Below are 72089 nucleotides of genomic sequence, written 5' to 3'. Positions count from 1 at the left end.
AGAGATGTTCGGAAAGGTTTGGAAGTTCCTCTCAAGGAACAAAAGAAAAATGAAAACGGCCCCGAGGCTTCGTTATATGACCCCGGGGGTCAGGGGTAGTGACAGCTCATCGATCACGCCTGTGGGTGCGACGTCACCCCAGACGGACTTAGAGGTCTTTTTTAAAAACTTGACAACGAAAACGTTCTGCGGCCCGGATCAGAGAGCCTGTGTTTGAGCCTGGAGGAGCTTTTTGAAATGATTTTCTCTGAGATTAAAGAGTTTGCACGCAGCAAAAGACGCGCGTCACACTTTCCACCTGCAAAACGTGCTTCGTCACATCCTAAGAGGAACCCTTTGTGTTTCCTCCTGCAGTGTCTCGACAGGAAGCATTGTTGGAACAAAGCCGTATGTAGACACTACCGTTCAAAAGTTTGGGGTCACTTCGAAATTTCCTTATTTTTCAAAGAAAATCACAGTTTTAATCAATAAAGATAACATTAAATCATAAATCCACTCTATTTTGTTAATGTGGTAAATGACTATTCCCTAAGTCTCTACAGAGGTGTGTAGAGGCCCATCTCCAATGTTCTAATGGCACATTGTGTTATCGCCTTAAAAGACTAGCGGAGGGGTAGAAAACCCTTGAAAACCCTTTTTATGTGAGCGCAGCTGAAAACAGTTATGCTGCTGAGAGAAGCTGTAAAACTGGCCTTCCTTTGAGCCACAAGAAGAACAACATTAATATTTACAATAAAAATCATTATTTATAACCGTGTCAATGTCTTGACTATATTTTACATTCATTCAATGTATAAAAGTGAGTTCTCATGGAAACACCAGATTGAGAGTCACTGTGACCTCACCGATTTGTTTGTGGACTTCCATTTTGAAGCCTACGGGTTTTATTGGCCGACGCCATCTTGGTTTCATGCAACCACAAGTGACACAAGGGGGAGGGGCTACGTACAACTGAACGCTGAACAGAACCAAACCGTTTACGATGTAACTTTGAAGACCTGCAACCTGTTCTGTAACTGTGGCCCCTCGCGGGCGGTTAGCTGCCTGACCGGTTCCTTCTGGTCCGATACGATCTCTTTTATGCTGCTTTCTAGTTCTTAAAAGATAACCAACTATCTGCCCTTTGGTGAACTTTTGGTTTTTATGTCGTTCACGCCTGTTTCCAGATTCTTATCATGATTTCAATCAAACTTTTATTACAGACTCGAGGTCCAGATAGTACAAAACTTTAAAATATAATAAAATACAAAATCACAAGTAAAAAAACAACAAAGAACCACACATGCTTTATAAATAGACATCTTTACCAGTGTCTCCACACTGGTAAAGACTAGTAGCTGAATTTTATATTTGATAAAAACACGATGATCTCATTTTCGGAGTCATGAGATCAATGTACAGATAAACTTCGACATTAGATTTATTAAAACCGCTTTGAATGTCTCGACTCCTGAAGCCACAAACATCTCAGCTGCTCTCGTCCACCTCGGTCTCTTCTATCTTCGATGCCGTTTAAAAATTGTGTGTGTCCCATTATCCCATCACTCCGTTTACTGGGAGACATCTCATCAATAAACCTGAGCTCAACAAACTGCAAAATACTTCTGGTGGCCAAAAAAACAAAACTCATGAACTGGAAATCAAGGAATAACACACATATCACACACTGGAAACATTTAACGTCAGAATATATTTTAACGGAAAAAAATCACCTCATCTATCATTTACAACACAACAGAACTCCCCGACATCTGGTCATCATTCACTATATTTTTTACAAACATGACATACATTTTTTTTTAAAAAGCTCACACACACACACACACACACACACACACACACACACACACACACACACACACACACACACACACACACACACACACACACACACACACACACACACACACACACACACACACACACACACACACACACACACACTTTTCTTTCTTTATTTTTCTTTCTTTCTTTCTTCTTTTTCTCAATACTCTGAGTTTTTGATGTTGTGTCCATGTATTGTCTTTTGTCTTATAATAAAAAATATATATTTAAAAAAATGTGGGTGTGTCAAACATTCAAACCACACACTTGTTCATCCGCCGGGTCAACACAATGCAAAGTGTACCAGTTTACTGCATCACAAATAAATACTCAGTACGTTACAATCTTATGCAACGGGAGGATACACGTCTGTGACGCTTCCAACCAACGTTTCTTTAAAGTGAGTCATTCCGTTTTATTGCTGTTGTCAGCGATCTCGACCTTCTAGAAGCAAACATGCAGTTCTTTAATGTCCTTTTGGAAATATTCGCACGCACAAAAACAGACATCTGTCGCCTGGTGACGAAGTTCAGGCCGCACGCCGTTTGTGTTTTTAACGGTCTACGCAGAGGGGAGGAATACAAGATACAACAAAGATGTACGGTTTTCCTAATGCGCCTCGACTGTTTTTCCTTCTCTTTTCGTTTTTCTCTGCCGGTTTCACTCGTGTGTCCGGTGAGCCGATCAGAGGCGAGGGTCCAAACGGACCGCTCGTGTTCCAACGCACCTGCAGAAGTCAAAGGACTCGATGGCGTCCTCATCATGTTGACGCAACCGAAGTGCAGCTGCATGTGTAAAGGTGCGTTCACACCAAAAGCGATGCGATTTTTCGCGTCGCCCAAAACGCGTGAGTTTACTCGCTCGACCGTTCGCCGTGTTCACGCCATGAACGTCGAGACGCTCTGCGAGGGGCGGGGCTTATCTCCGTGTCTCGTCTCCGTAGAGACCGTTATCATCTCCTTCATCCACCAGAATAACTAACCACTAGTTCTGCTTTATATTTGTCGTGGACGTCCCACACCCTGACGCCCTCGTGTTTGGGTTGATGAGATCACCCGTAGGCTCACTCAGCTCGGTCACTTTCACCGATGAAGTTACTGTTACGTCTGAAAGACTTCCGCTTCCAGCTACGAGAGCGGAACTCAAGAGCCGATTGGCCCGAGTTGCGAGATGACGCCTCAAAGTTGAAAAATGTCAACTCGGGGCGAAAATTGTGCGGCTGAAAACGCGTCGCCCACACCGCATCGCCCCAAACGCCCCAAACGCACCGCCCGGGAAAATATGGCGTCTATCGCAGCCACTCGCGTCTGTACGTTGACTTTTCATGGGATTCGGTCGCGCGAAAAAATCGTTTCGCTTTTGGTGTGAACGCACCTTTAGTGATGTTGTGGTGGCCATTTGTCTTTAGAAATCAATAAAACTATAAATCAAATTGCCACTGACGCACCGCGGGGGGTTTCGGAGTTGACGCAGCCACAAAGAAAGTAATGTCCATTTCCCATTTACCCAGGTGCATGCTGGTCCTGAACCTACCCACACATACATATAACCACCGTGCCCAGTGTTACCCAATCAGTGAACTTAAAACTAAATATATTTAAACAACAATCATAATGTATGGAACTAAACTAAAACCATCGTGAGAAAAAACTCTAACATATAAAAATATAACCTAAATAAGCAATAAATAATCAATATTATTTTACAATGAAACTAAATATAAATGTCAAAATAAATAGCTCCAACAGATATATATAAAAAAGAAATCACTGATAACTTTACAAACATTCAAACAACCTGACATTTAATTAAATCATACAAAAGTACATTGAATATTCACAGGAGCGAGATACAGAATATTTAGTATTCAAGCTGGACAACATTAAAGTAATTTAAGGACGAAAGGGGGCGAGCAGACTGTTTACGCTTCTTATGTCTTTATGATGTCACGTCTGCCGCCTCCAGTCGTTTCTCATATTTTACACAAGCTGAATTCCCATTACGCACTCGTTCACCCACTTGCTGAACATGTGTGTGTGTGTGTGTGTGTGTGTGTGTAGTACCTGGACTCACGGTGCTCGATTGGCCAGACCTCTGGAGAATGAAGACGCATATTACTCTTTTCTGACCCCAAAGATGAAGAAATTAAATATAACTTTTCAATTTCTGCAAAACAAAATTGGCTTTTGCATGAGTAGGGCACCACGTTTATGAATTCATACATAAAAAGGGAGGTTTTGAGTGATGTTTGTATGTTTCTGTTCAGGACACACATCACACATATATCCCTAATGCTACCGCCACGATACGAGCAACAAAAGAACCAACAGACCGCCGGCTGCGTTGGAGCTTGACAGTTGACGTGTTGCGCAACCTCTCCTTAACTTAAGGAAACCTTAGTGATGTCTTTAAATAGAACTGAGCCGCGGCACAGTGTTTGTTTTGGATGGAACTGGGTGGAAGCAACACGTCGGGTTGGTTGAAGTGGATTTGTAGCGCGTCAGCTTGGAGCTTCAGTTCTCCGCCTTCAGTTGAAAACGACCCCGTTCAGAATATTTGAGGACAAGCTAAACTTAACAGACGCTGCATCTGTAACGTGGCTCGGTTGAAACGTGGATGGAAGACCGGACGAGTTTCAAAACGATAGAAATAAATGTATTCAAATAATAACAAAACAAACAAAACAAATAAGCTGCCAGCCAATCAAGAGAGCAACCTCTGCCTTCAAGCGTTACCTTTTTTATAGCAGCCTCCAGGCTCAGGTGTGGCTCATCAGCTGATGAAAAGCCTGAGAGACAAAACACAGAGCAAAAAGGACGCAGACCCCTAGTGGAAGGGAGGCGTCATCGCACCCCCCCTCCATAAAAACAGGTGTTCCCACCAGGAATACCGACTTTTTAATGCAAACTACATGAACTTCATCGTTACAGATTTACCAGTCTTGGTGCTTTTCGCCAACCAGCGACTTCCAACATGTGGAGAAGCTTCTAAGAGTGAGAGCTGAGAAGGAAGGCCCGATTGAACAGGTCTCTCAATAGGTTGAGCCTCGTTGAGATGTGGAGGGTGTTACAGCCCGGCTCAGAGACGGCAACATGGAGACCAGACGAGATAAAAACGATAGAAAGACATTCATTTAAAGAATACGACTATCTTAAACAAACAGTTTACAGGTTAGTAATGAGGAATAAGAGTAATGTGAATATCTCTGCATTTCGTTTTGTCGTGTCCATGCAGTTTTGATGATGAGGTACATTTCTAGAGAATAGTGAAATAAATGAATAAAGAATGTTATTTCCTCTTTCTTTAAAATCACCATAGCCACATTTGCATGAACACTTTTTTCTTCTTTTTCTGTCCGTCCATGTCCCTGAAGCAGCTCTGTGTCGGCTAAACGCCTAAAATGGGACAATAAGGTCTATATTTAAACGCGAGCCCGTTCCAGCAATGAAAGATGGTGTAAAAAGACATTTTAACGTGAGCTGTGGGGTTTGCCCGCAGTGAAGAACAATGGAGGGTGTTTCCTGTTGGAGTCGAAGCGCCTCCTCTGCTTCCAGCTTCCTCTGATTGCAGAAGGAGAATGAGTGTGTGTGTGTGTGTGTGTGTGTGCAGTGTTTGAGTAGGACTGTCGATATCATCACACTTCAATAGGACTTGTGCTGCAGAGAGGTGTGTGTGTGTGTGTGTGTGTGTGTGGGCACCTGAGAGGCAGATGCATCCACGCATAAGGGCCGGTTGGTTGGGGGTCGTGAACCCATCGGCTCGCTCCCGGCCTCTGTGCGTAAATGGACAGGTGCTCCCGACGTCCGTCATGACATCACATCCTTAAAGCGCAGCCAAATAAATCAAAGCAAAGACAATGTGGGAGTGAGATGAAAACACACATGTTTGATGGCACAGGCAGAGCGCCAACGGGAGCTGGGTGAACTGTAAAAGCATATTCAGGCAGTTTGGCCAAAGTCTCAAGACCATTTTAGATATAGATAGAGAGATATATACTTTATTTTAGAAAATATTTGTCGTTTTACAGTTAAATCACGTTCCTCTATGGATCTAGAACTGCAGAAATGTGATTATTTTATCAAATCAATGTTGAATACAGGTAGCAAACAGTTTTGATTTAAGTTTCCACATTATCTATACACTTTTATGCGAGTTTAAGAGTGTAATCCATTTTATGTTATTCTGTGCTTTTTCTATCATACCTTACCGAATTTCTGTCTGTGTGGCCTTTTTGAAATAAACTGCAATTAATCAAGAAACTCTGAGTAGGAAATAGTCTTGATTAAGTTTATTCAAGATGCATTTGAATGTGTGACACACATTATCTATACATTTTTCTGCGAGTTTCAGAGTTTAATCCATTTTATGAGATTCTGTGCTTTTTCTATCATACCTTCCCACATTTCTGTCTGTGTGGCCTTTTTTAAAAATCAACTGCAATTAATCTAGACACTATGGTATAGGAAATAGTTTTGATTTAAGTTTCCACACAATATCCATTCACTTTTCTCTGAGTTTAAGAGTTTAATCCATTTTAAGAGATTCTGAGCTTTTTCTATCAAACCTTACCGGATTTCTGTCCGTGTGGCCTTTTTGAAATCAACTGCATTCATCTAGAATCTCTGGGTAGGAAATAGTTTTGATTTTATTATGAGTTCATTCAACATGTATTTGAAGTTGTGACACTTGTTATATTGTAGGTAAATCTTTTACAGATTTCCAGAGGCATCACAATGTGTTAGAAACACAACCGAATCTCTCTGTATTAATCTGTTTACTTGTCACCTCGTCATGTTCCAGCTTTAAATCTTCTCTCCGCTCATGGTGAGGACTATATAAGGAGAGTTTCTGGCAACGGCAAAGGGCTGCATTTTAAACCTATTGTTGGCCAGCTGGCTCGTATTTTTCTACCTTCGAGGGGGTTTGGCATCGTCGGTCCGATGTCTAAATTCCTCCCTTTGTGTTCTGAACAGGCTGACGGAGGAATGCTTTACGTCAGCTTTGTACAACATACAGGGTTTTTCTCACTTTTCCGGATCCATTTATCCAACTTCTCTCATCTTCTCTTGTCACTTTTGTGTTGTGCTGATTCTAAAAGGGAAATGAAATCAATAAGAAACTACTCAAAAGCTCATTGGGACGCCGTTAATAGAAATTACGCTTTTGTGGTGAAAGTGCTCTTTGAGTTATGTATTGAAGAGATGCATACCCCCAAAAACTAAATGTCCAAATGTCCTGGGAGAAATAATTGATGTTTACTGGCGTCGGCCCGTTTTTGTGGAGCAATCAACTTGTTGTGATGCTGCGTCATGAAACTAGCAACTTGGTTTGTTTACTGTCTGCAGGGGGCGTTCATCTCCACTGGGAACAGGACCAATTAAAGACCGGAGGCTTTTGACTGAAGTCCAAGGGACGGGATGGGTAGATAAGCGGTGATGTCATCAGTCCTGAAGGAGTGTGTGTGTATGTGTGTGTGTGTGTGTGTGTTTACGACCCCCGGAGAGAGATAATGTGATGGCCGGAGCTAATGGAAAACACTGAGGACATTCCTGCAGAGCGTTTCCAGGAAGACAAAAATGATTTGCGTCATGGTCAACAGTCTGATGAAATTCCTTTTTAACAATCATGACATTTGGACCTCAGAGTGTCCCTTGATGGATGTAAAGTAACCATGGCTGTCTGACTCTCTGTTTGCTGTGGTTTCTTCTGCACTTTATTTTCTTGGACATAACTTATAAGTGCAATGGATGGATTGTAAAGCCCTCTTGAGGCAAAATTGTGATTCATCATATTGGGCAATAAAAAACATATAATTTAACTTTTGGTCCTGTCAGAAATGTATCATCATGTCACGCACTAATCCTCGAGCCAAATAACTTGAATAAACCGTATCTGATTATAAAATCTTTCATTGTTCCTCCTTCCCGTTTTGGACGGACCTAAACTGTGACAACTCAGTTGCAGTCTAACTCACTTATTTACGCTTCCCTACCCCACCCTCTTAAATAAGCTCAATCAAAACAGGACTTCAACAAAATAACCTAATAAAAATGAACGCCACCACTCTTAGACATCAGATCTACGTCATTTAAAGTCTCATTGGCAAGTTATTTACTATCGGATCCAGGTCCGTAGTCTCAATTCTCAGTTCTTTAAAACAAAGTATTGTCTGATTTTGACATTCATGTGGGCATTGTTAACGACAGCCTTTATTACTCCATTAAATTTAAATGGAGATAGTAGTCTCCCACAGAACCCTTTGTCATTGGTCCATTATCTAATAACCTTTGAATTCTTGCTACCAGAGTGTAGACACGCCATTAGGGAGACTTCCTCCTTTGTATGCCTGTCTGGTAGTGCTGTAGCTAACTATCAAAGAAGAGATTCCATCCTTGCATGCATTGCCACGTCCTTATATGACAGGACTGTGATACTTAACTCAAACCTTACAGTCCTTTAGTCTAACCCTCGCCAAAGGTGTCACAATGTTATTGTTAAGTACTGCAATTGTGCTCACAAAGTACTTTCTAAAGCCGTAAATATATATATTAGTAGCGACACCAGACTCTACCCGAGGTCATCGGATCTCCACCCCGTTCCACCACTTCGGACTCCACCCATAAGCCGCTTATCTCTCTTTGTGCAGCTTTTTCAGAGTTGAACTTCTCGTCCCGGTGAGGTGCTTCAATTCCCCGTTGCACGAAGGCAAAGTGCAGTTCAGGCCCATTGTGTCGGAACACAAATGTCAGCGGCCTGTTGCAGGAAATGCCTGACTGAAATAGGTGAACGTAAAAAGTGGAATTTTTACAGGAGTTTCCCATTTCCTGCGTAACCCAAGTGGAGAGTGCACCGGCCGCTCCGCATGACCCTGAAACTAAAGAGGGAGACCGGAAACGTAAAAGACAAGATCGTCAGCCAATTGTCTTCACCGCATGGCGTCTGATCCAGAAACGCAACGCGCATCGTGTTTACTGCACTGTCATTATAATTTGGTTACTGGTTACTCCAGGACATTTCCAAACGAGGTTGAGGATAACATCGACAAAGACGGCCCTGTAGAAGACGCTCAAGCATGTGATCAACAATCTAACTCGTGCCAGATTGACGAGACCTGACCTGAACAATCATTCTTTCAAGGTTACCGGTCCATTGTCCCTGCTGGTGTTCACTCACACGGTCCATATAAAGAGAATGTCGCAATTTCTAAATTTATTAGCAGCTGTCTGCACTTAATCACGTGAAATGTTGCGCTACTTGTTCGCCCTCCCAGGAGATCGGAGCGTCATTCTCACACATTTTTAAGCTATTTGAGTTTAATTTGATGCCATAATGTTAAGTTTGAATCGGACACGGTCGAGTATGTACACTAAGGGAAATGCATACCAGGAAAATGTCACTTAAAAACAGCAGCAGCACTTTGGGATGCTGGTCTTTGCTTCCTGTCAATCACCCCGAATCCAAAGAGGAATAAAAGCTTTACTCTTGATATGCAGCATATTTCCCTCGAAGTTTTGGGGTAACAAACACAATTGGAGAGAAAACCCATTTTCATCAACTGGTTTACAGACCAAAAGGTAAACGGGACTCTTTGTGCTCAGTATGTACACAAGTTTCAAAATATGGAGTTTTTATTCACATACATATTTAGCAGTGTAGCTCAAATGAAAGGTTGTGTATTGTTGATCCTTTACAGCCGGGCTCCAGGGTGAGCCCTGCCCTCTTCCTCTGCACAAACACACCACTTCCCTCACTTCCTGTGCTACCGGCCTCGAGGAGTTGGCCCACCGAGTCAGAATTGTGTTGAAATCAATTTATACAGAAGCACCAGTTGGTTTGTACTTGTATTCTTTTCCAATTGGTTTCAGACTCTCGAGTCGTCTTATCCAGGGATTCGGAGGAGATCCCTGAACACGAAGTTCATCTTTCCAAGATTCAACTCTTCTGTATTTTTGAGGAGGAAGATTATAGAGTTTTTAAACTGCCACACGTGGAGTTAGATGTGATTCAGTAGCACATCCTGTAAATCCTTCAGCTCAGACTCTCATTGGGCCCCTCAGACTGTCAGAACCTGCTGCAGTAAAATTACTGATTTTCTAAAGGGAATATGGTGCTCTAAAAACACTACCACTTTTGTCCACAGGGACCGCCAAAACCACCACAGAATTAAAGTTACTCGTGGTAGCTTTAAATTATAATGCCTTCTAAATATGAGAGACTAACTATTCCCAAAGGAGACTCCCAATTGTTCCTGATAAGACAGGATAACCATCATTAATACATTTGGAGCGACTGTACATCAGTTGTTAGCAGGTCCGTCTTACAATCATTGGGTTGGCGGTTCAATCCCTGCCCTTGTCAATGCGTCCTTGAGCAATACACTTAATCTTGAATTGCTCCCAGCAGCTGTGTCTACGATATATGACTGTAAAGTGTCTTTGATTACCTTCAAAAAGCGCGATATAAATTAAATTGATTATTAAGTGATGTGTTTCCCAAGTTGTACTTTATTTATAAATGCACAATAATACATTAATGGTTCTACCTACTAAATACCTGTTTGAATGGATACACCTTCACTACTTTTCTCACAGTCACTGAACTTTCCCACAGGTTGTGTACATCTCTAGAGGGAAAACACACCAATAAAAAAGACTCAATGTGCAAATACTTGTTCTCCCGGGTCTGAAGCCAACTCACTTGGCATCGTCCACATTCCTCCCTGCAGGGCTGCAGCCGTTGCCCTGCCACAGGACACATCGCAGGAAGCCACTACCCATGAGTGCACAGGAGCCACTGGAAAAAGACCCCCAGCCCACCAGGGCCCTGAACCGGGGCCCTGGTAGGTCTTAAGTCCAGAGCCACAGGAATGCAGCTCTCTCTTTTGTGTCAGAGTCAACACAACCTCCAATCTCTGCTGCGAATCCAATGCAGCCTCCCAGCGGGTCGAGATAACGAGGCACGCAGGCGGGAGTCTGCAAAACAAAAACGGATTATCTGGACTTGAACGTTTATTTGAAATTTAGATGAAATCCTCCTTCGGAAAATATTGCATCTTTGTGATAAACTGTATGAATAACGTAGGATTGACAGCGGCAAGCGGAAGGAAACTTTGGCTTCAGTCTTCAGAGGTTGAGGAGCTTTATCCATGGGGATCTTTGCACCTTTTTAACATAAAACACAGATATGGTGACAACTGCAGAGTAGCTGCACTGTCAAAGAAAATCGCTGTAATATACGGTAAATTACCGGATGCTGTGAATGCCAGAGCTTTACCGTAAATAACAAAGTGACAACGTATAAGACATGACGGTAAATTACCGTCAACTGTGTTTGCCAGAACTTCACCGTAAAAAAATTGTTTTTGCAACCGTGAAATTCAGTTGAGAACCGTTTTTTGTTTACGGTGAATTTCAATTTAAAAAAAAGATGTATCAAAAACCTGTTTACTGTTATTTGCTTTAAAAATAAAAACGATACGCGTTTACGGTAAATACTTTTTTTCAAACAGCAGTTTAACTGTAAACCTAATTACTTTTGTTCAGTGAAAAACACGGTAAAACTTTAATATAGATGACGGTTCTTTTATTGAAAGGTTCAATTTAACGGTACATTTTCGGCAGCTGTGGTTGCCAGAAAAAGTGACAATGTAAAAGACAATACTCTATGCTTTGTAAAAACAGCAGTTATACTATAATCCCAATGACAGTGTCTCATAGAAACACAGTACACCTGTGAGTTAGGGTATTTCATTACAGAGTTCAAGGTAATTACCAGTAACTGTAGTTGCCGGAATTCCATTGTAAAAGAATACGGTACAATGTATAACATATTACAGTTGGTTGGCATATATTTTTAACATCAGGAAATATTAAAGCCTATTGTAAATTAACTTACATTGTTTAGAAACCTTAAGAAATTAATATTTAACAGTGAAAAACAGGTTGAACTGATCCAATATCGTATATTCAAAGTATTATTGAGATCTTGAAGAAACGGTACGTGGACATGAAAAAATGTACATGAAAAGATAAACATGGAAAGATACACATGGAAAGATAAACATGGAACGATAAACATGGAACGATAAACATGGAACGATTAGCTCCTTGCCCTGAGTTGATCTTAATAATGAGTCTGTGTTTGGACTTGACTGAAGAAGGTTGTACAAACTCTACCCAACGTACAGATGGGCTCTAGACGGTGGGGACCAACGCTTCATGGCGCTAAATTCTCCTGATCTAATTAGTAAAATGTTGGAATTCAGGGGAAATAAGTTCGACGCGACCAAGGCTGTTACGGCTGACGTCGATCCACTATTTCACGAAGCAGCCATTAAAGCCAACCTTGTCAAAATGAAGAGAACGCACAAGGAAAAAGCAAAATAATGAAAAATGGTTTTGACCATTCATGGAAAAGATCTGCGGAAAATATCGACCTTTTAAAACATCGGGAAACAATCGAGACTTACGAACTTAGCTTTAGCGAAACTCTCAAAAGTCATAAATACACAATTAGGAAGAAAAAAATCATACAAATGAAAGATTGGAGGAAATTGAAAGCTTCACGCATCGAAACCCATTAAACGATATGTTAAATACATTCAGCACAACAAAAACCATTCAAGATGGCGACATTGGGAAATCACACTTTTAAAATCTCTATAAAGACATTCCACCAAATGAACTTCATACAAACCACAAAACTATAAAAGGAACACTGAAAACATTAGAATTGACAATCAAAACCCTCTTGACTTCCAAATCACTTATTTCTCTAATTCATAGACGTGGAGATGAATTAAACCCCAATAACTACCGTGGCATCTGCACTAGCAGTTGCCTGGAGGGTACATCATGTTTATACCCTCCACACGCGCATTCAGAAACATGTTCACCAAACAAATGGACAGATATTTGCATGTTTTGGATATTTTTTCAGGGCTCTCAAGTGTCACGCATTGAGCGTGACAGTCACTCACGCATTTCGGTCTTTAGTCACGCACTCCCGCCACACATCGTATTTCTCACGCTGAAAAAAAAATCTCGGCTATTTAATGTTTTAATGTGCCGCAGCGCGCAAACATGAGCTGGCCGTGCTGCCCTCACCGTGGAGGAATCAAGCGCTCCCCTGAAGTTCTGCTGTGAGGCGCCACGTATCAGCGAATCAAAAAAAAGAAATGGGCTACACAATAGCCAATCAGAAAAAAACGTATCTGTTGTATCTGGGTAAGATTTCATCCAGCAACCAATGAAAATATAGCATCCTGGAATTGCGCGCGACTGATATCCGAAAGTTTCATTCTGGGGAGGGAGGGGGGGGGGGGGCTGGTCTGTGGGCATACGGCAGGGGCGTGGCGGGCGGAATGGGGGCGTGGCCAGGGGGGGGGGGGGGGATATGTCACTCTTGCCTGTCTTCAAAACTTGAAAGCCCTGTTTTTTGGAAGAAAATATTTGCTTCAATCTGACAACTCGTATCTGTAGCAACAGATTATTTGATCTGGACGCCGTGGGAAGAGTCGCTGGCTGCCGCTCCTCTTCACACTCGGTTACCGCTATTGTGTGATTTATGTGACTTTTTATTGCTATTTTATTCAACCCCGTTTAAAAAAAGAAAAAGTCGTGCATGGTGTTGGCCTCCAACAGACTTTTTGCTTCAAAGGGGCCTCAGACTCCCTTAAAGATGTCGCTCACGGTTCTGTTCCAGCTTAATCCAGAAGGACCACATGACTTGGCTCCAATCCTAAATAACAAATAATCGTATTCACATCTTTACAGACGAGTAAATCCAAGCGACGCGGCGGAATCCTCCGCTGCTCAGGACGTGGGGGGGGGGGGGGGGGCGTCGAGACGTCGAGACTGAAGTTGCTGAGAAACCGCACTCTGCAGGTACCTGAACTATCCACGCGGTCCGAAAACAAACCGATGCCGTGAGCCTTTTTAAAATACCCTGACTAATAAAAAAAGCATTGAATGTACTGCTGATTTATGCTTGGATGTGAATGCTCAATACTTTGGTGTAACGAGAACTTTAATTTAAGAAAACCGTCTGGGGTCAAATTTACAAATTTCTAAGTTGTGTTCAGGACATTGAAAACATTTCATCATGTGAATTTTAGGTTTTCCCAGTTGTCCCCAATAAATTAGGAAAAGTCATGAAATATGAAGCAAAAAAAAAAGATGTCAATCATTTTTTTTAGAGACGTTAAACATTGAATCGGATCAAATTGACCCCAAAGGTAACAGGAGGGTTAAGAGGGTCAAACTTCTTGTGGACGTCCTCTACCTGGAAGTAGGACGCATATATAACAATCCTTCTCCTTATGCGTCTGGGATCTGAAACAATGAGGTGTCCCGTCTCTCACCTGGTAATTAATACACTATGTCCCAGAATCCATGCAGGTAGAAGAACAACAATGACAACCATTCAGTTGGGGAACAATGTCATTTGTTTTCAATTAGTATTGAAAAAGGTGTGTGTGTGTGTGTGTGTGTGTGTGTGTGTATGGTGACACGGTATGGACAGGTTCATTGGAAACCCTCCCAGGAAATTGGCCCGGTATCTTATTAATCTCACAAACAGACCGGGGGTTGGATCACTGGTACAGTGGTGCCAGGAGAACAGCCTCGTCCTCAACGTCAAGAAGACCAAGGAGCTGATCGTGGACTACAGGAAGCGGAGAGGAGAGCACACCCCCATCTCCATAGACGGGGTTGCAGTAGAGAGGGTCAGCAGCTTCAAGTTCCTCGGCGTGCACATCTCCGAGGACCTCACATGGACCACGCACACCACTCACGTGGTGAAAAGGGCCCAACAACGCCTGTATTTCCTTAGGCGACTGAGGAAATTCAACATGGCCCCCGCATCCTCAGAACATTCTACACCAGTACCATCGAGAGTGTTCTGACAGGTTGCATCACCGTCTGGTACGGGAACTGCACCGCCCTGGGGCGTAGGGCACTACAGAGGGTGGTGCGGTCGGCACAGTACATCGTTGGAGGTGAGCTTCCCTCCATCCTGGACATATACACCAAGCGGTGCGTGGCCAGGGCCAAACGGATGATGAAAGACAATAACCACCCCGGCCACAAACTGTTCACCCTTCTACCGTCAGGCAGGCGATACCGCAGTATCAAGTGCCGCACAAACAGACTGAGGGACAGCTTCTTCAGTCAGGCCATCAGGCTGCTGAACAAGGACTGAGACCCTCATTAACACTACACACCAGAACATATTCTGTGAATATCTATGGCCATGGTGTATATTTTATTACATTGTTTATATATATATATATTGTATATATATATTGTATGTATATACATATATATATATATATATAGTCTCATACATTGTTTTATATATATATATTGCCATGATGTATATTCTATTACATTGTTTTATATATATATTGTTAATACTTTCTTCTTTTTTGTGTGTGGATATTGTATAGTTTATTCTCATTCTTATTCTTTTTTTAGTCTGCTACTGCTGTCGGGTGTTTTGCACATAAGAATTTCACGAACCGATTATACTTGTATAAAAGGGGATGTGACAATAAAAACTTGAAACTTGAAACTTGAAACTTGGGGTCTTCAAAGTGGCGGCTCTGGAGGAGGAAGCGCGTCTAGATTAGTGCTGTCATCTGGCCTCGGCGTGGCACAGGAAACCAGAGAGCCTCTTGGCCGCCATCAAAGGGAGCAGATCTAACGGGGGGGATGCTGGTCGTCAGCAGTCGGCACTTCAGACCTCCTGCGAGCCGAGCTTCTTGTCTTCAAAGAGAGATGCCACGACAGAAATATCCCCAGACGGGCGCTGCGACATGTTTCTGTTAAGAAGTTTCTTCCTCTTCTTCTTTTTCTTGCTGCGTCGTCTTCATACACGATATGAAAAGTGTCTTTGCTTCTGTTGCCGAGGGACACGGCAGAAAACATGGCGGTTCTGAACCCAGTGCCTTTCTATTAAAGATCACTCGACACAAGTTTCACTTTGAGTGAAAGACACACGTTGATATGCAATCAGAGGTACAGAAACTATATTTCATCAGTTTCACATTGCATTAGAGCCTAAAATGGAGTCTCCAAATGGCCTTTAGTGGAAAACGCCTACACATACCCGAAGTAAAACATGTGTATAAATCTTAATTTTCTGTCAGATTCGAATCTATTTTTTACTTGGACGAGGTAAGGCTTTATGATATGCTCCCATTGGGGTTTCCAGCTCATAAGTCACAGATATAATCACCTGCATCTATTTCACAAAATTAATCAGGCGAAAGTAGAACACTTTCTACTTCTGCGTGTTCCAACTTATATTACTCAATGTCAGCAACACTTGGAGTGAATCTGACTGTTGGGGGGTAAAAACTTCAGAGCGTTACCTTTTAAAAAGAGACCCAAACTAATACAGCTTCTTACTTTGGGTATGCATGGATGGGTGTTTTTCGTCGAGTTTATAGGAACGCTAAGAGGTTAGCTAACAGTTGCTAATATTCGATGCAATGGACATAGTGCACTTTTATTTATGTAATTAATTTTGGTTTGATGCCCAGTCAGACACCCATAATGATAATAATAATCCATTTAATTTATATAGCGCTTTTTGAAGGTACTCAAAGACACTTTACATGTTGCATTCATACACCGTAGACGCAGCTATACAGGGAGCAACTCAGGGTTCAGTGTCTTGCTCAAGGACACATCGACTCGGGCGGGGATTGAACCTCCAACCCTCTGATTGAGTCAGATGCCCACAACGATGGAACGAAAGTGACCCATGCAGCCTAAATATAGAGACGGTGAACGACTAGTCAATGGTTTGTAGTAAGAAATCAAGAAGGGAATCAAACCCTTTGGTTGAACTATTTATAGAGCAGGGTTCTTATACATTTTGACCAGGACTTTTCCAGGACTTTAATTCAAATGTCCGTGACCAAACTGAAATCTCGGTATAAACATGAACAATTTAGAACATTGTGCGTATTGAGCGTACGCCGGCTTATATTTTGAGCGTCTTTCTTTAAAAAACATATTCATTATTTTAAACTCTGCACGAATGAACATGTGATGCTAGCACATTTCCATGACTTTTCCAAAACTTTTATGATTTAAGTTTTTTTCCATGACTTTTCCAGGCCTGGAAATTACCATTTTAAAATTCCATGACTTTTCCAGGTTTTCCATGACCGTACGAACCCTGTAGAGTGGATCTCGAAGGCAATTCATTATTTTATTTGCCTATTTCAAAAATATTTTGTTATAAGGATCTGCTATTAAAATCAAGCAAACAGACCAGATTTAATGCATTAATTCTATTGGCTAAAAGGACCTGATTGGAAAAAAAATCCAATTTACCAAATGTTGCTATGATATAAAACCAACGCTAATTGGATGAGCACTGGAGTAGACTCCTCACGGCAGCTTTCATTGAAGGGGTTTATTGATCTTTTTTTTCAAATTCCTTGTCAAAATCCAATTTCCACGGAAGCAACAAACGTCTTCCGTGTGTAATCTGTTTGAATGTTTCTCTTTATCTGTTTGGCACGCAGTGGATTGTGACTTTTAACAATCTCCCCAGCGTGGCGAGGTCACGCTGCGGAAACCCAGTCAACCACATGGAAACTGTCCCGATCGGGACTCCCGCGGTGGGGGAAGGAAGCCGGGGCGAAGGGCTGAGGCCGAGCTGTAGGTTTGTGAAGCGAGGCGGCCGTGAATAAATGCCATGTTTACTTGAGTGGCTGATATACAAGCAGAGCTCCGCAATCAGCCGATCGGAGAGAGGAGAGGCACCTTCTTCAGGCACGGCGTCGTAGCATGCTACGTCTGAAATGGACTCGAGGGAACACGTCCGCATTTGAGTTTACGGTGATGGGAATCGTTTGACTCCCTGTATTGTTTTAGATTGATTTTCTTTTATGAATTTCTTTCCTTCCTTGTTGACGCGACCTCTTCTTTGTTCTGTACTAAACTGTGAGGCATGGCAGCTAACCCGGTGCTAAGTCCCGCCTTTTTTTGTACACAGACAGAAGCCAATCATAGCGTAGCGCAGGCCACGGTCCGACAACTATTCCCGTCTCTGCTAAATAGACCATGAAGTCGAGCCCTGAGTGTCTGTGAAGGTGATATATTCATCACTGGGCAGTTTGGAAAACGATTTGCAATCTGAGATGAACGTCACGCTTCTGCAAGCTAAACTTTACGCTTCTATAAGCTAACGTCACGCTTCTGCAAGCTAAACTTTACGCTTCTATAAGCTGAATGTCACGCTTCTACGAGCTAACATCACGCTTCCACAAGCTAAACGTTACGCTTCTACAAGCTAACGTCACGCTTCTGCAAGCTAAACTTTACGCTTCTATAAGCTGAATGTCACGCTTCTACGAGCTAACATCACGCTTCCACACGCTAACGTTCCGCTTCTAGAAGCTAACGTCCCGATTCTACAAGCTAACGGAATGTCTACACATGCTGCTTTTGAGTTGAAATGCTTGTAACTGTGAATAAAGACATTCCCTACAGGAAGTCATGTGTCTCAATCTCGAGGTGATGTGCTGGTGAAATGGTTTGACATCCTGGTAATTTCTTTCAAACCTGTCGGCCTCAGAAATTACTTTGTTTTCTCCCAAATATGTGGTGACATCTATTACATGTCAGGGAGTGCAGTTAGTGACAGTGTGGGCTCCATAGTAACGGAGCTCTGACAGCTTGACGGAGTAGCGGCGAGGGGGGCGGGGCTTAATGAAGGTTAGTTAAGAGTACTCTGACAATTGAATAAAGCTGTAGGAGCCAAAAACGTGGTCAAATAACAGTTGACATGTTCAAATATAGTTAAAGGTAAAACACTATGTACTAAAACGCCTCTCTGTCTATTTCAGTGAGACCGTACCTGTCTTTCAAACTTCATGGCACATTTCTAACAATGTATTTTAATTACAAAGAATGAAGTGAAAATACCAGGATGTGCAAACAAAATCAAAAAAAATTCTCCCTATTTTCGAATTTCTCTTATCGCGAGTTGTTCCCACTGTTGTCGGCAATGGAAGTCAACAATCACTCACAGATGCATGGTGGGTAAGTGCTCCCCCCCCCCCCCCACCCAGGCAGCACAGACAATACATAGTCTTCTTTATTTTTATGACCATGGCTTTTATGATGCATGTAAACCAGCTAAACGTCTGCCCTAAACAGTGAGAGCTGGAGACCTTTTTAAAGGACAACGAGGCTAAAGAGTGAACGTATAAACTCAGAAGTCCCGACCAATCACTCTGAGCTTTTACGATATCGCCCTTCAGATGCTTCACATCATGACCGTGTTATGCATCTGAGCTCATGGAGACATTTATTTATCTGCTCATGTCTTGTTATTCGGTGTAGCGTTGAAATACGTAAGATACGATACGCTTTGTTCGTAGAGTTGCTGATGATGCAAAGTAATGAGCGCCTACTTCTGTTGTTACTCACTTTTCAGTTTCTCTTTTGGAAGAGGAAGCATTAAAACACACCGGGTGTTTCATGTTGCTGGTCCGAGGGCTTCGTTTTAAAGTCTTCTTCCTTATTCACATACAAATTAGAACTGGACATGAATAACATGACATTACGTTATCGTATTTATATACATATATATATATTTTTAAATCTATATTTTTAGATATTAACTAGCCAGGGAAACTACGAAATGGTGTTCCCACACACCTCTGGATTAGGCTTCAAAGGAAATGAAACGCTTTGAAACCAAAAGCCTGCCTGTCTACCTGTCTGTCTGTTTGTCTATATGTCTGTTTACGTTTGTCTGCCTGCCTGTTTGTCTACCTGTCTGTCTATACGTGTCTCCATCTGTCTGCCTGTCTGTCTACCTGTCTGCCTGTCTACCTGTCTGTCTGCCTGCCTGTTTGTCTACCTGTCTGTCTGTCTACATGTCTGTCTACATTTGTCTACCTGCCTGTCTGTCTGCCTGTTAGTCTATACATCTGTCTACCTGTCTGTCTACCTACCTGTCTATATGTCTGTTTTCGTCTGTCTATCTGTCTACCTATCTGTCTATATGTCTGTCTCCATCTGTCTGCCGGCCTGTTTGTCTACCTGTCTGTCTACCTACCTGTCTATATGTCTGTTTACGTCTGTCTGCCTGCCTGTTTGTCTATATGTCTGTTTACGTCTGTCTGCCTGCCTGTTTGTCTACCTGTCTGTCTATCTGTCTGTCTGCGCGTCTCCCCCTCCTCTAATGAAAGGCTGCGTGACGGAGCAGCTGCAGCCGGGAGAGCGTCGCTAATGAAGAGGACAAAGAATCATCCTTTCCAAAACAAAGTGTTTGTAAGGGGGAGAGGATTTGAAGTGTGTGTGTGTGTGTGTGTGTGTGCACAGAAGACATTTCTAAATTCATTAGATTTGGAGAACACGTATTGTATTCAATAATGTGAGAACCCACACGACCCAGATCAGATTCAAAAAAATGCCAGCCAGCAGGTTTCCCAACACCTACGCACACCTACACACACACACACACACACACACACACACACACACACACACACACACACACACACACACACACACACCTACAAACACCTATACGCACACACTCCTACACCCACTCTCACTTCTCTCTGTTTGCCCTCTCTCCGCTGGTGACATTTTATGGCTTTCTTCAAGTGATTCATGGCTCTAAACATGCTTTTGATTGAGGCAATTAGACCCGAGGCCCTCGAACAAGTCCTGATGTGTCGAGTTAAAAGCTGAACGCCACGCTGTGAACATTTATTTAACGTCACTTAATGCTTGTTTTTTTTGGTCCTCAATGGATCGTCAAACTCATTCAATTCAGCAACTGTGGGGGGATTGAAGGTTCCGTGACTCGGGGGTTGCAGAAAGATTGATTTGTGCTTCTGGCATCATCGTAAAATAGTCAAATAAAGTTTACTGTCCCCTGTAATGGATCTTTGGCACACGTAAAACAAACCAAAATAAGACGTGCACGCTCTAAATAAAAAGGTTTTAAAGTAGTCTGGATGCCAATAGCTGTCGACCATGAACTCTAAAACACTTTATCAGTCAGTCTGCAAGTTCCCAAATGATATACAGCTTTTTAATAGATCCTATAAATGTGTTTACATAAATAATGGATATTTTTCTTCAAACTTTCAAAAAGTGATGTTTTGATTTTATTTATAGTATTTAAACTCTGGAGAAGAGGGTTGGCTTAAGGTCTGGGCATCATTCTTTTATATATATATATATATATATTTATTTATATATATATGTATATATATATGTATATAATATATATATATATATATATTTTACAAATTAACAAGACATAACCTTAAGAATACAATAAAAAAGGGGAAAGAGAAATAAAAGGCTAAAGAACAACAAAACAGACCAAAAAAATTATACGAAAATCAGAAAAATCACAGCAAATAACACATTCGCACATCCCCACTCTTTCATGAGTTGGCATTGTTCTTATTTAAGGTCACATGACCTCTTCAACACGAGGCTAGACGACTATGAAGTCACTTTGAAATAGTTTTGATGGTTTTCCAGTTATTTTTGTCTGTGGTAGTTTTTACCTTTTTTTGGGGTGTAATTTTGTGTCTTTTTGAGGATGTGTTTTCCCTTCTCAGTCTTAGCTGCGAGTCTCTGTGTGGTCTCCATTAGTTTCTTTGCAGCAGTTTTGCATCTTCGTGGTTGATTTGAATCTCTTTCTAGTTGCTTTGTGTCTCTTTGTAGACATTTTGTCTCCCTTTGAGACTCTTTGGCCCCTTCTTCATGGCCTCATTTGCAGTCCTTTTGAGTCTCATCCTGGTCGGTACTCTTTTCAGCGAAAGTTCCCCGACACTTTGAGCCCCCGGGCCTTTGGCAGGCCTCTTCAGTAATATGTCTGTGGAAAAAGGACTTCAGAAGCTCTTGATGTGATTTAATGACGACCGGAGCTGAATGAGGGAGACGACAAGTCGCATCGGTTCCAACTTCAAAACCAAAATGACGGGAGAAAAAAAAAATCTGTCGACAGCCACAATCTGAGACATTGTGCAAAAATCTGGTTTCTCTGTCTCGGAGAGAACGCCCGAACAAATATCACCCAGACAGCCTTCAGTCAGTCCCAAAACATTCACTGGCCTCATCTCACTGCTGCATACAAAAGATAGGGGGTGTAGAAAAGGTTTACTCATGACATATATCAATATTTGAGTTTAATCTAACATATTTGGAAAAGAAATCTAGGTAAAGTAAGTACATATACGATTTAAAAGGACATGTCACAAAATAAATCACCTTTTTTTCGGTATTTTTACACATAAACTTGTGTTTCTGGACAGCCAACCAACATATAAAATGTGAAATAAGACCTAGTTAGGTTATTGGCCTCATCTCACTGCTGCATAAAAAATATAGGTGTGTACTAAAAGTGTACTCATGAAATATATCAATATGAGTTCAGTCTAACATATCTGGGAAACAAATCTAGATATAGTATATAAATATACAATTTAAAAGTGTACGTTTTACAAAATAAATCACATTTTTCAGTATTTTTGCAAATGAACTTGTGTTTCTGGAGATCCTACCAACATACAGAATGTTAATATAACACCCAGTTAGGTTATTGACAACTGCTTTTTGCAATTAAAAGGTGCAATATATATATATCCCTCGCAATCAGAGTAAATTTTGCTTTTACAGGAGAGGACCTAAAAGAGTTTCAGGTAATATTCTGACAGATAACAAGAGAAAATGAATGTGTGGTTGAACATTAAAGCATGTAAACGTGTTGTGGTGAGAACTCCAAAAACAAGTATGAACATGAAAAATAAACATGAGCACTGAACCCTGCAGCTGATAACAAATGGTAACTGGGAGGGGCCGAGCCCCACAGACGCTTCCCACTCAGCCTAATTGGCATTTTGGTCAGAGTAATTATTGTTGTCGGCAAAACATGCTTGCGTGTTGGCGAGTCCTTTGCTGAGAGTGAGTGTTGAGGTAAACATAAGGGGGGGAGGTAAACATGACTGTAACCTGCAAGACTCTGTGGCTCTGAATGGCAGAGATGACTATTCTCCGAGTTTCGTAGTTTTCGAAAGAAGCGGAGGTCATTATTCTCCGAATCTCAACGTTTTCAGAAGAAGCAGATGCCTACTCTCCGAGTTTCGTAAGTTTTTCGGAAGAGGACGATGACTATTCTCCGAGTCTTGTAGTTTTCGGGAGAAGCTGAGGTCATTATTCTCCGAGTCTCGTCGTTTTCGGGAGAAGCGGATGACTATTCTCAGAATCTCGTAATGTCCGGAAGAAACGAATGACTATTCTCCGAGTCTCGTAGTTTTCGGAGGAAACGGATGACTATTTTCCGAGTCTTGTAGTTTTCGGAAGAAGCCGATGACTATTCTCCGAGTCTCGTAGTTTCCGGAAGAAGCGGAGGTCATTATCCTCCGAGTGTCGTAGTTTTCGGAAGAAATGCGGATGACTATTCTCCGAGTCTCATAGTTTTCGGAGGAAGAGGATGACTATTCTCCAAGTCTCGTATATTTCTAAAGAAGCGGATGACTATACTCCCGAGTCTTGTAGTTTTCGGAGAAGCTGATGACTATTCTCCGAGTCTCGTAGTTTTCGGAGGAAGAGGATGACTATTCTCAGAGACTCGTTATTTTTAGAAGAAGCGGAGGTCATTATCCTCCGAGTGTCGTAGTTTTCGGAAGAAGAGGATGACTATTCTCCGAGTCTCGTAGTTTTCGGAGGAAGAGGATGACTATTCTCCGAGTCTCGTAGTTTCCGGAAGAAGCGGGGGTCATTATCCTCCGAGTCTCGTAGTTTTCGGAAGAAGAGGATGACTATTCTCCGAGTCTCGTAGTTTTCGGAGGAAGAGGATGACTATTCTCCGAGTCTCGTAGTTTTCAGAAGAAGAGTTTGCATTCCGTGTGCTATTCATGACACTGTTGTTGTGCCTCGACAGCAGTACGGTGATCCTTCATCCGCTCGCTGTCTGAGAAAGGCAGGCGCCTCGACACGTCTTGTCATCAAAATAAAGAGGCGAAGCGAGTGCGTTACCGGTTTAAAATAAAAGAAAGGGGCCTCCCTTAAACAACACTCAGTTATGCAACATTCCTTTCCACTTGAACTCAAGACGAGGTCTGATTTGCATGAGAATGACATGCAACAGAATGTTTTATTCCAAGTTTTCGGTACGGCTACCTGTTGGTTCGGAAACGTGCAAAAGTAGCATTAAAAAAACAACAACAACTTTTTTTGTGAGGCACCGGGTTGTTGCACGATTTCCCCGCTGTCAGATCTCTGGGCTTTCATGCTCGGTGGAGTTACTCAGTGGCTTGAAGGGGTGAAATGGATACCCTGAGCTTCTGCAGCCGCCGCCCCCCCAGTACAAAGTGTTAGTCTGTCAGCGGGGCCTCGACATTGTTTGTGCTCGCCTGCATGGCGGTCCGTCTACGTCTGATTTATACGCTGCAGTGGAGGCAGCTCTGAGCTAAAGATGTGAGTCAGAGCTTTAAGGGGAACCCATAACGTTTAGCCCCTTGTGGTGGTACCTTCACCTTCTGATGCTTTTAGCATTAAATCAACTTTTGCACAACAAAGAGTGACATTTACAGCATTAGTGTTTATTATGAAAGTCAAAATGTACATTTTATTTGATCATATTTCTTATTTCTTAGGCGTGATTTACTCGTGTGCAGCTCAGATTGTTGTGATGGATCAGATCTGTAGAGGATGGAGATTATTGCATCGGAGGGGAAACAGGCGTGATATGATCTCATCATTAAAAAAATTAGATTACAGGATAAATAAATGTTATTTTAACAAATTTGTCTTTAACAAAATTTGCCCGTGTCATAAGAATAATTTACAGGGGTGACGGCGGCATATTTTACAGTGTAGTCGAGAGGAGTTAACAAATCTTAAAAATGTACATCCAAAACAGTTAGCTATCTGTTTTAATATAAAACGACAGTGTTAATAAGACTTAAGTGTGTTTCAAAGAAGTGCAGCTTCATAAATAGCTTGAGAACTGAGAAGGGGAAGCGTACATTCACCATTATTAAGAAATTAAGCGAAAAACACTAAGCCATGATTGTGCTCGGAAATAGTCTTTAGGGAAACAATGTACAGTGCGCCATGTGCCTATTATCTTTACATTTTAGTCACACACATCAGCGTCTGTATACTTTTCAGAACATTTGCACTTTTTTTTAAAGGTATTCAAAATATTCCTTTTTAAATATTCTTTGATCAACCTCGATAAAATAAAAATATTTTTTAAACTTGTTCACTGAACACATTTTCCAAATTGTTACTCCTCTTACAATCCAAGAAGCTGCAGATATTCACTATATTCATATTTGACTTGAGAAGATGAAACCACAGATTTCTTTGCACATTTTGCTTCAAAGAAATCATGAAACAATCTCCGCATTATCACGTTCATCCCTGCCAATAAACGACTGGTTTAACGCAAAGATCGGCAGGATTCTTCCGGTCTGTGGCTCGGATGCGGTGCACCCAGAACTATGACTTGCAGGTTGGTTCAAACGTCCGTGTCCAGCGGGGGAGGGAAGTCCAGACACGGCGACAGCGAGTCCTGACTGTGCGTGGAGCTAATCCCCGTGTCTGAGTCTGTGTCAGTAACGTCTAGAGGGGACATGCTGCCTTTGAGTTTCACCGCCTGCGACGAGCCGCCGCCGCCGCCGCCGCACTGAGTCTCGCTCATCGGCGGGACAGGACTGGACTCCTCCTCTTCTCCTCCTCCTGCTTCCCCAATGTGCAATGAGCTCAGCTGGGCGGCCAGCTGCCAGCACTCCTGGTCCTTGGAGGCCAGCGCGGCTTCGTAGCAAATCAGCTGCTTGCTCATCTCCGCCGCCTGGTTGTGGAGGGACACGCCGGCGAAGAGGCTGCGCTCCACCTCCTCCCGCAGCCCCTCGAGTTCGTCCGTCTCCGAGGGGAACCGGGAAGCGGACGCGCCTTCCCGTTCGCCGCCGTCGTCGTGTTGGCTCCGAGGGAAGTCGGCGGCCCTCCTCAGCTCGGCGTCGATGTCCAGAGACAGCTCGAGGATGAGCTGCTGGTGCCTCTGCACCTCCAGCTCGATCTGTTCGACCGCGTCGCCGGCATGCGGGTACTCCTCCTGCGGGTACTCGTCGGCGTGCGCCCCCAAACTCTGAGCCGGTGAAACCTCCCACGCCGCTTCATTCTGCATCTCCAGCTCAAACTGCTCGATGCCCACGTCCAGCCCCCTCATGCGTCGGATCTGCTCCCGGATGGTGTGGTCCTGGTCGAGGATGAGCTGCACCATGCGGTCGATCTCCTCGGCACCCGGCAGGGAGCTCTTGCTCTCCTTGTGGAGCTTCTCTAGCTTCCGGAAGGCTTTCTTCACCATGCGCTTCTGCCTCTCCGCCGGCTGAGGCTGGTGCTCCCATCGCTTGGGCTTGGCGCCTTTGGACTTTCCGGCCTTCTTGGCGGGCGGAGGCACGAAGTCGCTGGTTTTGACGAGCGTGAACTGGATGAAGGGTCTCTGGTCCCCCCAGGCGGACCAGAGTCTCAGGATTCTGGTGAGGGGAGGCAAGGCTCTCTCGAAACCCTTCCACCGCTCAACGAGACAGAAGTCCCTGGCCTCGCCGTGCAAGAGGCGCTTGCTCTCCGGGATCGACTCGTGGTCGTCCAGTAGCGCCTGGATCATATCGGTGCATGTTGTGTGCTTCGTTACTCCGCAGATGACCTTGTCCTCGTTGCAGACCGTGACCTGAATCTCCTCTCCCTCCACAGACTCGGCATCCTTCGTCCTGGTGAAGACAGAAGGAACAAGAGATCATACAGCGATCATACTGGAAGTCTTTAACCCCTCGACAGATATACACAACGCACAGACATCAACGTATGTGCACACAAACATCTCTTTGGGTATTTGTAATCATGTTGGTGACTTGAGTCCCCTAATGGTAATGTTGGTCAACTTGTCCTCAACTTTGGTTCCGAACTACATAACTTATTGGACTCTAGAAATGTCCTTGGTCAAAGACATTCTTAGTATCCTAAAACAAAAGAAAAAACTAAACTAAAGAATCGCCCCAAAAGGACTACCTTTAAATCTTGTGATTGAGAGGTGCTCATAAGTGTCGTGGAAATAAGTTACTCAGGATGAAAAAAAGCATCAAAATGACTAATCGAGTAAATACATCTTAATTGTTTGAGCGCCCTGATGAACTCTCGTAAAATGTTGCGCAGACATTCGTGCTCCCCAGAGGATAAAGTCCTGACTTTGGTAATAATTCCCTGAAGTTACCTCGAGTGCCACCGTCGGGTCTAGGTTTCGACTTTTCCAGTGAAATATGTCAACATCTACTCGATGGTTCGTACAGACGTATTCATGGTGCCCTGAGGATACACCTTATTGTCTTTAGTAATGCCCCGGCTTTACCTCCTAGTGCCTAAAGCAAGTCTTCATTTTCACTCACCCAGGGAACTATCACAACATCTACTTGATGGTTCGTACAGACCTATTCATGGTGGCCTGAGGATACACCTTTATTTTACTTTGGTAATGCCCTGGCTTTACCTCCTAGTGCCACAAGCAGGTCTTTATTTTAAATTACCCATGGAACTATCGCAACATCTAATAGATGGTTCGTACAGACCTATTCATGGTGCCCTGAGGATACGCCTTTATTTCCCTTTGGTAATGCTCGGCTTTACCTCCTAGTGCCACAAGCAGGTCATCATTTCTCACTTACCCAGGGAACTATCGCAACACCTACTAGATGTTTTTTTTGCACGTGTGCAGACATGCATGGTCCCGAGAGGATAAAGCATGACTTGGTAAAGTACCACCGTAAGGTTGACTGTAGTGTTTTTTTGTGGGTGAAATTAAATCATATACTTGATGATTTTATGAGCCATATTGTCCGATACCAGCTCGACATTCCCAGGCAGAGAAGTGACAGGAAGTGAGGGGGAGGGACATGCAACAAAGCCGCCTGTCAGACTCGAACCAGGGTATTACAAGCAACCTGTTTAGTTTTTTGGAAACAATGAATGTGAGTTTTACATCCGCAGTCACAGAGCTACACAATGAGTCGGAGGCGTGCTCGTGCCTTAAAAGCCCTTTTCACTTTTCTATATTTTCCTAAATTGATCGCGTGTTGATGGTTTCCCATCAGGTCAACGAGCAGAAAGCCCATTTGATCACTTTGTGCTCCCCGGCTGGATCCCACTGGACCGCCGCTCATCACCGAGGATCACTTCAGGCTTCAGTTCTGAGCCATTTCACCCACAAGGCCCTCATTACCCTTTTTGTCTGGACTGTAAAACTTGGCTCACAAGTTGACCTTTGATGGGCCGACGACATCAAATTCTTTTTTTTGCATGTTTAATGGACACCGGTAATATCCAGTCGTTAAATGATGAGTACTGGCGATGCAAGGCCTCCACGACGCCAACAAGTAATCCAATAACAAGTCCGGAGATAACTTCTGCCAGACGTTTCAATCTGACCTCCAGATAAAGAATGAAGCATCGTGTTGTTGTTTACATCACGGAAATGTTCCCAATATTCTCAAATTCATTTGATTGTATTAACTAACGGACTGTAGATACTACAGGAGTATTATACATAGTCGCTTCTCTTTGTGTGCGTTGCTTTCAGACAGTTCAATCTCAAAGAAACCGGAGAAGGACGATTTATAATAAAAAATAATATAATATAATATAATATCACTCAGACAAAAAATGGAGTTCCTTCACCTCCCAAAATAAAACAGTTAATCATTTAAACTGCAATAAATCAGATTAATAGGCTTGTAATTCTGGTTAATGTCAAGTTTCCTCTGCAGTACACACACACACACACACACACACACACTCTTGACGTCGGTGAGGGAGCTCAGAGAAACACTTGTTTATGTTCTCTGAGACGTGGACAGAAACCACACGGCCTTGAACACCGTGTTTTTAAAAGGTTTTAACCGGTAATAAAACACTCTGTTCTCTACACTGATGCCTGATGTCTCCTCCACCAGTAAACACCGTCAGCCACAGAACTGGCTGCTGGGAAACTGTCATAAGTTAATTTGATCATTATCATTTAGCTGACGCTTTTATCCAAAGCGACTTACAATCCTGTTACATTCACTGTAGACGCAGCTGCAGGGAGCAACTCAGGGTCAAGTGTCTTGCTCAAGGACACATCGACTAGGGCGGGGATTGAACCTCCAACCCCCTGATTGAAAGACGGACCTGCTGACCACTGACCCATAGTCACCCGTTTAATTTAGGTGTGTCTAGATGCGTGGTGTGTGTGTGTGTGTAGGTGCGTGGTGTGTGTGTGTGTGTTCAAGTGCGTGGTGTATGTGTGTGTCTAGGTGTGTGTGTGTGTGTGTGTGTGTTGTGGCTCGGTGACGTCTGCAGGACGCTGTGAGGCCTCGGTGTGGAAGCTCTCAGGAATGCGGCGGCTGGTTAATGGTTCTGGTTCACGGAGACGAGGCGAGTCAAAGATAAACCGGGCGGTGTGCAAAGCCCGGGCGAAGGCAGCGCGCCTCGGGGACGTCTGATGACACGATTATAAGTCCGATAAAATATACCTTAATAACGCTTTTTTTAAATATTAAATGATGGATATGGGGGGGGGGGGGTCCACTGGGGCCTGTTTCCAAATGTTGACTTCTTTCCAATAAGCGGCGGTAAACAAGGTGACTTCACGTCCACGTTGACATGTTTAAAGATTCCTCAGAGGCGCCGAACAAGAGGAAATTAAAATGATCAACAGAAGAACAGATCCACCTCCTCCTCTTCCTCCTCTTCCTCTCAACTACTCATAAAAATAAAAAAAAACTAAACGTGATCCACGACTCGGTAGTTTCACCTCCGTGAATGTCACTCGCTTAACGACCACGAGCAGCCAGGGAAGAGGGGAGGAGAAGAAGGAGGAGAAGGAGGAGGAGAAGAAGGAGGAGAAGACCCTCGCTCTCTTGGATTGATAATCATAATTTAGGAAAGGAGTATAGAATATATCTACCTTTAAAGTCTTTCTGTGTTGTATATTATATAGAATAATGTTTTGCAATGATTCACTGAATAAAAATACACAACACAAAAAAGAAATACAAATATATATATATATATATCTATATATATATATATGTAAAGAGAGTTGAACATTGTAGTGTAGGTCACATATTGCTATAACAATAAAACAATATCTAGGAAAGGTGTCTTTATCTCTCCCCCCCCCTCTCTCTCTTATCTGAAAGAAGAGGATGAGGGATCATCAGCGAAGGAAATAACAAACTTCTCTCTCTCTCTCTCTACGCTGATCTCCGGGGTGACTCTCCCACTCTGATAGGCATCAGTGTGCAGACACAACAACCCCCCCTCCCCCCCTCCCCAACACCAAATAAGCTTTTTGCTTATCGGAAAAAAAGAGAGAATATTATCGAATTAAATGACTCATAAATCCTCTCTCTACATAGTTAATGTGTAGATGACTATTCTCTGGTGTTAATGAAGTCTCTACAGAGGTGTGTAGAGGCCCATCTCCAGTGTTCTAGTGGTACATTGTGTTATCGCCTTAGAAGACTAGCGGAGGGGTAGAAAAATCTTGAAAACCCTTTTTATGTGAGCGCAGCTGAAAACAGTTACGCTGGTGATAGAAGCTATAAAACTGGCCTTCCTTTGAGCCACAAGAAGAACTATGTTAATATTTAATATAACAATCATTATTTATAACCTCCTCAATGTCTTGACTCTGTTTTATATTCATTTTGTATTCATTTGATAAATAAAAGTGAGTTTTCATTGTCTGGGTGACCTCAAACTTTTGATCTCTAGTGTTTTTATAGTATGTTGTCAAAAGAGTTTCCTTATAGGCATTTAGCATAACGCTTTTATTAGTTGCTGGTAAATGAGTCTTTAACCTTTTCATCACCAAACTGTTTTTAGGCCTCCGCTCCGAACATGGCATCCCCCTCCAAAAAGACTTCATCTCTGCAACCACTAGGGGGCACTTCAACCATTTTTGCATTTTTTACATTATTTTATTTTGTCCACATGTGTAGATATCAGTCTATATGAGACTGGATCAGAGTAAATGAAGATGGCACACAGAAAACATATTAAAAAATGTCAGGTCCGAATTGAAAAGAATCCAGGATGATGAAATGTTTGTAACGAGGCGGTTTGAAGGTTTTAAACTCTCTCACATCGAAATAAAACATGAGAACATTCTGCCTGCAAAGTTTGACTTTGAATAAGTGAAGCAGAACAACGTGAGAGAGGCTGGAGCGAGTCCAGAGCTCGTGGTTCTGGACTCTGGGTTCTGGACTCTGGGCTCTGGACTCTGGGCTCTGGACTCTGGACTCTGGACTCTGGGCTCGTGGTTCTAGGCTCTGGACTCTGGGCTCGTGGTTCTGGACTCTGGGCTCGTGGTTCTGGACTCTGGCCTCGTGGTTCTGGACTCTGGGCTCTGGGCTCGTGGTTCTGGGCTCGTGGTTCTGGCTCTGGGCTCTGGACTCTCCTCGTTCCTCCTCTGTTTTAACATTTGTATTTATCGTCCCGGCTGCAGCATAAAAAAGGCTCAAAACTGCCGAAGCAAATGATCCGAGCGCTGATGACAGGATGGACGTGTGGGACGTATTGCATCATAATTACAGAGCGGGGTGTGTGTGTGTGTGGGGGGGGGGGGGGGGGGAGACGCTCTGCAGACGGAGAGAATCGAGTCTGGAGCACTTTACTTTAGAGAGAACGTCACATGTGGCAAAATAACTGCTTTAAGAATTCCCCTTAATCCTGGATACACACACACAACTACACACACACAAACACACACACACACTCACACACACACACACTCACACACAACCACACACACACACACACTCACACACAACTACACATACACACACAGATACCGATACCAGTGTTTAATTATTTAAATATATGCCTCACAGTGTGACTTAGATCGTGTGTGTGTGTGAGTGTGTGAGGTGAGTGTGTCTGTGTGTGTGTCTGTGTGTGTGTGTGTGTGTGTGTGTGTGTGAGTGTGTGAGTGTGTGTGTGTGTGTGTGTGTGTGTGTGTGTGTGTGTGTGTGAGTGTGTGTGTGTGTGAGTGTGTGTGTGAGTGTGTGTGTGTGTGTGTGTGTGTGTGTGTGAGTGTGTGTGTGAGTGTGTGTGTGTGTGTGTGTGAGTGTGTGTGAGTGTGTGTGTGAGTGTGTCTGTGTAAACTTAGTAAAACATCTTAAAATTAACAGGAATTACAAAACTTTCTTTTAAATTCAAATTTTTTAAATGTAGCAACAAATCGATCAAAACTTAAAACATGAGTCCAACCCGTCATGAGGAGTCGAGACGGAGAGAATAGAATCTCTGAGAATAGAGACGCCACCACATATCGCTGCTTCAGGAGCCGCTCAGCGGGGGCCGGGGCCCCGGGGGGCCGCTGTGTGCCGGCCCTGGGTAGAAGAAGCCAACTTTACTAAAGTGGTCGCCATGGCGCACTGTCCCTCTATGACGTCACCACGTCGCCATAACGCTTCTTATCATGTTGCGTTCAGGGTCCTGCTTTAAAAACTTTGATGTAGAAAATAAATAAAAAACTTTACTTGGTGGAGCTCAGCCGGGCATCCGACGCGCGCGCAGCGTTGCGCGTAACTCTCCAGACCCCTCTCTCTCACGCACACACACACACACACACACACACACACACTCATAAGAAGCCTTCACCCTCCTCTTCATCAACGTACCTGTGTTTCTGTCGCGCTTTCAGGAAGTTCTTCCCAAACGGAGCCATCGCCTCTCGAGCAAGAGATCCAGTGGATCACTCGGCGCGCGCTACGGTCCGCGCGTGGCGGAACGCCGGGAACTCTGTAGACGGTTTCCCGGAGGGGGCGGTGGTGTCGGGGGGGGGGGGCGGGGGGCTCCTCCGGGCCAACCCTGTCCGACAGGCGGATGGGAGGTGTCTCCAACCACACTGTGGCGCATTGGTGCGCGTCTGCCCCCCCCCCCTCCTCCTCCTCCTCCTTATAGGGGACTCAGCACCGAGGAAAGGAAGTGACAACAAGTGTCCTCGGTGGGGTTTAAACAACATATCCAGTCAAAGTGTCGGATAAAGTCTGAAGGTGTCGTGACGTCGTGTCACCACAGGGGGCAGCAAACGACATGTTGGACATGCGCTCGAGTGCCCGTGAACGCACCATATGCACCAATATGATAATAATAATAATAATAATAATAATAATAATAATAATAATACAAACAGTGGTCGGGCCTCTCTAAGAATTGGACGAGGAGCCCAAACCGAGCCGCAGGAAGGCCGCAGGGGACCGGGACCGGGTCTAAGTGGCTCTCCCTGGTGGATCCACACCGCAACAGATGAACTTTCACACGTGATGAATATGATGAGGACCACGCCGTGTGACACGTGGAGTGTTTTGGTTTTGGGAAAATAAGCCCGACGTGGTTTGAGTCCAATTTGATTTATTGATTACATTTTTAATGCAGGCAGCTGCTTTTAATAAACAGTAAAGGGAGGAAGTGGTTTTTAAAGTGTAACATGTTAGTTGTTTATTTATTTGAGTGCATATGAAGCACCGGGAACAGATAGTGAGGCTGTAGAGTCTCTGATGTGATATGATATTATATGATATTATATGATATTATATGATAGATACACATCCGATATGTCGTCGTTCCAGGAACTTGATTAAAAGTCAAGATAAATCTTTTTATTATTATTAAAGATGATAATTCTGTAACCGGAGAAGATCTAAATTGATCCTTGTGGGACACCGTAGTTATGTCCTAAACATGTATTATATTAAATCTCCCAGCTTGACCTTCACCAGCAGCACATGATGAGGACTGAAGCCTCGGGAGAGTTTAACTTTCATTTATTTGTGTGATTTTTTTCAAATTCCTCTTCGATCTTTCTTTCTTTCTTTGCAAAGAAATAAATCCTCACATGTATGGAGCAGAACAGTGTATATGAACAGACATATATATATAGATTTATATATATATTAAGATTTATATATCTATCCAATATATATATATTAAAATGTATTTATATATAATAATATAAATATATAAATATATATATACATATATTAATATTATTTTATAAATATATCTTAATATGTATTAGGAATTATTTATGAATACAGATGTATATAAATATATATTATGAATTATATATATGTATATTAAGAATTATTTATATATATATATTAAGCATTTTATATATTAAGATGTATGTATATATATATATATATATTTCTTAAAGATTTATTTATATATTTATATATTTTAGGATTCATATATATTAATATATATTAAAATATATAAAATGTATATTATATTATATTCTACTGAGAATTACATCTTTAATACATGTCCAGATATTTATAACCGGCTATTTATCACTATGACATATATATATATATATACATATACTGTATATATATACATATATATATATGTATATATATATATATGTGTGTTTGTGTGTGTCTTTCTGTGCCTCTCTTGATGGTATAGATCTTCTTTTCCCTGTTGCTTTTTGAAAAGATAGTTTGTACAATAAAAGAGAATAAAAAAAACCTCTACTCACAATAGAGACACAAAACAGCGTCTCCCCCTCGTCTCCCTCGTCCCCTCGTCCCCCTCGTCTCCCTCGTCTAAAACTCTAAAAAAAGCAAAAAATAGTAAATAAACCTCCACCGCAACTATACGCTCGCCTTGTGATGCTAAAGAGACGTGTGATGACACGGGAGAGAGAGAGAGGGAGGGGGGGGGGGGAGGCTGACAGGTGGATGATTGGGGGGAGATGAGGTGAGAGAGAAGGGGAAAGAGAGAGGGTGGGAGAAGGAGGCAGAGAGAGGGAGGGAGAGAGAGGGATGGAGAAGGAGGGGGAGAGAGAGAGAGGGGCTGAGAGAGGGTGAGAGGAAGAGAGCGAGAGGGAGAGAAAGGGAGAGAGAGAGGAGAGAGAGAAGGAGAGAGGGATGGAGGAAGAGAGAGAGAGGCTGCCGGGTGGATGAAATGGGTGGGAAAGGTGGGCGTGAGGAGATGAGGAGAGAGAGAGAGAGTGAGAGAGAAAGAGGGGGGAGAGAGAGAAAGAGGGGAGAGAGAGGACCGATCCTCTGACATCACGTTGGCTCTTATAAAGTGGGGGAATGGAGCTCAGTGCACTCCACGAGCAGACAGGAAACGAGGAAGAAGAAAGCGTGTCGGGAGAAGAAGAAGAAGCAGCAGCAGCATCAGCATCCCTCCATCCTCTCCATCCTCTGACCTTTAACCTCATGGACTAGATCCCTCCTCTTCAGTTTGGGACCCCTTGTTGTTGTTGTTTGCTGGTCGGGATGCGGGCTCAGGTGGCGTTCATGCTCCTCCTCTGCTCCCCGTGTGGAGGACTCTGCTCAGGTGAGTCCAGGTCGTCCCGCGTTATGATTTCATCTCAGACTCCCCGTGTGCAACAGGTGCATCCTCTAAATCAGTGGTCACCAACCTTTTTGAGCCCAAGATCCCTGACCTCCGCCTTCATGACCAGCAAGATCTACCTATTGAGGCGTTGAGAGAAAACGACGGTCCAGACTGGACTTACAACTTTTTACTTGGCCTAATTGTCATTTTGGTCCAGCGTTCAAATTGATGTGATCAGGAACACAGAATTTAAGTGTAATATAACAAGTAAGATATTTGTTAACCGCACACAATATGAACAAGAAAAAACACATTTGCAATGAGCAGCTGGATGAACTACCAATATAAATGTTATATTTATTTACATTTCGTTGCCTCTGTACCTGTACTCTAGCAATGACAATACATTGAATCCAATCCAATTACAACACAACACTGACAACATGATCAGTCAGTGCAACTCATGTAAGTTCAGCTCTCATCACAATGCCATCAAGTCATGTGACTCCAGTCAGTGCTCTGTCTGTGACTGAACTCTGTCTGTGAGCTTGTAGTTAGTTCATAAGCAGACAGACAGTCTGAGGCCGTCTGTGAGCTGTCTGTCAGTAATCCAGCTCCTGGTCTTTGATTTGGTGATTTTCTCAACTCCACTGACGAGTTTTTTGGGGCAAATTTGGTATTCATGAAAGTTTTCTCATCTGGGACTGATTCTGAACTCAGACCGTTGGTGAATACGTTCACATCAGCTCTACAGACATCCTCAGATTTAAATAATTATAATAATAATAAATATGAGAATCACCATTTGTGACTCCTGCATCTGTGCTTTTTCAAATAATAGAATAAATACAATTGCAATCACTTTCAAGTAAACCAGATTGCTCTATCAGACAAGAAAAAAAAGCTCAATGTTGAGCTTTTGTTTTGAAGGACAACAGCAGAAAAGCCCAACTCACGGAGGTAAGACCTGGCAAGTCGCCAAGAATCTCGGCAGTTGCGCATACGCAGGCGTAACCTGTTAATGCCGTAACGTAAACATGTACATTAAGGTACAGGCATTTCAACATGTATTTTTTGATGACTTAGTTTTATGTCTGTGTACTTCGAGCTTGTGTAATATGTGAAGTTATCAATAAAGGTCTTTCTTCATTTCCCCCTGCGCCCCACCTGTAGTGGTACGTTCCCCTTTCTCCGGGAGCACAGGCTGTCAGAGAAGCCGTTTTCAGGCGTTCATGAATCAGGCGGAGATCTTTTCTGACGTCGATCTTCCAGTCAGAAAGAAAATGTTTCAGAAGACACTTCAGAAAATGTTCGAAAACAAGGAACAATGTGTTCCTGAATTTATTTTCATTTTATTTTGGAGATCGACAGGGAACGTCTCCGAGATCGACCGGTCGATCGCGATCGACGGGTTGGCGACCACTGCTCTAAATCATACAAATTATACATATATATATATATACATATATACAAATATATATATATATATACACATATATATATATACATATATATAAATATAAATATATATATATGTATTTATACATGTGTGTATATATATACATATATATATAATATATAAATAAATATATATAAATAATATGTATATATATAATATATATATAATATATATATATATTATATATATATATGTGTCTGTGTATATACATATATATATATTATATATGTGTATATATATACATATATATATAAATAATATGTATATATGTATTATATATATATATATATATATATATATTCTATATACATTGTCGTCTGAGTTTTGGGTTTTTCCAGATTAAATGATGAAATATTCTGGCTGCCAAAATTATGTAAACCTTGTTAATTGTTAAGGAATCCCTTAAAACTTGAATTGAATCCTCAACATCATGAGGATTTTAACCCTTTAAATCACCGCTTCTCAAATGGGGGCAGTTGTACCCCTAGGGGTACGTCAAGGTACTGCAGGTTTTTTATTTATTATTTATTTATCATCACCTCGTCTTCACCTGGAGCTCCACATGAAACTCCTTTAATTAAAATGTCCCCTTCTCTTTGTGGCCGACAGACGTGGAGCAAGAGCAGCGAGCGCTGGAGGAGGAGCTCCTGGGCCGCTTCGCTGCTAAGGTACATTCACTGGGAGACGCTTCATTAGACGCCTCATTTACTGGGAGACGCTTCATTTAGACGCTTCATTTACTGGGAGACGCTTCATTCACTAGGAGACGCTTCATTTAGACGCTTCATTTACTGGGAGACGCTTCATTCACTAGGAGACGCTTCATTTAGACGCTTCATTTTCTGGGAGACCCTTCATTCCCTGGGAGACGCTTCATTCACTGGGAGACGCTTCATTTAGACACTTCATTTACTGGGAGACCCTTCATTCCCTGGGAGACGCTTCATTCACTGGGAGACGCTTCATTCACTAGGAGACGCTTCATTTAGACGCTTCATTTACTGGGAGACGTTTCATTCACTGGGAGAAGCTTCATTTAGACGCTTCATTCACTGGGAGACGCTTCATTTAAACGCTTCATTTACTGGGAGATGCTTCATTCACTAGGAGACGCTTCATTTAGACGCTTCATTTACTGGGAGACGCTTCATTCACTGGGAGAAGCTTCATTTAGACGCTTCATTCACTGGGAGACGCTTCATTTAAACGCTTCATTTACTGGGAGATGCTTCATTCACTAGGAGACGCTTCATTTAGATGCTTCATTTAGATGCTTCATTTAGATGCTTCATTTACTGGGAGACGCTTTATTTAGACGCTTTATTCACTGGGAGACGCTTCATTTAAACGCTTCATTTACTGGGAGATGCTTCATTCACTGGGAGAAGCTTCATTTAGACGCTTCATTTACTGGGAGACGCTTCATTCACTGGGAGAAGCTTCATTTAGACGCTTCATTCACTGGGAGACGCTTCATTCACTGGGAGAAGCTTCATTTAGACGCTTCATTCACTGGGAGACGCATCATTTAGACGCTTCATTCACTGGGAGACGCTTCATTTAGATGCTTCATTTAGACGCTTCATTTAGACGCTTCATACCCCACACGCTCAAGAGTTTGGAAAGTGCAGGAGATTCTTAGCTGAAGCGTTTTCGTTGGGGGCTTGAAAATCAATCAACAACAATATTTCTGACCAAATACCTCGATATCGATGTTGTAGAGCGGACGGTGCGTTCGAAGACTATTTACACAGTGGGATTTTTTCTCATCAACAACCATCAGAATCGTGGATATGAGTAAAAGCAGATCAGAAAACCTGAGGCCGAGTTAAGAAATCCAAAATGTGAGAGGATATCTCCGCCTCATAACCTCGACACCGTGACTGACGCTCCGTCAGGACGAAGACTTCCCCCTGGCTCCACCTCTCCTCCGTCACTCACTCCATCTCCACCTCCACCCACCCTGACTCCAGACACTCGCATGAGCTCATCTCAAAACTTAAGTCTCGCCATCCATCGACACAAGTTTTTCGCGCCCTTCATCACTCCATCATCCTCAGTGGCACCCCAGGGGGGGAGGGGCTTAATGGCCATGGGAGGACCCCGGGAACCTCGGCCGCCTCGAAGCACTCAAACTGGATCGTAACGCGACCGGCATCTGTCTCTCTCTGGGTGTCTGGTACCGGAGGAATACTACACATTATATTCATATATATATATATCTTCACAAAATCTTCCTCGCCGCCTCTTAAAGGGAAAGCGGCAAAACTTTTAGCCGCTTCAAGTGGGAGAAAAAGACGCCTCATCAACTCACCCTTCTATCAGCCTCATCAGTGTGTGTGTGTGTGTGTGGGGGGGGTATCTAGTTGCTGTAAGACTATCAACACATATCATCTGTTAATAATAAACAATCTTTTCTTCATCTTGTCTCTCCTGTTATTTAAATTCATTAACGAGGTTAGAATTGTGATTCCTCCTCCTCCTCCTCCTCCTCCTCCTCCTCCTCCCATCTCTTTGCAGATGGCACAGAATAGGCAGAGCGCCCCCTACTGGCGCGTGTCGCTCGTCAACCTGTGCAGGATGGTGAACAGCCTGGGCCAGGAGGCGTGGAGCGGCGGCGAGGACGAAGAGGAGGAGGAGGAGGAGGAGGCGGGCCGTGAGCTGAGGGAGGGGAGGAGCCTCCAGCTGCAGGAGGAGCTGTTCAACCTGCACGTCATCTGCAGAGCGCTGCAGAGCCGGGAGGGGAGGGTGAGACACACACACTCACACAGACACACACACACACACACACACACACACACACACACAGACACACACACAGACACACACACAGAGACACACACACACACACAGCATGGGGTCTAGACACTGTCCTGAAGCTTGTGTTGTTGTTTTTCCCGTCCGGGACACGAGTCCCTATAAGTCTGTGTGTAGTCAGGTCCCCACCGGCATAGAAGTACAAGAGCACACACACAGGAAAACGGTGTTATTGTGTATTATCAGCTTAAACTTAAATTACCCCCCCCCCCCCCTCACACACACCTCTCCCTCAGCTACTCCACGACGCCCCAGCGGAGGACGCCGTGCTGAAGAGGAAGTCCCCGTACATCCTGAAGAGGCGAGCGGCGCTCGGCCTGAAGAGCCGGAGGCCGTACATCCTGAAGAGGAGCGCCGCCTACTGAGCGGGACGAGGCTGATGGGTTTCTCTCTCTCTCTTCCTGTAGCCGCCATGTTTTTAGCTCTTCTTCTTCTTCTTCTTCTTCTTCTTCTTCTTCTTCTTGCGTGTCGTCCCGTCCTCCGGTCAGACCTCCGATTGTCCGTCCATCCTTGAGGCCGATAAGTGTTTACTTCTGAGAACCCACATGTATTTATTTACTCTTGAGTCTTGTTTTGTTTCTGGAGACGTGATTAAAGGATTCATGACTCGCCGCTGTGATGAGACCGTCTGTTCCACTCGCGTGCCGACTCAGCGGACCTCATACACTTTGAACTTACACTCATATTGTTTTGAATATTCATTAAATATCATTTTTTAAAAGGATTTTTGAATGGGTGCTTGCATACCCCCTGTAGTGCTTCCACAACCCCCCCCCCCCCCCCCCAGGGGTGCACACACACCCCAATTTGAGAACCGCGGGGCCCACACTGCCACTAACTGCACTCCCTGGAGGAACATCAACATTTTGGGAATGACAAAACGTGATCAGTGGTGAAAATATGTTAAAAAGACAAAAGACAGAAGCTCAAAATCTACAAAACCAGCCTGAGAATTATGAGCGGATGCTCCGATTGGCCAGTCTGAGGGGCGGGACTTAGTGAATGGTCGATTACAGGAAGTCTTCGCGGGGCAAGAGGGTCGGGATGGGCAGCTGTGTGAAACCTAAAGTAACTTATTAGTGAAAATAATAATATATGTTTGACTAAATTTAATACATATATTTAAATATTTACGTTGATGCACACATACGCAAACATGTGGATATGAAACTTAAATTTTTTGTTTCATACACATCAGGACACAAGTTTTTACTCGGGCGAGTGGGTTTGAATATTCACCGCGTGTATTCATCCGCCGCTGAAAGTAGTCCCTGACTGTTGAATCCTGTTCCAGGTCATTTGATTGGCTGCTTTGCGTCTCTGGACCGTGACCCTGATTCCTTTCTGTAAAACTCGATCTTCATTCCTCAATCTATTGTGTTTCTGGGTCGTAGTTTCTAGGGGTCAGGGCATCTAAATCCCAGGAGACTCGTTCCCTCGAGGTTTCGGGGGTCTCGAGGTACGGAGGCTTTTATATCTGCGCTTACCGTGAATAATCCTTCTCAACGGATTTTATTTCTGAGGCCGAAAAAAACGATTACAATGAAAAACCTCAAGTGTAATTATTACAATTCCTCGAGCACCGGAGGAGAAAACGACTTTCCACCTCCGTCGTGTTCGGCCGACGTCTTAAAGCTACGGCAGGGTAAAAGAAGCGCTTGAGGTCAATCCAGCTCGTCGTGTGAGACGTTCAGGGGCTCGCCCCGAGGATGCGTCGGTTCTAGACGCAGCTCGGGGGGATCGAACCGCCGACCCTCTGATCGAAGGCCGCCGCGTCGCACCGCCACATTCCTACGGGAGCTCAGAGCCGTCAAACCGAACAATCGGCACGAGACTTTTTAAGATGTCGCAATACCTTGAAGGCAACACGCGTTCCTCCGAAACACTCGCGGGAGTCTAAAGTCGTGTTATTATGGTCTGGATGTCCTCTGGGGGAGGAGCCAAGGGACGTTCAGTTGTTTTTTTCCCCATCTGCAACCGCACCGCCATCAAATGCTACGCTGGCCCTTTAAGAGATGAATGAGCAATATTCTGATTCATGATTATATTATATTTTTCTTTATTTAACCCCCAGGGGGAAATTTCATGAAAAAAAATATTTTTACAAATATACAATAAAATTAAATAAAATAGCAGGACAAGAAGAATTTAAATAATAAAGGAAAGGAAAATGTATAAATTACATAAAAAATGAAAGTGTATCCAGTGTATCTAAAGTATAAAGTGACAGCGGGACACGGTGTCTCATGTAATCCGTTGAGGATTGGAGAAAATCCCCAAAACTACGTAGCAGCTTTCTGGCAGCTTTTCATTCTTATCTATATTCTACACGATAATCTATAATCTCATCTTTGAAGGTTTTTACAGAGGCGCTTGATGATGTTTATTTGCATAAACGGATTCATGGGACACCTTCTTCCTAAAAACATGATAAAAATGGATTTAGTTTGTTGTCTGTTGGCAATATTTTCAGATTTATGAAGCGATTCAAAGACACATTTGGCTCTTTATGTATGAAACAACATTTTTAACAAATGCTTCATCCAATATTCACGTTCATATTCTGGAAATGCATGCAGATAATGTCTAATTTGCACATAAACAATACAAGTAGTTTCACGAGGATATCTATTATTTAAGTTTTTTTTATTACCATATTCAACTTTAGTGTCTGAAGGGTGTTTTCTCCCAATGCATTCTGGGAGCGTTGCACATTTCGGTGACATCGTGCAGCAGAAAGTGGAATTACACGGATTCATGGGACATTTTCTTCCTAAAATCATGATAAAAATGGATTTAGTTTGATGTCTGTTGGCAATATTTTCTGATTTATGAGGCGATTCAGACACATTTGGCTCTTTTGGTATGAAAAAACATTTTTATAAAAGGCTTTATCCAATATTCACGTTCATATTCTAGAAATGCATGTAAATATTGTCTCATTTGCACATCAACAATACAAGTAGTTTCACGAGGATATCTATTATTTAATTATTTTTCTTTTACCATATTCCCCTTTCTTGTCTGAAAGGTGTTTTCTCCCAATGCATTCTGGGAGCGTTGCACATTTAGGTGACATTGTGCAGCAGAAAGTGGAATTAAAATGTCCAGAACAATTATAAAACAATGATTTATCTGCACACATATTTGCCCTTTACGGCTCCAGAGGCACCGTAACTAACTGAGCAATATTAACAGAAAACAACCTAGACATTTTTTTTTTTAAAGCTTTCAAAAGTAAAAGATTCTTCCCTGAACACGATGAAACTTGTCCGAAGCCGACCATGATTTTATATTTTCAGTCGTTTTTTGCCTTTTCAATTGAAAAGCAACGCTCCGGTGCCTTTCACAATAAAAGCCTTAAATCAGATCCCCCTCGGCACCGGGTATTGGACGGAGGCGTGTTTGGGTTGAAAGGTGGAAGACGCACCTGCCATGAGCTGAAAGAGTACTTTAATAATCCAAGTTGAACATCGGGGAAGAGAACCCTGACTTCTCCTCTTCTTTTATTGTGTGAACGACCACGTGGCGGCGGCCCGCCAGCAGGTGGCAGCGCAGCACAACAACAGAACATCCCCCAGACTACAACATCAATGTTTTGGTATCACGCCACCAAAATAAAATAAACCTGAAGCTTCTCTCTGATTTCCACCCTTAATAAATAATAACCGGTGACAGGACATAAAAACTGTCCCTGACCTTAATTCTACCCGACGACACAGGATTCCTATCGCAGTGTTTCTGCAACCGGCTCCCCTAAATCACATTCTGCCTCCCATATTTCTTACTAAACGGCGACAGCGCGCGGGGCCTCGGGCCAGCTCGGATTACAATGTGGAGGAGAGCGGCGGGAACTTTTTTTTCTCGAGAGCTCAGAGCTTTGAGAAGAAAAGAAAATGAGCTCTTTGACTTCTCCATGCGACGGTAGCAGCCGGGTCACGGGGATAATCCCGGAGCTGAGCGGTTAGCGTCTTACGTTAAGGGCTTAAAGTCAGTTCGTTAATGAGTTAATACAATTTAAAGCAGCGCAACCGTCACGACGCTGAGCCCTGATTGGACGGCAGCGGCTCTAATTCTAAAACAGATGTGATGACACGCCGCGAACCCCCTGATGGGAGGACCTGTGTTATGAATTTGATCGTTAATACATCCTCAGTAGAGCAGTTTTTAAAATACTTTCACACACAACATTTAAGCGGGTATTAAGAAAAGTCATTTTTTTCTGTTTGGTCATCGCCATCTTGTTTTGTTTTTTTCAACCAGAGGGGTGGAGCCAAGTTCAACATTTACATGTTATAGTTAACTTTCATGAACTGAAAAAAACACAGTGAAAGGGTTAAAGGGTTAAAGTCGTGTGACGAAAACACGGACAACACCGTGGTAGCGACCTGTCAATAACAGTAAGCCCCGCCCCTAAAGCGTCCCCCACTTTATGGTCTGTGTGACTCTAAATGACCATAATGTACTAAATGATGACATCATGCTGAATAGAAGAAGACTTGAAACTAGAGACTGAGACATAAACTCATGTTCACAATGTTTACTGAGGGAATACATCAAAAGAGAGAAGTAGAGTCACGATATAGACTTATATACAACCAGAGGAGCCCCCTGGTGGTCAGGAGAGAGAATGCAGCTTTAACACATGAAGCATAGACTTCTATACAACCAGAGGAGTCGACCCCTGGTCGCTCTTGGAAAGGATGCAAATCGCATTTGCTTTTCAGAGGCGGCTCAGAGATGTAGGCCACGGAGTTCCTTATAAGTGATTAAAATAATCTTCAATTTTATGATTTAAATATATCGTCTACATCGAGTACCGACAGCTAATCGGTTACATCAGAATGAACTGGAAGAGAGTGTTAGTCGTTACTTTCTCGTTGAGCACTTTCACCACTTAACCTTATGAATAACTACGAGGCGCAACATCGGAGGAGTGCAATTCATCATGATCGCCACATTCGAGCAGATCTGTCAGTTGTTTTGCAAATTTGCACGCCGCCTGAGCAGACGTCCGTCCGCATAACGACGCCCGTGACCCTGGAAGAGCTCGGGCTGAGCACGCCTCCCACGCCCACAGGAGGAGCGCATGAATTAATTCAACTCCATTTTTAAAAAAAGCCTTCACCGGGCATCTGCCGCCGCTCGGCCGCCGCCGCTCGCCCCGCTCGTCTCCAGCTGGACACCTTTTCAATTTAGCTCCAATTTGGAGAGTCGGCGGGTGTCGGCTGACGGTTGGGAACTTTACGTCGGGAGATACTCGACGAGCGTCTTCACTCCCGAGAAAAAAAAGAGAAAGTCGTTCTCTCATCTGGACGGCGTTGCAAAAAAGAAAGCAAAAAAAAGCAAAGCAAAGCGAGCCGATCAAGATAATGTCTTGTGAAGGAATGAGATTAGCTTCCCTTTTTTTTTCGAGGTGAGAACTCTGATTTGCGTGGACGGGCCGGTGGCGTAATAAGTGTCGACCTTGGCGCTCGAGACGGGCTGAAAAAGTAATTAGGCCTCGCATATGGGCTGGGGTTTCCGACGCCTCGGCGTTGCGGGGAAACCGCCGCGTCGGAGCGGTTCGTCGTCCACGGCCGCCAACGAGGCGTTAATAAGGCATTTCATCGTGACTTTAATATGGGAATACGCCCCGTAGAGCCGCTCCGCTAAAGGTGCGTTCGCACCAAGAGCGATGCGATTTTTTACGCGTGCGTTTACTCGCTCGATCGTTTGCCGTGTTCACGGCATGAACGTCGAGACGCTCTGCGAGGGGCGGGGCTTATCTCCGTGTCTCGTCTCCGTAAAGACCGTTATCATCTCCTTCATCCACCACGGAATAACTAACCACTAGTTCTGCTTCATACTTGTTGTGGACATCCCACACACTAATGGTGCGTTCACACCGGACGCGTCGAAAAAATTCTCGACGCGTCTCACGCAGCAGTCTTGACGCGCGTCGAAAAAAGGGTGTTCACACCAGACGCGTCGGACGCGTCGGGGGCGGAGTAATAAATGGATCGAGGAACGACAGGACCGCAGAGTATGGAGGACTCAAAATGACTTATGTATAAATAAATAAATGCATGAATAAATATAGGAATAAATAAATAAATGCATGAATAAATGTATAAATAAATAAATGCTTAAATAAATGTATAAATAAATGCTTAAATAAATGTATTAATAAATAAATAAATATAGGAATTAATAAATATACGTTATAAATCAACAGGACATCATTAAATAAATATATCTCTACATTTCTGTATTTCTTCATTTATTTATTTCTCTATTTACGTGTCCACAGGTATTTCTTCATTTATTTATGTGACATTTACGTGTCCGTATATTCAAATGAGCTGGGCGGTCCGAACCTCTGTCTAAAGCATGATTGGTCACAGGAGTGTGATGCACCTGGTGTGTTGTGCTCTACTACTTCTGCCTGGCACATGAAGCTGAAGTTGGCTCGCTCAGCTAACCGTTAGCAGAAGTTAGCCTAGACAGCTTTTTGACTTCAGCCGTTTATCATTTCAGTACACTGAATACAGACTCGTGTTTTCTTGGAGTCTGGTCTTTGAGTCTGGTCTTGGGAGTCCGACTCTCGAGGGCAGGACGGTCTTTCTGGTCTTGTGCCGTCACCACATCAACTGTTCTTGCTCATGAATTTACTCCAATTATTCACTGTAAAATACTTTACAGTGGAGTAGAATGTGTTGCGGTGTTCACTGTTGTTTGGCGTAGGCTACGAATAAACGGTAATAACTATACAACGTCACGTAGCTTTCCTGACCCAGGGTCTCTACAATATGAAGTTGTGAATCGTAACCCTCAGTCAAATTGACGTAACGTTATCTTTTAATAAATAATAAACTCTTTGTGCTCTTTAGATCCTCCAAAACCTAATTATATCTCATGTTTAGCCGCTACGGAGACGTCAGAGCCAGCGGAGCATTTCAAAAAGTCCTGCCGAGATCAAAGTCCTTCTCTCGGCGGCCACACAGCGCGCTGAGCGCCCGGAGCTCACTGGTCCCGCGAGCAGGACCTCAAATCTCCGTCGCATATCCTTATTAGGCTGAATCTCGATAAACCGACCACAGATTTGATGCTTAAACTACTAACTTCTCGGCTGAAAACATCCTTAAATTAAATTCCGTGACTCAACAACAGTAGTATTTAGAATGTACAGACAAGAATGCATTATAAACACTGTTGGTCTACAGGTCCCGAAGTGCTGGGGATGGATCTTCAATTTTATGATTTAAATATATCGTCTACATCAGTACCGACAGCTAATCGGTTACATCAGAATGAACTGGAAGAGAGTGTTAGTCGTTACTTTCTCGTTGAGCACTTTCACCACTTAACCTTATGAATAACTACGGCGCAACATCGGAGGAGTGCAATTCATCATGATCGCCACATTCGAGCAGATCTGTCAGTTGTTTTGCAAATTTGCACGCCGCCTGAGCAGGCGTCCGTCCGTAACGACGCCCGTGACCCTGGAAGAGCTCGGGCTGAGCACGCCTCCCACGCCCACAGGAGGCGCATGAATTAATTCAACTCCATTAAAAAAAAGCCTTCACGGGCATCTGCCGCCGCCGCCGCCCCCGCTCGTCTCAGCTGGACACCTTTTCAATTTAGCTCCAATTTGGAGAGTCGGCGGTGTCGGCTGACGTTGGGAACTTTACGTCGGGAGATACTCGGCCGTCTTCACTCCTGAGAAAAAAAAAGAAAGTCGTTCTCTCATCTGACGGCGTTGCAAAAAAGCAAAAAAGCAAAGCAAAGCGAGCCGATCAAGATAATGACTTGTGAAGGAATGAGTTTTGCTTCCCTTTTTTTCGAGTTGAGTACTCTGATTTGCGTGCACGGGCGGCTGGCGTAAGAAGTGTCGATCTTGGCGCTCGAGGCGGGCTGAAAAGTAATTAGGCCTTGCATATGGGCTGGGGTTTCTGACGCCCGGCGTTGGGAAACCGCCGCGTCGGAGCGGTTCGTCGTCCACGGCCGCCAACGAGGCGTTAATAAGGCATTTCATCGTGACTTTAATATGGGAACACGCCCCGTAGAGCCGCTCCGCTAAAGGTGCGTTCGCACCAAGAGCGATGCGATTTTTACGTCGTTTACTGTTCGATCGCTTGCCGTGTTCACGGCATGAACGTCGAGACGCTCTGCGGGGGGCGGGGCTTATCTCCATGTCTCGTCTCCGTAAAGACCGTAATCATCTCCTTCATCCACCACGGAATAACTAACCACTAGTTCTGCTTCATACTTGTTGTGGACGTCCCACACACTAACGCCCTCGTTTATTTTCTTCTTCTCTTGTGTAATTGGCGGCGGATCTCTCGAGCGATAAACAGCTTTTTTTTGCCCGTGCCGCCGTGATGGCTGCCAGCCTTTTGTGATGTTTCCCATCAAATGAGACGCGTTTCATTCGGGCCGGAGACGATCGCACGATAACAAACGACTCCGAACGGGGCGCGGGGCGGTGTTTTGGTTTCTCCTCTTCAAACCCGCGGCTCCCGGTGGGATGAAGGCTTTCGCCAAAATAAAAGCTGAAAGTGGAGGTTTTAGGGAAAGAAGGGGCACACCGTTCCGAGATAAAGCAAATGGAAACGATTAAACCCTCATTGGCCGTAGGGCCTCCATCCACCAGGAAGTGCCGGCAGCGCTGCTCCTTTTATCTCGTGCAGGACGCCGTGTGGCCGTTTTCATTCCAAATTTGGCAGATAAGAACAAATCCTCCCCCCCCCCCCCCGCCCGGGCCTCGTGGCCGCCGCCGTTAGCTGAACGCTAGGAGGCCCCGCTAGGAGGCACAATCTCAAGTTCCTTTGCCAGGTCGGTCACTTCTGGGCCTTCATCATCACTTCAACGTTCATTGCACTTCTTTTCAGCCCTTTCAACATGTCTTTTTTCTTCTTCATCATACCCCCCCCCCCCCCCCCACCACCACCACCACCACAAGCCTGGCTCTCGTGGCGTCTGGGAAAAATGCTCCCTGTAACAAGCAAAATGTACCAATCAAAAGCTATTGACAGGCCTTTGGTGTGTGTGTGTGTGTGTGTGTGTGTGTGTGTGTTTGAAGAACACTGGAAATCCAATCAAACGGCCGAGCGGCCATTGTGTTCTTTTTGCCGAACACGGCGCTGTCTCTTTGTCGCGAGGGCGGGAGGGGTCCGCGCGCTCCATATCGCCCGGGGTATCAGCAGCGCCGCGGCAATCACAGCCATCGATTGACCGACGTCCCCCCCCGTCCCCCACCGGGCATTTGTTGCGTAGGATATTGTTCTTTTTCCCCGCTCGCTTCCCGCGCCGACATTAGCCGTGGTTTCTCATGGTCCCGGTCCTTGTGTTCTGGACGACTTCGAAGGAGACGGGCAGCGGCGTGGACGACCGTGACCAGAAACACGCAAGGACCCCGACATGGTGGAGGAACTGTGACCGCAGGAAGGTGTTGGATTAGACTCCAGGAGCAGTCTTTATCAAACCTGCCATGAAACCCTTGATTAGCCGTGACTCTGTTTACAGATCTTTTACTCTAGTGTTTACATATTCATCTAATTTACTCCTTTTTTTAATTAATGAATTCGTAAACGTGCCAAATGCTCTTTTATTAAACACCCCGATTCGTAATTAGCGCTGCGCACGCCCAATCTGTTCATTTGACAGATTATTCGCCTCTTTTACCCGTAATTAAATTGTTGGTTTTAGTTTAGGGGAATGTTAAAAGTGAGAATAATTTAAGTGCCAGAGGAAACGACGGTTGTCAGCGCGTTTCCTTTTGATTCTTTGCAAGTAAAATGAAAATCATATTTTAACCAAAGGCTGTTTTTGCTTGGGTTTTACTTTATATATTTAGACCGGCTTCTAGTTCTATAGTACGAGTTCTGTGTTATTTGTGTTTGGTCCCAACTTTAAAACCAAAAGTAACTTTATATTTCATCTGTGTAAGAACATCCGCTCAGGACTGCTGTTCGTGTCCCACGTGAAAAGCAAATAGATTTTCTTACCGTAGTTTTATTCGATAACTTCCATACCAAAAACGTAAAAAGCATTATTTTAAATTTTAAAAAACATACTTACGTGAACCCAAATCACAATGTTTTCCCTACTTTTGTTGACTAATCCTTAATCAATTGAGGTGCTGCATAAGTAAAGAGAATAAAACCTGCGTCAAAAGTTTATTTTGAAAGGGCACTGCAGGAAACGAGCAGAAACTGATGGCGCTGAAACCTGGAAGTGACCCACAGCGTCGCAGTTTGATGCGTTCGGCCTCTGAGTGACAATGTGCCCACAACAACTCTCAAAAGATCACTGACGAGACTCTCTCATTCCTCTCCCCTATGCATTTACCTGTAGTTGTTTTCTCCCAGGACCCTTCAGGAAGCCATCTCCCATCTTCTTGGTCTTGGTCTTGGAACTTTGTCTGTTGTGGACTCTGGAGTGGACTGCAGGCCACTCACTGTACACCTGATACACACTACCCATCCATACCCCCGCCTGCTTTGCCCCAATTTGACAGGGCCAGGGTCCTAAATCCAGCGCGGCCCAGGGGGACCGGGGCCTGGCTTGTCGGTTGGTCGCACCTTCTGCCCCCAATGGCAGGGCTACTCATGATCTTGGTTCTTTCCTCCCCCCCCCCTACTCGTTTGCAAGTCATGTCTAAGATGTAAGTGCTTCATGCTGGTGACTGTTGTTTCTCCTGCTCCCCACTGTACCCCTCTAGGTTCTGAGAGTGGAGGTGGCTACTTTCTCGCCTCTCTTCCTCTTGTGTCATGTCTCATCTTTCCTTTCAAGATGGCGCCCAGCGGGCAGGCGCGCCTCGGCGGTGTCTTAGTCACCATGAATCTTGCACCTTCCGTAAAAAAAAGTTCCTCGTTTGTTTGAAAACTTGTTCTTGGCAATAACTAGTTTCTTGATTCTGATTCTGATTTCTGATTCTTTTTCTACACAGACAATACAAAATATACAGTATTTTGTATTAATTTAAACTATTCGTCCTCTTCAGTCAGTCTGACAGGACGACTTATATGAGAAAATGACAAATACACGAAGAACATGTGGCTCTAAACAGTCCAGTACCCCTCCCCCCCACCATCCCCACACCTTCATTAAGAAGCAGAAAGCAGATGAATATATAAATGAATAATGAATGGATTTCCCTTTTGGCTATAAAGATCTGAATCACCCGGCTTTCAAGGAACTGCAAATGTCAGTTGTGTTTTTTCTTTTTTATCTTCTTCTTCCCCTTTAAATTCTGTAATGTATATTGTGTGTTTTACTTTTATTCATAAACGTATTAAAACAATGAAACAAAACACGTTCAGGCAAAAAGCCGGAAGGACGTCACTTTCGATTCGAGGTCATGTAGATAAGAGTTTTTCTTTTTCCTCGAGGCATTTGAACCGATACTCGAGCCTCACACACACACACACGCACGCACACACACACACACACACACACACACACACACACAGGCTCCTGAGCTCATTTAAATCAAAAACGGTGTGGGACCACCTTTTTGGGCCCCACAAGGTAGGTGGGCCCCACACCGTTGGTGGGCTCCCTGTTTTGGGACCCCACAAACTGATAACTATGAGTGCACACACACACACTCACACACACACACACACTCCATCTTTGCAGTCAAACACACGACACAGTTGGCATCCATTTGTTTAATCTAATTTCAACATTACAGTACAACATTTTTTTTTAAAATGATACCCGTAAAAAAATATATGTCATCTTACAATACAGTTATACCATTCAAAGAACGATGGAAAGTTTAAAAACGGGACACGGAGAAAAAAAATACGACACCTTAACACACACACACACACACACTCCATTGAAACAATACACGGCGACACCCACAAGGTCGTATCCGGTGATCCCGATGTATAAAAAAAGGAGTCGCTTCACCCACTGAAAAAAACTCTTAATTCATGCACTTTGTACATGCTCCACTGGAAGACAGCTCACATTTCAGATGGGGGTGGGGGGGGTTGGACCCTCACAGCCGATATAATGAAACAAACTTGCTCAGTTACCTTCCTGCAGGTGAGTCTCACATCTTTTTTTCTCCTTCTTCCATCACAGAGATTGTAATTCTTGACATAGCTGACGTGGAAATTGGCCGTTTATTTGCTTGTGAGTACGAAACAAGCGCTCCTCTTAGTATTCAGTGACATGTGTGACTGATCGCAGTACAGATTGTGGTTTTGCCAAAACACGCCGCTGCCAATATAGCGAAGAGTGCCGCGTGCAGCACTTTGCTCGACATCCAGTCGAGGAAATTTATGCTTTTTGTTGTTAGAAGATGTAAATCTGTCCGTAAATCTGCAGCATGCGGCTCGTTTTTTTTTTTTTGGCCCGCCGTCTTATTTTCAAATAAAGATCAGACGGCAATTTCTTCCCCCGAGAAGTGTCGGTCTGCTCTCCCCGGGAAGTACTGAAAGCCATCCATAAAAGCTTGTAAAACAGCTTAACCGCCCCGCGGCGACACCGCGTGTTTATAAGCTCACGAGCGATCGTAATAACCGCGGCGTGAATCGGAAACCGCGGCGTGAATACGCACAACGGCACGATTGTAGATTGTGGGTTTTTTTCCGAGTGAACGAAACCCCCGACCCTCGGAGTCCGATCCATGCAGGTCACGTAATCATTCACCAAAATGAATAGTGACTACGCCGAGGAAAAAACAACGAGCTGCACGGTGGCGGTGGTGCATTCTGATTTTATTTCAGACAGCACGTGGGGGGCTGAGGGGGGGGGCTTTGAGGCGGCGGTACAAGCCAATCTAGAAAAAAAAGGCCTGGATCTGTGACACCGAACAAGACCTTGAGGGAGAACGCGGGAACAGGAGGCTAATAAATCTCAACAGCCGAACAAAAGCTCCACGGAAACGCCGCCGCCGCGCCTAATGACAATCTGCTTCCAGCCTTTCGTTACCCGGGAGAACCTCGGGGGCGTTATTGTAAACATTCACCTCTTTATTGCATCGTCCAGCCGTCTTTAATGCTAATTCCTATCAAGCTAACGCGGAAAGTGACGCGGCTGTTTTCGTACTCCGGATCGCGGTGGTTCATCGGTTAATTTCCGCGGCGTTAATCCTGTTAAACAACACGGAAAAGGTTGGGAATTTTGGAAGACTAAAAAATGGGACGGATCAAAAGGATAAAAATACGAAGGACGAGCGGAAAACATCGGATCTGCGAGAGCGCAACATCGGGTGGAAAAGAGCGAATTGAGATTCTTCAACTCCGCAGGGGAGATGTTGTTTTTGCTGGTGTAGAACGTGAGGAACACGGAGCAATTTACTGGAGGAAAATTGTGCTGTGGCGGGAAAAGAAAGAGACCTAAGAGCAGACCCGGCCCATTCTTCACCGTGCGATCTAATCTCGGCTCTCGGAGACGACGGGTGAAAACAAACATTGTTCTCCTGTCGGCGGAAACACGGCGTAACGACGCCGGTAGATGAGCTTGACCGCCTCCGATGCGACGGGAGAAAGACGATTAAATCGGGGGAACTAATAGTCCAGACTTGCCAAAAAGTTGAGGTGAGACGTGGGATGAATATTCAAGGCAACAACAGACCTCTTGAAATCCCGGCGCTGCGCTTTCGCTAAACTCCGAGTCACGATAGATTTATTTGGACGGTATTTTCAAGGAGAATATGTTTATAAGTAGTTTACGCTTCATAATAATAATGATCCTTTCCCCACATTCGTAGATTATCAATGGTTTATACTATATTAGAGGAACAAACAATTGTAATAAAATGAACAGAAATCAGATTTCAAGCACCTTTTCTGAAGAGCATTCAACACAAATGATTGGTTCATTGCATCGGCCATTAATGCACATATGTAGTCACGGTACTTTAGGGCTGGGCAATACGGGTACACGTAATTTAATCATCATTGCTTCATTGCATCCTCCATTAATGCACATTTGTAGTCACGGTACTTTAGGGCTGGGCAATACGGGTACAAATGATTTAATCATGATTTAAAACATCTTTAAATTGACGGTGGATGGAAACATAGTGTATGCATTGTTCATTCCTGTAAAGCACGAGATGTGTTGAATGTAAAGTTTTTGAGCCACGAAAACTTCACTGCAACGCCCACATTCGACGTACATTTTGTTTGAAGGATCGTACCATGCCATATTTATTTCCGGGTCACTGCTGGTTCAATGCAATGAAACGTGGTCAATGGTTACAACCTTTTTCTAAATGCGTATAACAAAACCTCTGCTTCAATTATATTAGCTTGGAACCATTAGAAGGATAAGGCTGGTGTGATTATATGTGTTTTTATTTCAATTTGAATGCCAACAAATCCCATAAAAAGACTCAAACCCTAAACTGTGTCATTACATCTCTGAGTAGTATATTTACATCTCTGAGTAGTATATTCCCCTACCATGTCTGTGGATCTTAGCCCCAAGCCCATTCATTTCTTCTAAAACATCAATATTAATAGCTATTTTCAGCCGTGGATTAATACACATGGGCGTATTAATGGTGCACTAGTGAGCATTTACAGATAATATATATCAAGATATATCTGACTTTGGCTGCATACTTGGAAGTAGCATCAGTTCATGGTTGGTTTTGGTCTTTTCGTGGGATTTGTACAGAGGAATGATGGAAAACAATACCATAATATTATAATATATGCAGTATATCTGAAAAATACCTGGATATATCGCCCAGCCCTTTGACAGCTCTCGGAAATAAATGAAAGGCTCGTGGAACATTTAATAAAAAGAGACGTTCATGAATACTTTGCGGTCAGCTGAACAGTCCTGAAGAATGACTGACTGGAAAGATGCTCCAACTTGCAGGTATAAAAAAAACAATAGATTGATTTGGCAATCAAAATGAGTCTCAATAAATACGTATAAAATGAATAAATAAACCTGGAAATACATACGTTATTAAATCATAATAATAAAAACCTTTTGCCTCTAAGCCATACCGAGAGTCTTTGAGTACAGTCCTTATTGGCTGGGGGGTTGCGTAGTCCATAAACTAATACTCCTGATGATGAGCCACTCTTTCTGACTGGCCGTCACCACGATGCGAACACACTCAATGTCAAAGGCAATTTTGTGGTCCACGTCTTGCACCTCGATGTTGCCATTTTTAAACTCCCCTAATGTGATGTAAGAGGAACACTGTTTCCCTTTTTTAGTCCCAACGAGTTTCTCTCCGACCTCCAGAGCTCCGTGGTGGAGAACGTCGTTCTGCCGGTCGTCCGAACCGGTGGCGATCTTAATTTTACTGATTTTGGTAGATTTGTTAAACACCACGACGAAGAAGTCCCCCGTGGATGGCGGCTTCCCCCAGAAGTACTCGTCCACGGTGCTGTAGGCCTTGGCGGCGTCGTAGCTCTCGAAGACGTCGATGTTGGTGTGCATGCTGGCGGGCGGGTTGTCGGGGATGTCCGCCGAGTCCTCCTCGAAGTCGTCGTCCTTCAGCTTGTTCTCGGCTCCTTTGTAGGAGGAGTAGTAGCCCATGTGCTGGAACAGCGAGGGCTTGAAGCGGATCACGTCCTTCTGGGCCAGCAGACCCCGGAAGTGGATGAGGAGCCAGTCGCAGGGCATCTCCTGGTAGAACATGAGCAGGAAGTGAGCCAGGCGCGGCAGGTCCCTGGAGTGGTACAGCTTCCCGATGTAGCCCAGCTTGGAGAACTCCAGCATCACCCAGTAGGAACCTTCCCTGGAGGCGATCACCTTCTTCAGCGCCGTCAGGAAGTTCCGGGAGCAGCGCACGTCGTCCTCCAGCATCACGTAGAAGTGAGACAGGTTGGTGCAGAAGTTCAGGAGGAAGGCGTAGTCCACGTTCTGCTTGGAGCGGAAGCGGACCCGGTCCTCGGGGTCGTTGTAGTTCCTCTTCAGCCCGTCCAGAGACGGGTAGTACTCCTCCGGGGCCTGGATCACCAGCAGGCGGCCGGCGATGATGTGGTGGGCGAACTTCCTGCTGATCTCCTGCACCAGGTTCTCGCACCAGACCAGGTCGAAGTCGGCCAGGTGGACCACGACCACGATCTCCTTGAGCTCCTCGTAGCTGGACTGGTCGAAGATGGACTTGATGGTCTCCAGGAGGTAGTTCCCTCGCTTCCTCTTGACGGAGGACAAGCCGATGGTGAGGTACTCTGTGAACAGAAACAAGCGTCATGATATCAGGATGCTCACAGAAATGCTTTCAAATGACCAATTTCAGGTATGTCGTGCCTAACAAAATAACAGTTAGCTGTAATTTAGGCGCAAATGGTAATTTCTTGACTTTGGGAACGTTAGGTTGACAGAAAATATGAACTTCCTCGCTTTCGAATACGTTAAATATCTACGATTCTAAACCAGAAACAAGTTCTACATCAGTCTTGTATCGCAGAAAAGGTTCAGGCAACACAACTACTCGGTTGTGGTTAGATACAGATCATAGTTCGGGTTAAAATAATGATGTAACGAAGTTACTAAACTTAAGCTAATTAGCAGCAATCTCCAGGGTGAAAGTCTTGTGTTTTTAACCCATCGTCTGCACCTCCCGCCCACCCTTAGTAGACTTTAAGTTATACTTATTATACGCTTTTTTTCTACCACAATGAAGACTGACAATATGGGAAGCCAGTTTTAAACTTTTAAACTACTACTTTGAGCTTTTTGTGACTTTTCAGGATATCTGGTACACTGTTTTGTTTTTGAAGCTGAGGATTAAACGGAGCCTTAAATAACTTCTGTTGCACCCCGGTTCATCCATTCAAGGTCAATTCTTATCGAAACCCTTTCTTGGAGTTTTCGCAAATTGTTTCAATTGGGAATAAAATGCTTATCGCTTTTACAGATTTAGAACCGTTGCTTCTTTTCTGTAGCTGGAAAACATTTAATCTCTCAGACCTTTTAAATTGGAGCTTTTTTTTTCTCATTTGAAGTAAATATCATGTTTTGGCGACTATACCCGGGGTGCACTTGAGAGGAGGAAGTGCGTCTTAATTACGAGGCAAAACGGGGTCTCAAAGGAGCCGTTGCCTTTTTATTGCCGCGCTGTAAACCCCCACGTCGCCGATTTTTAAGTTTTAACTCCGATTCCCAACCACGGCGTGACTCACTAACTTCCCCCCAAGCTCGTGAAAACAAGCGAATGTATCTTTAAGCTAACGTTAAACTTACTCTTGCGGTTCAGCGGGGTGCCGGCGAGATAACGATACGTGACATTGATGGTTCCGGAGGAATTCCTCAGCTCTCTGAACTCGGCGCTCGAAGGGTGGACCGACGTTTCCCTGAGCTGCCTTTTATCTCCTTCCTGGAACACGGGCGGGGGGAAAACACAACATCATTCTGCATTATGAACAATGGAGGAACAAACACGGACAAGCTGGGATACCTTCTCCAGAGACTCATGCACAATTAATTTCTACAGAGAAAAATTCAAGCGAGGGGAATGCTTTAAATAACTCGTCTTTTAACCTCCTGTAGAAACTTGAGAAAATATGTATTTTTGATGTGGCGAAGCTAACCCTTAACGTTTGGAGACAAAAGGAACCTTAAACCCCCCAAATGGACCCGGAGAAGAGACTCGGAGATGTGAGAACTATCTCGACATAATTTAAATAACAAACACAGATAATGTACTGTGTGATCACCGGGGTTTCAAAATAATAATAAAAAATGGCCTCGTGAATGATGAAACAAAACGATGATTTCAAACTTGGGGTCCATGTTATAAAATATTCAAACACGTTTCTCTTTTAAAACAAGCAATTAGAATCTGTTGAATATATATATATATATATATATATGTAGATATATAAATACACATATATATGTATATATATATAAATACATATATGTAAATATATATAGATGTATATATATATATATATATATATAAACACACACAGAGTCTCTATCTCTAAATATTACAATTCTCTATTGAGTACATCAAGTAGATTACGATTTTTTAAAATGTATTTTCATTCTTTGCTTGTTTCCAACATTATTTAATGATTTGGCAAATAATTAAATATTCAAACACGTTTCTCTCTTAACCCTTGTGTTGCCTTAGGGTCATTTTGACCCGAATCAATATTACACCCTCCCCCCGCCTTAGGATTAATTTGACCCCATTCAATGTTTAATGTCGGTGTTCTTTCGGTAGTCAACAAACAAGCATAAAGTGCCTCACACTTAAACTTGAAAAACAATATTAATTCTAATAATTTTCTGGAGGTTTTAATTGCTGGCGTCAAATTGAACCCAAAGGGTAAAATATGTTAGTAAATATAAAGGTAACAGGAGGGTGAAACATTGAATCGGGTCAAAATGACCCAAAGGCGGGGGGAGGGTGTAATATTGATTCGGGTCAAAATGACCCTAAGGCAACACAAGGGTTAAAACATGCAAGTATATATAAATAAGAAAAAGAAAAGGGGACTAGAACAAAGAAAATTACACATTTGGTCAAATTTGTTGTTCAGACGTTTAAAAAAAAAAAGGAATACAAATAGTCAGTGAACATTTTCCTCTGAGAGTCTTAACTTGGGAAACGATGCATTAACACAAACGCACTCACCAGCACGTAGCCGTCTTCGATGTAGAGGTTGAGGAAGAGGAGGAAGGTGATGAGGAAGCCGAGGAAGGGGATAGCGGAGCGTTTCCTCAGACACCGCATCTTGTCCAGGGACTTCCACGCCAGCCTGGCGCCGTACGCGGCCTCACTGGGATCTGCGCGGGAAGCACACGGGGACCTGGTTTTAGTGTCGGGACGCCGACGATAGCATCGCCTTCTTTGGGGGTTTTTTCCGGCGTCGACAGATTGCGGAGGAATTAATTTTTAGGACCGCGTGGCCGTGCATGACGTGATTATCTTCTACGAGCAGCGTCATCATTCTTCAACAGACTTCTAATGATATGTGTGTGTGTGTTTGTGTGTGTGTTTGTGTGTGTGTGTGTTCCTTATCAGGGAAAGAGGTGGACCATATCCACTGATTACTTAAGGCCCTGCAGGACATGAAGGGATAGTGATACGCCAAACAATGGATTACTGATGCAATTTAACCGTTTCTTTATTAATAACAATGGAAATATGCACCAGTGGGGGGCTGCATATCATCCCCCTCTCATTTTTAATACATCCTCGTGCTACAATGGTGAAAACGAGCTCTTATCAGAGAGCTTACTGCTGTTTGTTGGGAAGATATCCATCACTCAAGGGAAATGATACCTTCATTTAACATTTATAGTCCAAAAAGACAATTGTGTGTGTGTAAAATGTATCATTAATAATCTTATCGAGTTGATATGAATTATATTTATTATTCTTCAAGCATTTAATTTCTTTAAAAAACACCAAAAAAAAGAAAAATGCTATGGTGAAGCATATTTTCACGTAACAACTGAATTGTCAGTTTAAAAAAGAAGAAGAAAAAAGCTTATTTTCTCCCAGAATGCTTCAGTAAAATGTTTTTAATTAAGCTGTAAATCGTCACAGGAGGATGCTGAAGTAAAACATTTGACTTTCACACATTAAAAAGGTGTTCGTTTCTTTTTTGGGGACAACAACAAAGCAACAACAACAGATCTTCTCATTTGAAAAGCTGCAGCCAGTTCATCGTTCTCGCTTCATGAAGGACCGATTCAGGGTTTTCCCATCCTTTTTGGTCGCAAACCAAATTCAAAACCCTTTAAAAGCTCGGGCCTGATTTTTTATTATTTTCTTTTTAGTGGGGGTAATTATCGATTTACTTTTAATTTTGTACTTTTGTACTGTATTTAAATTGTTTTATTTTCCTAACTTGCTGTGTAATTTTCTGTTGTTAATATGTTTCATGTAGTATGCTCTGCATGTTCTCTTGCATTGTGAAAATATTGTAAAAAAAAAAAAAGAAGAAAAAAAGAACACTATAAATTGGCGCCATGGCGGACCGGGAGGCGGGGGACACGAGGGACCAGACTGCATCTCAAAAGGAGTTTTTCACTGGAGCTTTTCTTTTAAACAACTAATCAATGCCCCGATCAATCAGCTGCTATAACTACCACCAGGGGCACAGGGGATGGTAGTGGAGCTGAGCAGGAGAGACACACACGTGTTTTGTATCCCTGTAACATCTTTAAGTATTACTACCTCTGAGAAGCTTCTGATTGTTGACCATAAACAGACGACTTGCTGGGCGGAGGAGGCGTGGGTCCAACTACAGGACTTTAAACCAGAAGGCCCGTGTACGATGACGCCTAAACCGAACCGAGTTATTTTAAGTAATTTTCGTTGCCCAGAACCTAACTTTACATTTTTTAACAGAACCGGACAATCCGTTAAAAAAAAGGTCCAGAAATGCCATCTATCGTAAGCAGAATCGATGGATGGCATTTCGGGACCTTTTTTCAACGGACTTCCAAGAATAATTGCGTAAAGGTACTTTATCTTCCTAAAGGCAATCCACTGTGTATGTGTGTGTGTGTGTGTGTGTGTGTGTGTGTGGGGGGGGGGGGGGGGGGTGTGCCTTGTGAAGCTATAAGCACTCAGCCACTCGCATTGTAAACGGTGTTTATAGCCCTTGACCCGTTGAACCTTCTCCCCGGAGACGCACGTCCAGCGAGACGCGTTCCGGCCGGAGCCGGTCGATGCGTCGGCTCGGATCGGCAACTCCTGCGCCGCTGCAGCCCGAGATTAAAAGCCCGCAAGACCGGCGGCTGACAGATGTAACAATGGCGTTCTGGTCTTGTCTTCGCCAGCAATTAGGCATCAGCGCTGCACTTCCCACCCCCCCCCCCTCTACCCCATCTCCCTTGAGATTGCTAATAGAAAACAAACGACCACTATAAGCTCGGCTCGATGACCGCACGCACATCGATCGCCGCGCGCCGGGCGGCGGCTCTTTGTGCCCTTTGGAAAACGAGATGTTAACGTGCCGGCGCACCGCGGCTCGGCTTCTGGGCAATTTCCAACCCAGTGTGGTGTAATTAATTGACAGGAATGATCAGTGTTGCTATGTTTCGTACGCTTTATTTACCCTCCTGCTTTAAGCACATCGGTCCGTCCATGCACAGGTACACAGCTGCTTCATACGCTAACATGTACATTTGAAGTGTATTTATTTAAGGCTCGTGTCTGTATGTGAAATAAAGTTGCAGGTTTTAACAAAACAAATTCTAGATGTGTTAACATGTTTTAGATGTATATAAAACAACATATATGTTGGTTACACCTGGAGATCACGATTATTCCATATGATTATTTTTGCATTTATTCCCTCAGTAAACATTGTAAACGTGAGTTTATGTCTTAATCTCTAGTTTCAAGTCTTCTTCTACACAGCATGATGTCATCATTTAGTACTTTATGGTCATTTAGAGTCAAACAGACCATAATTAAGGATGTACACGACGTCTCTTAGTCACTCCTCTGCATTCTTACGTTCATTGGTTGCAAAAAACCAAAATGGCGACGACCGTAGGCTAATTCAAAATGGCCGAACGCAAGGCTCAAACCAAGAGGCGACGTCATGACGACGACTTCCACTTCTGAGTCTATGACTTTCACCCGGGAGGCCGCAGTTCGTGTCCCATGAAACCCAGAAAACGTGGACTTATTTCACATCATTTTATTTCGTAACGATACTAATTTATTTTTTTGAGAGCGAAGATTTTATATATATATATATATATATATATATATAAATGTATGGATGGCAACATAGCTGATGGTATGGATTCTCTGAGAGCGTCTATGAGCCAGACGGAGGCGTGTGTGTGTGTGTGTGTGTGTTCAGTCGTTATGAATCCAGAGATGGACTAAGTGTGTTTTAATGGGTGTGTCATCCCGGCCGTCACACACCCCCTCAGACGTCTCCGGCACCATCTTCAGGAACACGGCACACTTCCAAACAGGCCGGGGGCTGTTAAATATCCATTATGCACTGTGTGAGTGTGTGTGTGTGTGTGAGTGTGTGTGTGTGCGTGTGCGTGTGTGTGTGTGTGTGTGTGAGTGAACTAGACCAAACAAAGCACAACACAAGCCTCTCCGCTCGCTTCTTACCCAGCACCCTTAGCGGCGCCTTGCACTTAACGCATAACGGCCACCTGTGCCCCCCCCCCCCCCCCCCCGCGTTGTCGGCGAGGTTGAATGGCGTTCTTTTTGAGGTGACGGGAGCATAAAGGGATAAAAGCAGAGCGCCTCACTAATGAATCCACGTTTTCATTCTCGTGGTTCGATTCCATCGAGGTTCCTCAAACCTTGCATTTTCTTAATTTGATTTTCTCTGCAGGTTTTCCATATTAGAGATGAGATGGAAAGTAAAGGCAACTATCTCCCGGTTGTTTTTTCGTGCCTCGGGGGTTTTGGAAAATGGCTCTCAGCTGGAAATCTTCTGCCCATCAATCCTGGACGTCACGGCGAGCCGAGGGTTATTATTATGTTGCTGAGCGGAGAGACGAGGGGAGCGAGGGATGAAAAGGAGAAACGAGGGAACGGGAACATGACACAAAGGGCTCTGTGTCGACGTATACAGTATATATATAAAAATATATTATATATATATAATATATAAATACATACTGTATATTTATATAATATATCGATATATATATATATTTATATAATATATATATATAATATATATACTATATATAATGTATATATATATATTTATATATATATGTAATATAAATATATATATATATCTATATATTATGTATATATACTATATATATAATGTATATATATATTATATTTATATAATGTATAGATATATTATATATATATTATATAAAATATATATATTATATATATTTGTATAAATATATTATTATATATATAATTTATATATATGGTATATTCATATAATATGTATACAATATACATATTATTATGTAATATATATAATTATAATATAGATATATAATTATATGTATATATTATACAATAATATATATAACAGCCCCCTTCTCACCCATATCTATAAATTGTGATATCTTCCTTTTAACTGGTTGACAACAATGAAAGTTGTGTTGCGTCATCCCACATTTAATCAATAAATAATCAGATAATCAGGAAATCGATTCAATACGAGATCCAACAGGATCCCTCATGAAGCGAGACCTCGTTTTATACCTTCGTCCAGGTTCCTCGGCAAAGACACACCTGGATGTCCTCAATACGTCTGGCAGCTGCTACGAGACGCTCATCCAGGAATTGTCTTGTCCTCCCCCCCTCCCCCCCCCTCCCCCCTCCCTCTAATGGTGAAATCTGACAGAGGCAGACTTCAAGAGATGGGAAACACGGAGCTCCCCAGTGAGCAGAAGGCAATTATGGTCTGGCCTGATGTTCAAGAAGATGCAGGAATTCTACATCACAACAACAACAACAACAACTAGAACGGGCACTCGGTAGAGCGCATACCTTCGCATGTCACAAGATGGGGCATTGCATTATGAACATGTTGGCATTAGTTGCATGCCAATTGGATAGAAATTGACCGTGCTATGGTAAAAAGATTTTGACCTTTGACTCGATTGATCCCAAAATCTAATCAAATGGCCGCCGGATAATAACCAATCATCCCACCAAATTTCATGTGATTCGGTTAAAAACTTTTTTTGTTATGCGAATAACACGCATACAAATAAATAAATACACGGCGATCAAAACATAACCTTCCACATTTTCAATGCGAAGGTAACAACAACAAAACAATAGAAAACAATTGATTTTGTTTGAGTGCTCTGGGTGAGAATAAAAGAAGAAGAAGAAGAAGGAGAAGAGAGGACAGTAACTCGCGTCGCTCAGTAATTTAACATCTTCTCAAGGTCGTTCCTCTCCGAGAGACATCTCACACCGAAGAGTGGAACCACGACGCGAGAGGAGGAAGTAACACCTGCACACCTGAATAGATTGCTTCTTCAAAAAAGGAGAGAGAGAGAGAGAGGAGAGCGACGTTGTGTACGGTATCAGCGTAATGAATTTATTCCTCTGAACGCCGAGGAATAATGAGGACTTGTGAAAAAATTAAATATTCTCTCACGTCTGGGTGACTGAGGTACACACACACACACACACACACACACACACACATTTCCTTCAGAAATCAAAATAGCCTATAACGAACACTTTGAATCAATTTTCTCATTTAGGCCGCAACGCGTTAAAAAAATATTTTTATGTTAATGAAAAAAAAACACACACCTAGACGGAGGAAGAGTCATTGTTAACAAAAACGATGGGGGGGGGGGGAGATTAATAAAATGGGTAGAGGAAAAGCAATTCTCACTCATTTCATCTTGTTATCTGCTCCGCCCCTCTGGGTGTCCTGCACCTTGCAGATATTCAGCTCTCTGCACAAATAATCAATTAAGCCGGCAGATCTTCGGGTTCGGCTTCGAGCCGTCAGCCTCGTTCAGAGGATCTTTGTCTCGATTAGAAAAGACCAGATTAACAAAATAATAAATCCCCGTATTATTCATATTATGACAATGTGTTTCGTTAATGAATAATCTAATTAGTCAAACGGTTTGACCAGAGAAGACGTCTTTATGAAGGAGACCGATAAGACTCAGAGAACAGCCACGCCCCCTTCAGGGTCCGTTCGGTCATGGAAACCTGCTGGAATTTTAAAATGTTTATTTCCAGGTCTGAAAAAGTCCTGGAAAAAAATTACATTTCCAAAAAGTTTTGGGAAAGTCGTGGAAATGTGTAACATTCATATGTTCATCAACGCAGTTTCATTAAAACAATAAACATTTATATACATGTTTATTCTTTTAATTAAAACTATTTTCTCTCTTTTCATTTGGTGTAAAGTCATTAAATAGTCGGAGTCGTATGGATATATCTATATATATGTACATATATCTATAAATATGTATATATATTTATATATACATATATATATATGTAAATACATCTATATATATGTATATATTTATATGTATGTATATATACATGTATATATATGTATGTAAATATATGTATTTATATATGCATGTATATATGTATATAATATATATATATATACGTATATATATAAGTATATATATGTATATACACATATATATATACACATATATATACATGTGTGTATATATATGTGTATATATATATACATACACACACACAGAGTCTCTATTTCAAAATATTACAATTCTCTCTTGAGTACATCAAGTTGATTAAGATTTTTTAAAATGTATTTTCATTCTTTGCTTGTTTCTAACATTATTTCATAATTTGGCAAATAAATCAACAACTTTGTTGCATAATGTCCGAAAAATTAAAGTCCACATGTCTCAGCGTCTTAAAGTTTAAATCATTTTAAACACAACGTCTGGAGTCCCGGTTTGGTCACAGGTCACATGGTCACATCCGGCTGTCTCCTCCAATCACAGGAGGGGAGCAGACCGATCAGCTCGGCGGGCCTCTTATCGGATCAGCTGCACTAAATAATAAATGAAGTAAGATAAGTTGAATGTGTCCAGTGTATCGATTTGTCTCAACCGTGAAAATAAAAACAGTCGAGTCGAGTCGGACACTTTAAAACTGAAGTCTGACGGGGAAAGTGTCTTCAGAGTGAAACAAGGATGGAGACGATTTGGGATAAAAGCCATCGACCAATCGAGTGGAGAGGAACGGTCGAGTTATATTCAAGAGGAAAAGCCAGACCCCGACCGGCTCCACCCCCTTGGGTCCTTTCCTTGTGTCCTTTCCTTGCACAATAGTTCCCCCCGAGGTTCTCATCGGGTCCCGTCCTCGCAGACAAGACGAGTGCCTCCATCTCTGTCCCCGCATGCCCTCGTGTGTGTGTGTGCGTGTGGTGTGTGTGTCTGTGTGTGTGCGTGTGGTGTGTGTGTCTGTGTGTCTGTCTCTGTGTGTGTGTGTGAGTGTGTGTGTGTGTTCAACCAGTTCCTTTGTCGCCGGCTTCAAACTCCCCGACCGTCGTCCTCTGTGCCTGATGACGTCATGCGTCATAAACAACCCCCCCCCCCCCCCGACGGCCATTTCCCACATTAAAAGTAGAGACCCACTTAGAATTAGCAGACGACAAGCCTGTCGTCATGTCTACTCCATTAAAAACCGGACGGGGGGGAGAGAAAGACCACTGAAAATCCTCTCTCTCTGCCTCTCTCTGTCTCTCTGTACCTCTCTCTCTCCCTCTCTCTCTCTCTGCCTCTCTCTGTCTCTCCCTCTCTCTCTCTCCGAGAAGAGGAAAGACTTGGCTCGGCCTTAAAAGCACTTAAAGAAGCGAAGGTCACCTCCCGGTCAAATCTGCGAAATGAGAAAAATGGCTGAAGGGGGCCAGAGGGCGGTGTGCAGATAACATGAGAACGCACTATCTCCCCCCTGCACGTTGAAGTGCATTGTGGGGGGGTGGAGGGTGGGGCACAATGAGACGGCCCAGTTCCTTCACCCGGCATGACGGAGAATCCATTCAAAGTGCTCTTAGGGAATGAGATTTTTTGTTTTTTTTAAACGATTCTTTTTGGTCGGGCAGAGCCGCGGTCGGCCAAAAGAGCTGAACGTGAGCCCGGCGGGGTCTTCAGCGCTAATCCACAGCGGAGGAAAAGGATCAGGTGGATTGAAAAGGAGGAGATGACCCACCATGCGAGTCACAGATGATGCACCATACCCAACGAGGAGCATCGACGCTGATTCATACGGTTAGATATGTTCCTCATGTTTACGCTCGTGTACGACTCGTCTCCTCCGACGCGACCCGTTAGCTCAAAGGACCGGCGTCTCGCGGGGGATCTGTGTGCGCCTGAAGATCGAAGTTGATGCGTTTCACGAGGACGACTTCGGTGACGTCGCCTCGGAGGAGACATTCACGTTTTCAAAGCATGCGAACGTTTTAAATAATCTCGATAGCGTTTGGGTCGCAGTGAAGTCGTGAGGCGTCTCTAGCTTTGCTGCCACATGTTGGTTTCTGGTGAAATCGGTTTCCTTCCCCTCAGTTTCACGGTCATTTGGAGTCTGGTGCACGTATCATGTGACCAAACCGAGCTAAAAGGAGGGTTTATCTGTAGGGACTGGCAACCTGAACGGGAAGAAAGCCGCTGAGATGTGAGACACTGCAGCTGCTTTGAGCTGGACTCCAGGTGAACAAGGACACGCAAAAAGTACTGCAATTATTAAATACAAAATCCTCATGATAACAAAATAAGAACAGGAACCGTCTGTGATCGTCTGGAATTAAAAAAAAAACGGCTTCAAAGGTCGAACGTTAGAAACAAAGTTGTATTAATAGAAACCTCCTGCTCTAATAAACAAGGCAGTTCACATCGACACCTGTGTGATACCTCTAATATATAGATAATACATCTCATACATACAGATAATACCTCTAATACATAGATAATACCTCTCATATATAGAGATAATACTTCTAATACATAGATAATACCTTTAATAAGTAGATAATACCTCTCATATATAGATAATAGTAACATCTCTGTGTGGATTTCATGAGGAAGCAGAAGACCCTGATCCATACGGCAGAGTTTCAACATTACATTTTAAATTACATTTAAATCAAGAAATCCGTACTCTGTTAAAATTGTATATACTTATATACTTATATACGTATATACTTATATACTTATACTTCACGAGCCGAGAGATCCCACGTCTGCTCCCCGAACGGATCGACAGGCCTAAAAGCCTCAGAGCCTAACCAGCTCGGAGGAGAAGCTGGCGTTTCATTGGCCGAGACGTCGACCACCTGACCGGCGCCGGTCCGACGGCAGACTCTCTCTATCGCGGCCTCGGAGATCTCCCGAGTCCCGGCATGAATGTTTGATGAGCGATGTGTGGGACGGCCAATCGCTAACGGACGTTTATCTCCAATACCCCCCCCCCCCCCCCCACTCTCCTCCTTTAGTAATCAAAAACAAGTCCTGGAGGAAGAGGCCACAGGACGCCAAATGTGATACAGACGATCTTTAAAGCCTCACGTTTACGATCTTTATGGGTCTTACAACAAGTGTACGATGTATGGACGTGAATAATATTTAGATTATCGACTTATTGACACAAATTGTATATTTTTTACGTTGACAAACTGTATTCGTTTTTTTGCTTCCGTCGTTTTAGTTATTTCATCTTTTTTGACCGACTATTGGTGAAAAATGAAAAATTAGTTTTTGAAATGACGATCTTATTGTAGCATAACTATTATATTAGTGGCATACAAATTTGATCATAATTACAACGATATAACTTTGAATATTTACATTATCGATTTATTGCACGGTGCTGACGACTTATTACACGACATATGGACCTGGACCTTATTTTAAATATAACTAATATATCTAATATGTAACTCCCGCACTTTTTGGTCAACTCATATTAATTCATTAAGATTTATTTAAAAACCAATTTTTACAACTGTATTTGTTGTTTTGCTTCTGCCGTTTTATTTCAATTCATGTTCAAAAAAGAAATGTGAATAAGTCTTCATCTTTTAAGGCCTACTAATAATTATGCTACTACATTATCATAACATAAGTGGTATAAAAAAATTACAATTATATAATTTTGACGATATTCAGTTTCATGCATTGAACATAAACAGAAAAAGCAGCCATTTCTTTCTGCCTGTTTCCACGAGTCTTTACTATTATGATCTATTCTGGGCGTTCAGCCTGTTCTCGTTAATCACCACGGCGACAGTGTTCAGCTAATTTCCCGCCGTCGTTCCCCAGACTTTGAGTTTTCCATCATCGGCGGCCATTATTTTCACAACCTTGCTTATGCAAAAAAACACCGCGTGGCATTTCGTGATGACGGGAAAATGAGCTTCCCTCGTAAAAAAAAAAAATCTCCTGCAGATTCCGCACATTTGTAAAAGGATTACAAATAAAAACGGTGGAAAAGTAACACGGCGTCATTGAGTTATTGTTAAATATGTGAGGAATTTTGCGCTTGTATTTTTACGACACCTTTGCAGAGCTGCTCATTGGCCGACGGGTCCGTCCACAACCAGGCGCCCTATGGGAAGCTCATTAATTTGATAGCGACATCATAACACACTTCCAGTCAGTGTCCATGGAGCTCCTCTCTGTGACTTGTATTCTAAAAGTGTGGCGGCAGTTTTTTTTATTGCTCATCGGTTGGAACTAAATGAGGCACCGAACCAACTGTAACACAATTACACTTTAATTAACGGGTGTTTTACTGTCCTGTGACATTTATGCGTTCAGCGAAGGACTAAGAACGTCTCCACAAAGATGACATTGGCCAATTTCCCAGGTCTGAGTCCTTTTTTTAATTTTTAATTTTTAAATTTATTTAGTTTGTTCTCCAGAAAGTCTATTAGTGTCTCGCTGAGGGCAAACTTTTCCTGCAGTAATAAAATAGTGTAAAACATGCTATATGTGAAATGTCTGATATATGTGTAATGCTATATCTGTGGCTGTCAAAGGCCTGTCATTAAACCGTCCAATCAGTCACAAAATGTGTAAAAAGAGATTCAAAATGACGACAAAGGGACATAAAATGTCTAAAAAGAGATTCAAAATGAATAAAAATAGATTCAAAATGACTACAAAGAGAGACAACACATGTTTAAAAAGAGATTACAAATTATTTAAAATAGAGACAAAATGACTAAAAAGAGACATGGCATGACAACAAGCACATCGCATCACCCAAAATGACAACAAAGAGATGCAAAATGTCTAAAAAGAGATTCAAAATGACCACAAAGAGACACAAAATGTCTACAAAAAGAGGTCAAACACGACAAAATTTGACGACAAACAACGACAAAGTGACACAAAAACCCGTAAAATCGGTGTTTCTTGGTCTGAAAAGGGGGCGGGCCTTTTGAACCCCCACCCCACCCACACACACACACACACCTCACACTCATATTGTGCGTCGGCACATTCCTCTACAAGCTGCTAGCTTGCTAACAACAGCCATGTTTGTAGTTTATGTTCATACAAATCATTTTGGGGGTGTGGCTTAAGGGGCTGTCAGTGTTGCGGACCGCTAGACTTCAGGACTCTGGTAGCTAACGCTGCCGGCTACTTCCATTCACTGCATGCTTTCAAAAATGTTGCCGACGAAGCTACAAAAGTCGTAATTGCCGGTCTTTGAAAAGAAAAACCTTCTTCCCCTGACGACGGATCCCGCCGCTCAGCTGAATTAAGAAACGAAGTTACGCCTCTTGTTTCTTACGCCAAAGGAAACGGTTTCTTTTGATTAGCATCAAAAGAGCGTGTCCGTCGGTTGGAGATGCCGACGAAGGACGCCCCTTTTTGTCCTTTGAAGAAGCACTTCATCATCTTGCCTCAGGTATAGAAAAAAGACTCCATAACTTGGCAAAACATACTTTTTGTTTGGTTCCCAGCCTGGAGGCAGGCTTTCAACCAAGTGGGCTCCTCTGATGTCGAAATACACACATTACACATCCGAAATATTCCGTCAAAAGGAAGGAAAAGAAAAAAGAGCGGGTGAATCATCTCAACTTATTTCACGAAAGTGCAACCGGACCACTCTCATCGGGAGAGTACCCTGCACATTTCCTCCTCCTACCTTTTGAAAAAGCAAATCAGAAACCAGTAAAAGCTTATCCGTGTGCATTATTAATGCCACTAGAGGGGGAAAAAACAGGCAGCCAAGAGGACGCCTTGCATCCAAATCCTCACCTGCATGGGCAATAAATATTAAAATAAACACACGTCCTGTTCAAAGCATTCCAATTCACGCACATGTTTGAATGTGTACTATTGACACGTTTCTAATAATAAATACTTCTTAAAAAAACCAAGCCAGACCTGATACTCGTTCATTTTTTTAAGGCTCACACTAAATCCCTGCAATAGTCGCAATTTCAGGCTCCCGTGTTTATCATTCAGCGCGGGAGGCGGATCCACCTTTTTTGGCTCGTTTCCAAATGATTTCTTTTTTCAGGCTTCCTGTAAAAAATGAATATGCATTGCCTTTTGCAGGAGGGGGGTGGAGGTGTGTGGGTGGGGGGGAATCCATTTGCAAGACAGAATGATAATGAAAAAAAAAAAAGCCCAATTAATCTCGTGTACAAACGGCTGCTCACATCTTGTAATGAGATGCCATTTTTAATAAGCGGGGTATGTTGTACAACAAAAAGGCGTTTTGGTAAACATTATTGTTTGTCGGTTTGATGACATGCAAGGCAGTGGAACGGATTGGAATTAAAAAACACGTTTAATATAAAGGAAATGCAAGCGCCTGGCACACAGAGGTTATTGTGGTGCCCGGTACACGGAGGTTATTGTAGTGCCCGGTACACGGAGGTTATTGCGGTGTAGGTACACAGAGGTTATTGTAGTGCTCGGTACACGGAGGTTATTGTAGTGCCCGGTACACGGAGGATATTGTGGTGCCCGTTACACGGATGTTATTGCGGTGTAGGTACACGGAGGTTATTGTAGTGCCCGGTACACGGAGGATATTGTGGTGCCCGTTACACGGATGTTATTGCGGTGTAGGTACACGGAGGTTATTGTAGTGCCCGGTACACGGAGGTTATTGTTGTGCCCGGTACGCGGAGGTTATTGTAGTGCCCTGTACACGGAGGTTATTGTAGTGTATTACCTTTAAATAATACATTGTTATCTTTGTCTCATCACAAACACCTGACATTTTAACAGTTGAACTTTTTATATCCACAGGACGCATAAAACAGAAGTACATAAAAATATATATTATATTTAAACTTGTTCAGCGAGGTACAAGAACAGCGTGGAAAAAAATATATAATTTTTAAAAAATCAACATTGATTTAATTGAGCAATAATTTATTAAAAAAAGAGAAATTTCGAATAACTTTTGCAACCTCGTCTGCATTCAAAAGTAGATAAACACTTCTTCATTTTAAACAAGCCAATTTAAGTAAAAACCAGGCCGGGCCAGGAGCTGGACCAGGAGCCGGACCAGGAGCCGGGCGGTTTCAGGGCTCAGAGAAAAAGTGCCGGAAGACGGATCAAATTTGAAGCGTAATCGGTAGCTTGTTAACAAAGAAAAACACACACACACACACAAACATACACACACACGCACACACACACACACACACACAAATTAACTTGTTATCGACTCAGAGCTGCTGACTGGATCTGCTGACTGGTTTACTTATTCATCGAGGTGGAGAGGGGCCATTCTTTCTCAAACTCCGGGTCCTTTTCCCCCGCCGCCTGACAAGAGGGGCGGACCTCATTAAAGATGCATGGCGACCATTGAGTGGAGCTCAAAAACTCCGCCTCCCGGCTTTTGGTCGATGCCCTGGTCAAATATTCACGTCGCCTTTTCAACCCACGTGCAAGTGGTTTCGTAGGCGCTGCATCGTCTACCATGCAGATGGATGGGTGGAGGGTATAAGAGGCCACGCTACCCCAGAAAAAAAGGTAGAAGCGAGGACCAGAAAGACTCTCATTCAGCCGGGTGGTGAGGTGCCTCGTGTGGTGCCTGTACAGCATACTTGGTATTCAGGGAGACACTCGCAGCATTAGAGGTAATATAAGAGTGTTCTGCAATGAATTCAAAGGGGGCGTCGTTGAGGTCTTCAATGCAGGCCCAGTTCTGTTAGCCGGGTATCACCCTTGAAGACAGACGCAATGCCACGTGGTCA

At 43.2% G+C, this 72089-nt stretch overlaps 3 protein-coding genes across 3 annotated transcripts in view; 1 reads left to right on the top strand and 2 right to left on the bottom strand.

Annotated features, from left to right (window-relative positions):
* Positions 1–24403: 24403 nt before the first annotated feature.
* rassf9 (Ras association domain family member 9) lies at positions 24404–32668 on the bottom strand. The gene is made up of 2 exons (XM_056417569.1): positions 32546–32668; positions 24404–26596 (listed from the first exon to the last, which is right to left on the bottom strand). Exons 1-2 carry the CDS (start codon positions 32590–32592, stop codon positions 25348–25350), a joined length of 1296 nt encoding a protein of 431 aa, XP_056273544.1. The 5' UTR covers positions 32593–32668; the 3' UTR covers positions 24404–25347.
* Positions 32669–35158: 2490 nt separating this feature from the next.
* Positions 35159–39860, top strand: nts (neurotensin). Its single transcript, XM_056417872.1, has 4 exons — positions 35159–35219; positions 37288–37346; positions 39199–39426; positions 39732–39860. Exons 1-4 carry the CDS (start codon positions 35159–35161, stop codon positions 39858–39860), a joined length of 477 nt encoding a protein of 158 aa, XP_056273847.1.
* A 14626-nt stretch (positions 39861–54486) lies between these two features.
* Positions 54487–72089, bottom strand: part of mgat4c (mgat4 family member C) — a 76730-nt gene continuing 59127 nt past the window's right edge. The window contains exons 3-5 of the mRNA XM_056416809.1: positions 58061–58212; positions 56659–56791; positions 54487–55643 (exon numbers count right to left, since the gene is read on the bottom strand). Of these exons, the coding sequence (XP_056272784.1) occupies positions 54487–55643; positions 56659–56791; positions 58061–58212 (1442 nt within the window). The remainder of the gene's footprint in view (positions 55644–56658; positions 56792–58060; positions 58213–72089) is intronic.

This window comes from Pseudoliparis swirei, chromosome 6, assembly GCF_029220125.1.
Source record: "Pseudoliparis swirei isolate HS2019 ecotype Mariana Trench chromosome 6, NWPU_hadal_v1, whole genome shotgun sequence".
Classification (NCBI taxonomy): domain Eukaryota; kingdom Metazoa; phylum Chordata; class Actinopteri; order Perciformes; family Liparidae; genus Pseudoliparis; species Pseudoliparis swirei.
The sequence above is the reverse complement of the archived record's forward strand: the minus strand, read 5'-3'. Positions and strand labels throughout refer to the sequence as shown.

What these genes read in the sequence shown, in the direction of transcription:
- rassf9 (XM_056417569.1), bottom strand. Translation starts at nt 32,592, where the DNA reads ATGGCTCCGTTTGGGAAGAACTTCCTGAAAGCGCGACAGAAACACAG. An exon ending in AAAGCGCGACAGAAACACAG is followed by an intron (nt 26,597 to 32,545) that starts GTACGTTGATGA and finishes TGTCTTCACCAG; the next exon opens with GACGAAGGATGCCGAGTCTG.
- nts (XM_056417872.1), top strand. Translation starts at nt 35,159, where the DNA reads ATGCGGGCTCAGGTGGCGTTCATGCTCCTCCTCTGCTCCCCGTGTGGA. An exon ending in GTGTGGAGGACTCTGCTCAG is followed by an intron (nt 35,220 to 37,287) that starts GTGAGTCCAGGT and finishes TGTGGCCGACAG; the next exon opens with ACGTGGAGCAAGAGCAGCGA. An exon ending in TGGGCCGCTTCGCTGCTAAG is followed by an intron (nt 37,347 to 39,198) that starts GTACATTCACTG and finishes ATCTCTTTGCAG; the next exon opens with ATGGCACAGAATAGGCAGAG.